This window comes from Brachyistius frenatus, unplaced genomic scaffold (assembly GCF_029030835.1).
Source record: "Brachyistius frenatus isolate BFR_SWC_R1_liver_20210118 unplaced genomic scaffold, ASM2903083v1 Contig_35, whole genome shotgun sequence".
NCBI classification, from domain to species: Eukaryota; Metazoa; Chordata; class Actinopteri; family Embiotocidae; genus Brachyistius; species Brachyistius frenatus.
The window spans coordinates 2,114,715-2,175,662 of record NW_027210634.1 but is presented as its reverse complement, the minus strand read 5'-3'; the positions used below and the strand labels follow the sequence as shown (position 1 = coordinate 2,175,662).

General features: G+C 45.2%; 2 protein-coding genes across 5 annotated transcripts; both read right to left on the bottom strand.

Annotated features, from left to right (window-relative positions):
- Positions 1–377: 377 nt before the first annotated feature.
- On the bottom strand, positions 378–10,062 carry srek1 (splicing regulatory glutamine/lysine-rich protein 1). 4 transcript variants are annotated; one of them, XM_069700912.1, is made up of 12 exons: positions 9,497–9,589; positions 8,233–8,790; positions 7,617–7,751; positions 7,090–7,205; positions 6,176–6,325; positions 5,859–6,037; positions 4,968–5,098; positions 4,770–4,866; positions 4,545–4,649; positions 3,621–3,692; positions 3,372–3,486; positions 378–2,265 (listed from the first exon to the last, which is right to left on the bottom strand). In XM_069700912.1, exons 3-12 carry the CDS (start codon positions 7,645–7,647, stop codon positions 2,083–2,085), a joined length of 1,179 nt encoding a protein of 392 aa, XP_069557013.1. In that variant the 5' UTR covers positions 7,648–7,751; positions 8,233–8,790; positions 9,497–9,589; the 3' UTR covers positions 378–2,082. The 4 variants fall into 4 exon arrangements, with proteins under 4 accessions (XP_069557013.1, XP_069557010.1, XP_069557012.1 ...); XM_069700909.1 differs by lacking the exons at positions 7,617–7,751; positions 8,233–8,790 and adding an exon at positions 9,791–10,061 and having other exon boundaries at positions 9,497–9,630; XM_069700911.1 differs by having other exon boundaries at positions 7,617–8,790.
- Positions 10,063–14,530: 4,468 nt separating this feature from the next.
- Positions 14,531–51,146, bottom strand: erbin (erbb2 interacting protein). Its single transcript, XM_069700902.1, is given in 27 exon segments — positions 14,531–14,657; positions 14,748–14,822; positions 14,920–15,012; positions 16,298–16,344; positions 16,347–16,473; positions 16,583–16,639; positions 18,790–18,936; positions 20,148–21,651; positions 22,682–22,865; positions 22,964–23,081; positions 23,170–23,352; positions 23,470–23,643; positions 24,377–24,498; positions 26,620–26,719; positions 28,587–28,656; positions 29,478–29,593; positions 29,686–29,815; positions 31,686–31,758; positions 32,626–32,770; positions 33,453–33,527; positions 34,648–34,711; positions 37,443–37,499; positions 38,552–38,641; positions 38,922–39,000; positions 41,150–41,267; positions 41,409–41,603; positions 48,875–51,146. Coding segments are annotated over 27 exon segments (4,278 nt in total). The 5' UTR covers positions 48,902–51,146; the 3' UTR covers positions 14,531–14,549.
- Between the last annotated feature and the right edge of the window lie 9,802 nt (positions 51,147–60,948).

The following is a 60,948-nucleotide window of genomic DNA, read 5'->3' as shown; positions in this document are numbered from 1 at the left end:
AGAAATATGGACGCATATATATATATAAAAGGACACTTCACAGACCTCAGAGCGCAAATGTTCTTTTAAAAGACACACGAAGGGCAAATGAGCCTTTCAGCATCAGCAGAAATAAAAAAATGTTTTAACTCTCTGTCCACGTGTATTAAACATGTAGTGTGCCATCGCTTCACTTAGTAAACAAGCAAACAAGAATATGGGAAGTTGCTGTCGCAGCAACACCAAGACCAGAAGCAGAAGGACGAGAAGAAAAACAGTTACACCCCACGAGACCTCAAGCAGCTGAAGGCGAGGTTTTATTTGACCTCACGAGGTGTCAAATGATTAAAAAAAAACAACCAACAACATGAAATTAACTGCTGCTTTTGAAGTAAACATTTTTTTTTTTTTGGGTGGGGTGGGGCGAAACTGGAGTCAATCAAGTGATTTCTACTTCCTGGTTTGCCAACTGAATTCTTCGGGTTTTTAGAGCTTCGACACAATTTACCGTGACGACGACCCGCTTTACGTTTCAATCATTGTTAGTTTACGTCACTTTTCGGTAAATGTGACGAGCGCAGCTGAGGCAACATCCAAGTATCGAGACCCTGCTCTCTCTCTCTCTCTCAGAACACGAGCTTTCTAATTACATCAAAGGTCAAATGACAAACTCATGATTCATTTCGGGGAACCCACGACCTTTCGAATTACACTGTAAAATAACATCCCTGTTTGTTTCTGACTCAGCAACTATTTGCAAGCAGAAAGAAGCAGATGTGTTTTTACTGCAGTTTTCTGATTGTTGTATTCGAAAATATTAGACTATTTCCGTTGGTGGCTAGGCGTCATCGCTCTGTCATTAAGAAAGCTCCGTTTTAAAGTGACGTTTTATCTGTTTTTTTTTAAGCCATCAAATGAAAACATTTATTCTCGCTGGGTTTTTTTTTTCCACATTAAGCCCAATTTATCCTATTATTTAAGTTTTTTTTTTTTTTTTTTTTTTACTGTATTAATGACTGCTGATGTAAACCTTCAAATAATTGTTTTGGCTTAATATCGTTTTTGGTCATTTTTGTATATTTTCTTTTTATTACATTATTTTTTTATTGATGGGCAGAGTTTGTTTTAATTCTTTCTGAAGTTGTGCAGCGCTTTGTTCGACGTATGTTGTGTTGAAATGTGCCTCATAAATGATTTGACCTGGTGTTGAAGCCAGACGAGGAGTGCAAAGCTTGGACTTTGAAGACCAGAGCAGCTTCCTGTTGGAGAATTATCTTTGAGGTTTCTGACCCCACGTCTTCGCACATCTGACTCATTTGGGTTCACTGATGCTGCAGAGTAATGAAAGCAAAACTCGGATCTCGCACATAAACAAGTCATAATTTAAGATATGAACATTTCATAACTCTTAAAGCAGATTGTTGCTGCAGATTTGGATTTTTTTTTTTTTTATAAGAAGAAGACAGCAAAAAATTTGAAGGGAATATCAAGCATCCTAAAATATGAAATAAATACTGATAATCTTGGGAGGCGTGAACGACTTTTTGAACGACTGAGGTTTACGGTCAAGATCGATGGAAGTGTGCAATTAAAACACAGCTTTAAGCTGATAGAGGAGAGGGACCACCCGGCTTGTTGTCAGCGCAAAACCTCCTGGGCTGTGACTCGCCTTTCTTGCAACAAGGACCAATCTGCAGATGGCTCAGGCCTGCATGCGTTTTCATTCTGCTGTCTAGAAATTTAGTACCTACAGCGAAAGACCACCAGGATTTAAGGTAAACAAAAACAATCGCTGCTTTTAGGAAGACTCCAACGTTCGTTTTTCCTTGAGACGTTTCGAACACAGTATTCTGTGTTTGCATTGTTACGAAACATAAATTCGTGGGGGTTATCTCTGCTGTACCGAGGGCTCACTCGCCCCTTTCGGAGGGGGACGGTGAACGCCGACTTACTACGTGTTGCCGTGAATGGAGTTTATATAAAAAAAATAATAATAAAAAAAAAAAAAGGGAGTAAATCCGGAGGTGAAGACGTGTTGTTGCGAGTGGTTATTTTCAGTGTTAATGCGCGAATACGCACGCGAGACGCCGCGACGGAGCGGGACTAGTTTCCGCGGTGATGCGATAGTCCCCTGGTGCCGTCCGCACCCGTGGACGCGTCCTCCCCGTGGGGAGTCCTGTAGCTGCCGTTGTGCTGGGCGCAGGGTGAGGACGTCATGTCCTCGCTCGGTGTGGCCGAGTCACTTTCGTATTCTTCCTTCTCTTCTCTGTCGTACTCCACTTCCACCTGAAACAACAAACGGGTTTCGGCGAAGTTCAATTCGAGGCTTTCAAGACCATTACGAATCCAGTTTAAGACGTATTTCACGTCCATGCTGGCGGGGAAGAAGTACGAAAGATACGACGGGGGAAAATCGGAGTACAAGAATTACTGGAGATTGGGTAATGCTGTCTCGTCGTTTCCAACGCGGTTTGAAACAGCTCCCCTTTGTCTTCACTGCTTTTACAAGATATAACTGATGTTGAGCTACTGCGTCTTAAGTCCAAAGCACGTTCCTTTTTTTTGTGTGTTTTTTTTTTTGTTATGTCGCTGTAGACCAAAAAAAAAGCGATCCGGAGGTCGCTAACCGAAGTTGCAGGCTGCGTTCGTGCAGAGCGGGTCGAGCTCAAGTCTGACTCTGGTTGTGCTCCCCGATGTGAACAGTATTGAGGGACGGCGGGCGTTTTGCTGGAGGCCTTTTATGGCAACTTTATGTTTTTCCGACCTCCCATGTTCCCAATGTGTTTTCTTGCCCAAGCTGCAGCGGCCTTCCGACGTATTGTTTTCAACCGAGCACTGACGTACGTAAAAAAACAAAACAGCTATCGAGACTCTGCAGTGCAACACCGATGGCAACAACTCTGCAACAGGACACGTGTTTTTTGAGGAGAACAGTTGCTGATGTGTCAATTGTCAAACAAATGTTTTGATCGTTATCGACGGAAGGTTTCACCTTTGATCTCGTGGCTTTTTTTGGGGTGGGGGAGGTGGCGGGGGGGTTCTTAATGGTAAACTTTCCGAAGTAGGTCAGTCATGTGGTCTGACTGTCATGTCGGGGGAATGGAAACATTCACCCAAGAACAAAAGATGGTTACTTGAAGGAGAATCTTTTGAGGATAGGAAATGTGAAGACACGCAGTGGGTCAGTAATACAAAATTCTTCAATGAGGAAATTATATCTTTTACTGGCTATAAATGCGAAACTAGAGGATACATTTTTTTTTTGTTAAATTATTATTATTATTTTTTTTACTGTAGAACCACATTAACAAAATGTCACTTAAAAACTAATTTGACTTTTATTACCTTTTTTGCTACCCGATTTTCTTTCTCTTTAGAGTTGGCTTCGTTACCTTCGTGGGCTTGGCTTTGCTCTTCATCCTGTCCTCGTCCTTGCGGCTCCTCTTCCTGGACGTGGACGGGTCCCTCCTGTCCCTGCTGCGCTCCCTCCTCTTCTCTCTCTTACCTCTACAGGAAGAAAAAAACAAGTCAGCGCTGGGAACCGTCCTGACCGATACCAAGTCGTTGTGTATCCCTCTAGAAATATAGGAAAATTCAAAGGACCACGAACGCCTCCTCAGAATGAGACGAGATGGATTTACCTTCTCGGCGACGGCGATCTCGGTTTCCTTCGAGGGCTTTTGGACCGATCTTTACTCTTCCTTTTGTGGCCCCTGAAAACGACACATGGACTTGATGAAGTACATTTGCTGAGACAATAAGAGCCACTTAAATCCCCAAAGTGTTATGAAATACTTTCCACACGGCTGCAGTCAAATTCATGCAGCTACCAGGATCTTTAAGAACCTGATGACCCCTGCTGTCCCAGGCAGGAATTACAGAGTATTATTACAGATGATCAGATGCAAGTTTTCTTGATTATACAGTATCTGATTCTCTGAAATATTCCCGTAGTTTCTTAAATAAAAATACAGAAGCGGGTGGCGCCGCACACCAAGCACAGCGGCGGGGTACTCAGCAGCATTTAGACTTTCAGAGTAAAAGAGATCATTTGGAGACTGTTCTCAAGCAGCCGGCAAACCACTAATTTATATTTCGGCTGTCAGCGTGATGTTTTTTTTTTTTTTTTTTGGAGCCATAAGTGACCATATTTGGACGAGCCGGGGAGGAGTGAAAGGTCAAATCCGACTGTTAACCTGAGGATGCTAAACCAGAAACCTGACTGCACAACAGGCCTGTCAGTCAAACCAAATACACCCCCCCCCAAACATACCTCTCTTTAAGGCCCAATATTTAGTTCATGATGGAATTATTTTCAGAAGGATCGCCAGAACACCGATCGGAAGAAGTTCATTATTTGAATAATACCATCATGACTTGTGGGAAACATGTAATGACTTTATATTTAATGCGAGAAGTTGATGCTTTTTGAATGGGAGTCTATTGGGGTTGTTTTTTTGGAGGCAGCCCCTAGTGTCCCTCAGTGGTAGTGCACTTTAGGGTTTCATCGTTTCAGACCCAAAGACTGAGCCCATATTTATATACAGTCTACGCTCTCCACGTACCTCGAGCGACTCCGGCTGCGCCTCCTGTCTCTGGAGCGAGAGCGCCTCTTGTGGCCGCTTCGGGAACCGTGGGTGTCGCTCCCCGGCCACGACCTCACCGACAGTCTGCTCCGAAGGGCGGTCGGGGGGGGGGGGGGGAGGAGGGAGGGAGGAGAGAACACCGTCAGTGACCGGACGCCACCGCAATCACAACAACAGCACATCGAGGGAGTGAAAACAAAGCACCTGTGTTTCGAACGGGAGCTTTTCCTGCGCGTCCTCGAGTGGGAGCGCGAGCGGCGCGACCGCTGAGGCCGACTGGTCGAACACTTCGTTGTCTCTGCTGGAGCACGAGCAGCAGTTCTCAGCATCGGAAGCGCAACACGAACCTCACAGCGATTGTTACTGAAGCACTCAAACATGCAGCGAATCCAAATGTCTAACCTGGTTCTATGGCGGCAGCGATGGTGGACTGGGCTTCCCTCACCCTCTTCATCACATTTTCTAGCTCCTTGGCAGCAGCCTGCGGCGTCATCTCCGGGGGTTTAACTATGGCGTTATTGGAATGATTAACCCTAAAAAGGACAGAAGACAAATCAATCAACTCGCACAAAAAAGGCGTTCACAGGTATCATGTCCTCAGAATTATGTGAATCGCGTCAAAAGAACAAATGAGCCGCGTTCACCTTTTCATTCAGAGCAAGTAAGTCCGACGCTCGATTAGACCGAATCGTTTTTGAGCAGCGACGAGCAAAACAACACTCTGTAAACGTTTGGGCACTGAGGAGACCAGTTGCTGGAGTTTTGAAAGTGAAATGTTGCCCCGTTCTTGCCGGATGTAGGATTTCAGCTGCTCAACAGTTCGGGGTTTCCTTTGTCGTATTTTTCATTCCATGATGCGCCATTGTTTTTAACCCTCGTGTTGTCCTCGGGTCAAAATGACCCGCAGCTGTGTTCAACCAATTTCTATTTTATTTACATATTTTTTGGGGATCATTGGTGACAAGGAGGCTGTGAGGGTTTCTTTAAAGAATGATGACCAATGATCCCAAAAAAATATAGAAATAAAATAGAACTTGGTTGAACACAGCTGCGGGTCATTTTGACCCGAGGACAACACGAGGGTTAAAAATGGGTGACACCACAGTGGTAAACATGCCCCTGTTGCTGCCATCACATTCAAAATGAGCATGCATTTTTCATAAAACAGTCAAATTTCTCAGCTTCAACATCTGATACGTTGTCTTTTTGCAATTAACTACGGGTTTACGTGATTTGCGTCCCAACTTTTTTTTTTTTTTTTGGAATTGGGGGTTGTAAATAGAAAAAGCATACTTGAGGGGTCTGTCTCCGAACATCACTCCGTTGAACGTCAGGGCTCTGCCGACGGAGTCCTGCTCCACAAACTCCACGAAGGCGAAGCGCGTCGGCTGCGTCTCGTCCCCGGCCATTCGCACAAACTTCACTTCTCCGACCTGCTTGAAGAACTCCAGCAGCTGCTCTGCGGTGGTGGTCTGAGGACGGGAACGATCGAGGGGGATTTCAAAAGAGGACTCCGCGGGTGTAAAAAAAAAAAAAAAAACACGTAAAGCTCCGGCTAAGCGCGTCAAGAGTTGGTTTGCGCCCGACTCAAGATCGGACGCGGCGTTTACCTGCGAGTTCAGGTTTCCGACGTAAACCGTCCGCCTGATCTCGTCGACTTTTGAGGGATCCACGTTTCCGACGAGGGGGGGCTGGGAGTTGAGTGACGACGCTGCGGGGTCGAGAGGAGCCGAGATCCGATTCACTACGGGAAGGTTCAGCTGCAGGGTGTATATAACACACACACACACACAGGTTAGGTTAGGTTTACCTTACGTGACCAACAGACATCGATGTCCTGAGCTGACCTCCACCGATCAATACAGGCTGTACTGAGCTATATTTAGCCCCGATCCTGTTTTATGTCACACGGCTGTCATGATAACTCGTGTACCCTGACCATGGAGTGTTGCCTCGTCATCTTGAGGACGTTTTCACAACAAAACGGCACTAAGTCTATTTTTAAAGGCCATTTTCTTTAGTTTGTTTACTTTGTTATTTTGCAAAAGAATTATTATGTAAAAATATTTTTAAAAAAACACAAAAAAAACATGAAGGCACAGCTTGGATGCAGGCAGTTTTTCCTCAATGCATTTCAGACTTATTCAACTGCCAAGCGTGTACACCGGACTGATTTTATTTACTGTATTGACGATCAATAACTTTACTTGCGCTTTTATTATTCCGTTTTTATTATGGTACTGAGACGCTGGAAACTTGAACGTCTCTTGGGAACCAGCGAACTAACCGAGCAACCAAAACACCAGGCCAACCCACAAACAAACAACCAACCAACCAACCAACCAACCAACCAACCAACGAACAAACCGTCCATCCATCCATCCTTCTATAAACTTGAAGTAGTGCAGTAGTATTATCTGGAAAATGATCAGCTCGGCAAATATCTAATATTAAATAACTCTGCACTGGTTTGAAGAGCAAAGAGACTTGATGGAGAAATCCGAACAACAAGCTGCAGACTCACATTCTGAAGTGGAGCTGAGGTGGGAATTGGCAGCAGTCCCCCGCCAGGAATCAGACTGGGCACCGGGGCGGCAGGTGCCAAAAGTGACAAAGCCTTGGCCTCTTCTGGGATTTTCCCTGCAGGACGGAGGCAGATATTAGTGAAGGCAATAGAGGGACTCTTCTCTCTGTCTCCTCTATGTCTGCATAATTAGCCCACTGAATTCTAGAGAGAAAGAGAGCATACACTTCCCCATACAGCCTACAAGTGCTCTACTGTCTACTCATGGTAAAACTGAGCATCCTTACTTTGCTTTGAATAAATTATCCTTCTGAGTCAATCTCAATTATTAGTTTCAATGTAGTGCAAAGATTTTAAACTTTCTTTTCAACAAGCAAAAAGAACAGATTTTTTTTTTTTTTTTTTTTTTGGTATTAATTTTTTTTGTCCTTGGTCTCTTTTCATAGATCAAAAAAAGAAAAAAAAAAGAAAAGAAAAAAGAAAAACACAATGCAGAGAATGAGTCAACACTTTGATGTATGGGTCACCTGTACTGGAAAGATATTGGTCATGAACCATACGATATCAAGCACGGGCGCTTTTCCGTGGGGGGGAGAGGGGGGGCGATCGTTTCGCAGTGTTGGAAAGGTGTGCAACACAAGACAACCCCAATGGCTGCATCACTAATAGCACACAGGACATCAGATACAGAAAAGAACAACAATTTTAAGAATTGCAGGAAAAGTTAGCCAAAACCTATCTTTAAAATAATAAAAAAATTAAAAACGAATTAGGACTTTTGCTGCTTCGTTGCTAGAGGAAAAGTTATAAAGAGACAAAATAGCTACAGATCTACTTCATTCCAGCTGCAGGGACTGAGCATGAATTACCATTCGTTTAACTCGAGCGCCAAGAAATATATTTCAAAATAAAAGCATCGACGACGCAAAAGCATTAACGCATAACTCGCGAAGGGGAAAACGGCGCTACGTTGAACACGCGTCATTCGCAACATACTAAACATCCGTAGTTGTCGTAACGCGAGGAAATAAATCCAGATGAAGCTTTTGTTTTACCACAGAAATGAGTGCAAATAGAATTGGAAAAAAAGAAAGAAAAAAAAAAAAAAGCTCTAATTATAAAGGTTTCATTACTGCGTCTCACTTTTTTTTCTTTCTTTTTTCTCACAAAGACTAGCCCCCTCGCTACGTCAACAGGTGGAGGAGACAAGAGAGCAAAAAGTGTTAGTGATCCGTTTCTTAGCATCCCGTGTGCACGCGTGTGTGACACACATCCCGCCGGTATGCCGTAGCAACCTGGACAGAATTCAATCACACACAAGCCGCAGCTGTAGCAGAAAAGAGAGAGGGGGGTGGGGGGGTTGGACAATAATCAAAACAACAAACCAAAAAATAACAAATATAAAACACAACGCTAGAGATAAGCAAATAACTGTAGTTTTTTTTTCTTTTTTTTTTTTTCTAGATAGAGACAGCAGAGAGTGGACAACATGGGAAAGTATGAAAGGAAACAAACCAAAAAAGGAAAATAAAAATAAAATAAAAAGAGACAAGGTGTCCATCTTGGAAGGCTCAGCGGGCTATTCTCCTGGTCACATTCCCCCCTTGAAGGCTGCGGTGGCCCGATCGGGGATAGTAGTGGCTTGGAAAACAATGCCTGACTCAGGCTAGTGTAGTGTAACAGCTGGGCCACTCTAGTCATCTGATATGCACACATAATCACACAGAAAAAACATACAAAACCAAATTAATAAACTCAGTAGCCATCCAGCACCAAGTCACGAGGACAAAAAAAAAAGCATCAAGTTAGAGGTGATATAATTATTTTTTTTTTCACTGTACACAAGTGAACAACAGTGGCACCAAAAAAAAACAAAAAAACAATTTTTTTTTTTTAGAGAAAACAAGCACCAAAAAAAAAAAATTAGAGCAAAAAGTCAAGATTTTTTTTAATTTTCCATTTACAATGTCTAATTTTTGTTTCTCTCCACATAATCCAGCATTTACAGTGATTTTAAATAACGTATTGCAGCTTCAAAAAAAATAAATACATTCGAGATGTTTCGAGACCACCTTGTGACACCAAACAGAAACCTGGGCTTTAGGGTGCTTCGGGAAATTACATATGTACACTTTTAATGAGGCGATACAACACTTCACCCGTGTCACATAACTTGAAGCAAAAATGGCAAAAAAAAAATAAAAAAAAATAAACAAAAGAACTAACCAATGGCCCAACTTGCCAATTTTCCATGTGACTAAATAAAAATACCCAGAATTCAACCAAAACAACAACAACAACAACCAAAACGATTGAATTCAATGAGAGAAGGTCATAGCAAGTCCACTGAGACATTTAATTTTTTTTTTTTTTTTAATGTCTTACAAATGAAACAGGTTGCACTCACCTTCCGCACATGGCACTACTATCAGAGCTCTGTCAATAAATACTGTATTGGTGAGATGTTGCGCCACACCAACACTGGACGGCTCTCGGTACTTTATGTAACACACTTTGGACGAGAAAGACAGAGGTGCATTGCTGTGCAGGCAGGAAAAAAAGAAGAAGAAGAAGAAGAAGAAAAAAAAAAGGCAGGTTAGTTAGCGACTTCTTTATTTTAAGGGTTCCGAGCGGAACCGCGGAAAGGCCGCAGATCCGCGGCGTCGCCTAGCTAGCCGCGCCGCAAGCGGGGTGGTCTTACTCGGGCGGGTAGAGCCGCAGCTCCTCGATGTCTCCCAGGAAACCGAACAGAGTGCGCATCTGCTCGCTGCTCACGGCCGAAGACAGGTTGGTGACCTGGACGACGGCGGTCCCGGGTATCCCGCTCATTGTGCAAAATTGGTAAGTGCGGTAATTATCTTACAAAGTGTGGTAATATTTACACAATATGTATTTCGGAGTTATCCTGCTCGGTGAGGTACACACTAACATCCCGGAGAGGCGGAGTGAGCGGGCTCAACGTCTTCTTCTTGTTCCACTGCCAGAGAACGGTAATAAACGTTGAGGTGCACTACCGCCCCCTACCGCACGGGACAGCACATTACAGCAGACATGATGGATAGATGGATGGATGGATCGATGGATAAGATAGATGTAATGTAATAGATTACAAACACCTATACAATAAAAAAAAATAAAATAAAAGAAGATAGATTTTAAAAAAAAACATTTTTTAATTTTTTTTTTTTTTTTTTTAAAGTAAGACCAATGAATAAATACACACACACATGCAGTGCTGCATTATTTTGGGCTGGTGTTGAGCCGACAGCCGTCGGGACAAACGACCCGCGGTGGCGCTCTTTCCTACGCCAACATCATCCAAAACTTAATCTCCAGATTTAAGAGAGGAACACTTCAAATAATGACAATCGTTCACTTAAATTAAGGGTTTTGATTTGATTTGATTTTGGCGGTTAAAGGTCAAAAGGTCACCGTGTCCTCACGTCCCTCCGATCTCCGCTGGTCCCACCAACGCAAAAATCTCAAGAACGGCTCGGGAGGAATTTCTTCAACCTTGGTACAAACGTTCACTTCGGCCCCCACGGAGGAAACCGAGGCGCTTTTAGGGCCCAAAAGGTCAAAAGCTTCAAATCCCCACCTGTCCGTCCGTCCGTGCCGTTGTCGTGAAAGCAACGTCTCGGGAACGAGGTAATTTATTCAAATTTGGAAGCAACTTTCACTTGGGACTCCAGGCAGAATTTATACGATTTTAGGGTTCAAAGGTCAGAGTTGCCGTGACCTCACATCCCACCAATTCGTCCATCACCGTTCCCATTCATGCGAGATCTCGGGAAGGCCCAGTGAAAATGTCTTCAGATTTGGTTCACCCGGCCTCAACAATGCAGGGACGGGATTTTTGGTGCTCAAAAGGTCAAGGGGACCATGACCTCCCGTATTTTCTGTTTCTTGTCAACACGATATTTAAGAAATACCTTAAAAGACATTCTACAAATTTGGTCCAAATGTTCACTTGGACTCGAGGATGAAATGGTATGATTTTTTTTTTTTTTAATTTTGAGGGAGGGGTCGAAGGTCAATGTGACATCCAGCCTATCCAATCACTCTTTCCCATTCGCGTGGACGCAATATCTCTGGATTGTCAAACTGGTGGCGCCAATCCTGTGGCAAAGGACAAACTGAAGACAAAAGAATCGGTGTTAAACAGCATTAGTTTATTTTCCACAGGTTACTTCAGAAACAGGTAATTATGTACAAAATCTGGAATGTTGGATAAATGCATATCAATCAATCAATCAATCATCTCACTGTGACTGTTTCCAGAGAAACCTTAGAAATACTAGCTATACAATAAAATGGGTGCCTCTGCATTGCAATTTATTGCTGGTTTTACAATCGCAAGTCACTAATGCCATTATTAACTCTTTTTCTCAATTTTCTTTTTAGAGTATTTACAATTTGATTAGTAAGGTCTAAAATCCACAGAAGACTGCTAAATAAATAAGAACAATACGGGAGCATAAGAAACAAACCAACATGGATGAAGAAAGGGTGAAAACATGTTTTTATTTATTTATTTTTTTTAAATCTCCCGAGATTGTCTACGATGTCAGACTGGGTTTATTTTTTGTGTTTATTTATTTTTTTTCTGCCATGAATATAAAGTGACCATAACCCCAGAAATTCTCCCCTCTAGTCTTAGAAAGTCAACAGAAATCCCCAACAAAATTAAAAACAAATATAAATCAATGATTTCATCTGTGTAAAATACAATGTGTGAAATAATTCGGGAAATTATGTTTGTCATTTGACTGTGAGTTTAAAATCTAACGGTACAGCTTCTTTTTTTTATTTTTTAGAACAGCTACCTTACCGTAGAACTATTTTTATTAGCATTATTAAAATTTCGTTAATTACCACAGTGTTTTTTAAATTTTTTTTTATTATTTTGGTTTGCCGGTGCCACGAGCGTAAAGGTCAAACTCGGTTACAAACAATAAGAGACCAGTAGACGACACAATCTACTGTCGACAAGTCGAGGGAATGCTATTTGTTAAAACACTGCGGGGATAAAATGCTTATTATATATCGTACAAATAATTCAGTGGTCACAAATATACTGCTGGAGTTCATGGGGGTGGGGGAGGGGGGTGATTTCTCTATCATTTCCATTTCTTTCGGAAACACGTCTCTGAATATTTATTTACTGTTTCAATGGATGAGTATTAACAGGTAAATAAAACGTGACGACGCGGCCTTTTAAAAAATAAACAAAAAATAAGAAAACCACACTTTTCCTTCCGACGCACTTCTTTGACAAATATTTAAAAAATGTTTTCGAGATGCAGCTTTGACTGGATTCGTTTTTGTTTTTTTTCTTCTTCTTCTTCCCAACAGTGTAAGTCCATTATGTCACACACACATCATGAGCATTTGGAGAAACTGTAATCCACGCAACGACAAGACGGTAAAAAGTCTCAGCCGAAGTGACACAAACTTCTACTCAATGCAGAGATCTTTTTTGTTTTTCAGCACTACCATATATGTATATATATGCATATATAGAATATGCATATATATGCATATATATATTTCCTGTGCCATTTCATTATAAAAAAAAAAGAAAAAAAAAAGAAGATTCTTTTCACAATATAAAAATCATGTAAAATCATCAGGGATTACTAAAAGGTTGTGTGTTTTTTTTTTGTTTTTTTTTTCTCTTTTTAAAAATGACGTGATTGAAAATAAAGGCTTTAAATATTGCTTTTCAAGCCGTTAACGCTGCAACTGTACTCCGACGGTTGTGAATATGTGAGTATTGCTCGAGTTCTGGGGTCAAAGCTCCTCCTCCTCCTCCCCCCGTTCAAACAGTTCAAGGTCTATGGCACTTGACAACTTGTTTCTCCCAATTCTACTCTCTGTACAGCAAAGACAACAAAACAACAACAACAACAACAAAATAAAAAGATAGAGACGCTGCTCCAGAGTGATGAGTAAAAAGCGCGATAAAACATTTTTACAGGCAAAAAAAGGCAACATGTGGTCTTCTCCCATGTAGAAAAAAAAAAAACACAAAAAAAACCCAGATGTTGAAACCACCCACGACTGCCTAAAAAGGATGAAGCCCTTAAAAATAATTTAAAAAAAAATAAAAAATAAAAACGAGTTGAAATCATTCAAATCTCATTCAAATCTCTTTCTTAAAGTTGTCTCCTGCTTTTTCTTTCGGTTTCGCAAATTTCCAAACTGGCATTGGTTAGCTGGCATAACCGCCACGTCTTTCTCCGCTTACAGACATTTTTAGGAGAAAAAAAAAAACTCCAGCTTCCGCTAGCTTAGCTTAGCCCGACGGTCTGAATTCGGCGGGGAAACAGCCGGCCGGGCCTCGCGCCTCGAGACCCGCCTTTAAAAACTCTTTAAAAAAAACAAAAACAAACAAAAACAACAAAAAAACGTGCAAATTTCCCAAAATCCCTCGAAACGTGAGGACTGGTGGAACAGATTAAGGCCGAGCAAATGCAGACTCCCGTCTCGACTCCCGATGTGTAAATTTCCGTCAGTCTCGTTTGCCGCATTTCTTCTGACCTCGGGGAGAGGAGGGTGGGGTAAATTGCGATCCGGTTTCCGCGATATGCCGAGCGGTCCGAGGACGTCTGGGATGAACCGAGGACAGAAGAGCTCACAGGGGTTGTTGTTGTTGTTTTTTTGGTACGGAAGCGGTGGCGGACGAGTTCCTCTTCTTACCTCTTCCGAGAGGTGGTGGGGGGGGGGGGGGGGGGTAATAATAATAAAAAAAAATCTCTCCCGACGAAAACCAAAACCAAACGTCTCCTTGCTCTACATTCGTCTCCACACGGCAAGCACGTAACACTGTCCTCCAGATATAAGATCGCACGGCGGACCGGGAAAACAAACAAACAAACCAAAAAAAAACAGCTTCAACATTTTAAATTAAAAAAAATAAAAAATTAAATAAAAAAAAATAACAAAAAAGGCAAACTGGATGACTGGGAGAGAGAGGAGCCCTGCCCCCTAGTGGTCAGATATGTGTCCGTCCGCGGAAGGAAAAAGCCGAGTCGTGATGATGATGATGATGAGAGAAAAAAACAAACAAACAAAAAAAAATAAACAAGATGACCTGTACAGAGACCACAGTCAGTATTTGCATCAAAGCACGTCATATCTTCAGCTTCTTTTGTATAAAAATATATATATACCACAGTGATGGCCTGTTGAGGACACGTACTCGCAGGTGTTCGTCTCGCTTCGGTTCCACTACATTCAGTGGTTGTTGAATTTTTTTTTTTTTTTTTAATCTTTTTACCCCCATTTTTCGTCACGGCTCCCAAAAGACCTCTGCTATAAATAGTCCCGGCAGGTATCTACAGAGCAGTCTCTCCTCTTGTGTATAAAAAAATATGACAAGTCATCATAAATTTCTCTGTTGTTTTTCTTCTTCTTCCCCCCCTCTCGCCCTCCCACCCCCACCGACTCGGTTGAGTCTACGCTGGCATTTCTCGTACGATGATCATGTCCACAGTGGTCGGAAACGTCTTCAGGAGGGCCACCGCGTTCCCGTGATCGATGTTCACGAAGCTGTATCCGTTCGCCTGCGAATAAAAAAACATAAAAACAAGTTGTTTTTTTTAAACCGATCACACAACGCTTTTTTTGTTTTTGTTTTTGTTTTTGTTGCAGACCTGAAGGATTTTGTCTCCAGGCTGAAGAATCTGGGACGCCGGTCCTTCGGGTTGAACCCTCGTCACAAATATACCCTGAAATCACACGATTTATTATTATTATTTATTTCTCACGGTACTTTTGTGTGAAAAAAAAAAAAAAAGAAATGAAAATCAGAAGGTGTGAAATTACATTGTCGTCGGGACGGAAGGGGTTCCCCCGGCCTCCCACTCCCCCCGAGATACTGAAACCCAGCTCAGGATTCTTCTCCACTTTCACACGGATCTGAAACACACCAACGCACTTTCGTGAGCTATTTGTCAGCTATTAGTTAATGACACAATTTCCCAACATTGGTAGCAAAAAAAAACAAAAAAAAACCAAAGCAGGAAGTCGAGAGGACGAGGTGAAAGAAAGTGACACGAATTCTGTTAAGTGAACAAGAATGTAAGATTTTTACAGCCTCAGATGAAAAGACTTGAAACTCTCTTAAAAGGATTAGTTTCATTCTGGAGTTAGAAGCAGGTCAGATCTGGGATTAACATGCGATCCGGGTGATCCAATCAGAAAGTGGTCGGCTGAAAGTCCCGGCGTGAATCCAGTCGAGACACACTTTGAGACGCGGCGAGGGTTCGCTTTAGTTGGACGAGCAGCGTTAACGCAAATGCGTCCGGGCGGCGACGTCGCCAGTTGGTTCGCGAACGGCCGTCACGAAGCCCCGAGCTTCGGCGCCGTCTTCGCTCGTCCCGAGGTGTTCGGAGCGGGAAGCGACCATATTTGGACCGGCTGGGGGATCTGACTCGATCTGATCGGAAACCCGGCGATACTACGTCCCGCCCACCGATAAGCGGTAACCTGACTGCACCGCAGGCCTGTCAATCAAACAGACACGTCCCCACCCATCCCCAAAACATAGTTTTTGATTCCTGTTGTTCTGTGTTTTGTACCCTCGTGGTTGAAATGCACTTATTGTAAGTCGCTTTGGATAAAAGCGTCAGCTAAATGAAATGCAATAACGTAATGAAGCTATAATTGCTGGCGGGATTATTTTCAGATGGACGGCCAGAAAAGTAAAAACATGGAGCGACTTTAGCTAACAACACCGAAATAACTCGAAGATTTTTTTTTTTTTTCCTTAAAAATGTGATGAGAAGATGAATGGGAGTCAATGGAGGCTTTTCGGAGCCGCCCTCTAGTGGCACCCGGTGGTATCGCAGCTTAAGCCGCTTCCGCATCGGCCTCATTTTTCCGGGCCGGAAGCTACTTCCAATTTTACACACAGTCAATAGTCCTGAGCCACGTCGAAGGACCAACCAAATCAACTGACTTATTTGATTTAGATATTTTTGTTTGGACCAATCCTAGAGCTGCACGATGACCAAACTGCTCAACTGATGGAAATTTTTCTTTTTTTAAAAAAAAAAAAAAAAAAAAAAAAAAAGCGCTTCTCCAGGAACTTTTTTTATTTATTTTTTTTTAAATCAGTCTGAATGTTGCAGAGCGTCACACGTTGGACACGCACAACATTCTCCACCTCTACAAGTATCCCTTCACGCAAACACCGTTTCACCTCTTGCTGCAGAGCGTCGAGCGGCACGCGGGGGGGGGGGGGGGCCCCGGGGGCCCCTGGGACACTTTGAGCATCAGATAATCGATGAGCTGCTCTCTGGAGGGGTGACGGGCCATCGTCGCCTGGCTCATCTGGGGACGAACAGAAGGGCCCATCTGACCGTTCATCAAAGGCACCTGGAGAAAAAAAAAATAAACACACGTTTCAAACGGACGTCTGTGTTGTTGTTGTTGTTGTTTTAAAAGCAAGATTTTCTTCAAAAGATATGTAGGTATTGGAACCTACTTTTCTGTGGGGGTCCAATGTGAAGCTCTGTGGCCCTTGGGGACCAAAAACATCGTCCTGAAAGGGAAGACAGGTGATTACGAAACGGTGTACTCGCTCGGTACAAACGCGCAGGACTATTTAGGAGGCCGACGTGATCATGTTTCACGTCCGGAAACGGCATTAAGGCAGCGAGGTGTTGATTCAGGAAAAAAAAAAAAAAAAATGGATCAAATCATCTGATTAAGATGATGGAAAAAAACAACAACTTGAGATTAAAGTGAACCAAGCAGCGTGTCATTCGGAATTATTAGCCTCCCGGAGATGAAATGAATCTTTGAGATGTTAAAGCAGGGAAGGGAGTTGGGGGGGGGGGGGGGTCACACAAACACTTTCATCACAGCTTAAGAGGAAAATCTTTTCTTTCTTTCTTTCTTTTTTAATTTCCTCTCTACCGATTCTAACGCCCTCGTTCTAAATCATTTAGACGCACACCTACGCCACTTACCTTTCGTAAACAACAGATCTCATCCCCCCACACACAACATGAAAGGCTACGAAGTGATTCTGAAGTGATCCAAAAAAAAAAAAAAAAAAAAAAAAAAGACGAATGGAGGTGAGTAAGGACTTGAAGTGCAGTTAAAGGAGGAGAAAAAAAAACACGACGGTTTCACAATCACAGTTTGATTGAAGCGAGTCGAAGTGGAGAGAAAACGCTCGGGGACGCTTGATTCTGACGTGAAGGAGCCGGGCGGCTTTAAAAGGGGTTCTCGTAAAAAAAAACTCGTATTAATGATCTGCTCGTCAGCTTGTGAACACGCGAAGGTGGGTTTTCCTTATTGAGAAAAAAACAACACAAAAAAAACGCTCGATTGTCGACTCGGAGTTCAGTTTGAAACTTTTTAGTCGTCTGATGGATTCTGAGAAAATAAAATGCGTAGCTAGAAATACAAGTCTCGCTTATTACAACCAGACAACTATTCCCCCCCCCCCCCCCCACACACACACACGCGCAGCCCCTTTCATTTTAAGACCGAGTAGTTTTGGCTCAGTGGTTCTCAAGTGGTGGGCTCGAGACCCAAAAGTGGGACGGCGAGACCCTTTTGAGAGGATGTGCACGTGGAAAAACCCCAAAAGTTGAGGCAAAAATTGCCCAAATTTTCAATCTGCAGAACTTCTGCTGTTGCGCTTTTATTTTGAAAAGACAAACGTTTCCCACAAAGTCTCCCATCGCTGCCGGCGTCGTAACGACAGCAACTAATGCCGTCACGTCAGCGCTTAGTTCTTAGTCCGACTTATTTAAATAAAGTCTGACTTATATTTGAATCGAGGTGAGTTTGCTTTTAACTTCATATTTAGATTTGTCAAAATTGATAAGCATCATCAGTTCTGAAAGAAAATGCAAAGCGTATGTTAGATGCATACATAAGTCTTTTATCCAATTGGGTTTTTAGCCCTTTTTGCTCTTTTTTTTTGTTTTGTTTATTTATTGTTTTTAATAATGAAAGCAGTGTGTATTACTGTACTAATTTTGTGCAATAAATTTGAATGTCTAAAAAAATTTGGGTCAGAATTTAATAACTATAAAAAAAATTTTTTTTTAAAAAGTGGGTTGAAGCCTGTTGAGGACCGCTGGTTTCTACGGATTTGGAATAATTTGGACATCATCTTAAGTGCCAATCAGTGTTTAATCATATTGATCCGTCTCCAGTTCCACCACAGACCGGAGTAAAGTCACTGATTTGAGACGACATCAAACGAAATAAAGAAATTTGACGGTACAAAAAAAAAAAAAAAAAAAAAATTAAGAAAACCCCTTTTAAAACACTCCACTTCCATTAAAACTAAGAACAATACTTTTTTTAATTTTTTTTTTTTTTAAAAGGCCAATTCTTCCCACTCCGACATCGAGTATCGTAGTAAACAGATTATTTTTTTTTTGTGATCATGAGAAATCAGATGTTGAGAACTGAGACACTTTCATTTGTCTGTAAAAAAAAAAAAAAAAAAAAAAAAAGGACAAGTGAAAGATGATTTCTGGGAGGTGGGAGGAGGGGGGGGGGTCTGCGATCGCTTCTCAACATCGGGCAGAGAAGGAAATGGACATCCAGACCATTCCTTATCTTTCTTTAAAAAAAAAAAAAAAAAAAAAAAAAAGGATGTGAAACCAGCGAGGAGGTGGAGAGGGAGGGGGCGGGCTATCTATGAGGTTCGCACACGGTACTCACGCAGAAGCCCGGGGCCACACGGGGCTGTCCGTCCCTGCCACTAAACACCAGGGAGCCTTGGCTGGCATGCATCATATCCCTACAGCTGCCGTGGTGAGACCAGCTGAGCGGCGCGTTATTGGAATTATAGGAGCGAGACAGCGCGCTCTGAACAAGCAGCGCCAACGTGTCAAGAGGCGGCCATGCAATCCGCCCAACGAGTGACGACATATAAAAAAAACAACAACAACAACAACAAAAAAGACACAACAACAGAAAGGTTTTTTTTTACAAGCGCATTCAGACAAAACCATGCAGTGAATCACAGGTACTCTGCACGTAGCTGGCGTCAGTTGGGCTTTTCGGTTTAAAAAAAAAAAAAAAAAAAAAAAAAAAAAAAAAAAAAAAAAAAAAAAAAAAAAAGGGGGGAATCGATTCACCCGAAACGTCGTCGTGCGGTTGTTGTTTTTTATTTGCACAGGTTTTGAGATTTGTCTGCGGCGAGGAAGGGTGCTGACGGGGCGTTTTACTTTTTGAATCCAGCGTTAAGTTGGGAGAAAGAAAAAGAAAATACCTGGATTCATCACAAAAGATCCACCAACAAATTCCTTTATTAAATCTTTACTTCGTTTCGGAGCTAGAAAGGTGCGAAGGGAAGGGAAGGGGGGGCTTACAAATAAAAAAAAATGAAGGGAATGGGACTCCACGTACCCTCAATTCTCCCCGAGTCACTTATTAATACGTTTGTAAGTCTCCGAAATTTGATTAAATTTATGATAATATACAGTGTGATGACAAACTCCTGTTTTGTTATTTTCAGAGAATCAGCTATTAAAGCTCACAAACAATACTTCATTAAAATCTGTTTGAACCAGAAATGGTTTTGATTTCCCAAAGCTGCAATTTCAGATTACAAAATTTGATTTTAGATCTTTTTTTTTTTAATGTTCTGTTGGTTCCATTTGAGAATTCCCCAAAAGAAACGGGACCCCGTAAATTAAATTCCTTTAACTTTCATTGTATGCGGCCGCAGTGGCGGAAATGAAACGGAAACATATGTCAAAACTAGGACACGAGTTTTTGTTGGGTAATTTGAGTGAACCAGGCCTTTAAGGTTGCTATAAAAATTTAAAAAAAAATAAAAAAAACACCTTAAAAAAATGCTTCCTGTGCAACAACCTGACTGAAGTTAAAAATTGTAATTCCTAGCCACATTTCTGTTGCAAAGTTTGTCCCATGAGTCATACTGTAAGCACAGTAACCACAATTCAACCTTGAAACGTCAACAATGTATTAAAAAAGAAAAGAAAAAAGAAGCGCAAACTGAAACATTTTGGCGGCCAGCGAAACATATTCATCACGTTAAGAGCGCTTTTTACCTTTTCCAATTTCTTGGCCTCGATGTGCCGCATCACCTGGTCTCTCCAGTCCGCCGGCACCCGTGCCGCTCCCACCTGTCCCGCCCCGTCCAGGAGCGAGTGCTCCGACTTCACCCTGGCGTTGGGCCTCTTGCCGGGGCTGCCGTGCTGGTAGTTGAAGTCGCTGACGGACATGGTCCTCTCCGGGAGCTCGTGCGGCTGCGGCCTGGCGCTCGGGGGCCTGGGGGCCCCGGGGACGTCGATGCTGTACGTGCGGGCCGAGAGGGGCCTCTGCATGGCGTGGCTCATTGCCAGCGGGCCCCTGGCGAGGGTGTGGATGTCCCTGTACGTCATGTACTCCCCGTCGGGCACCGGCATTCGCCGCGGGTCGCCCACGGAGGCCGTGGAGGCGGTGCTGCTCTGCCTCTGCAGGGTGCTGCTTCGAGGCTGGCTGGCGGTCGAGTGGAGTCTCTCCTTGGCCCACATGTCTCCGGAGGGTTTGGGGGTCATGGTGGGCCCCCTCTGCTGCTGGGGCGGCAGAGGATAGGGGGGCGCCTGGTTCCGGTTCGAGTAGTTGGTGTTGGCGAGCGAGTGCGGAGGAGGCGGGAGGTAGCCTTGGTGCTCCGGGGGCACGGCCGTCCTCGGGGCCCAGAGGCCGTCTTTAGGCACGGCGCTGCTCGTGTACTGCACGTTGTACTGAGGCGGGGGGATCCCCATGGCCATGCTGGAGGAGACGGGGTACCGGCCGGTGCTGGCGGGCGGCTTCGAGGAGGACAGCAGGTCCGAGGACGATGCGGACGAGCTCGGGTAGACCAGGAGAGTCTGGTCGTTCAGCAGCTGACTGGCGGACTTGCTCCTGACGATGCTCTGGCCCTGACCTCCGGGTCCCGGGCCGGCGCCCGCCATCCTCATCATGACCGCCGCCTCGTAGGAGTCGTCGTCCCCGTCGAAGGAGTACAGCTTCATGCCTCCCGTTTCCATGTTGCTGATGCTTTGAGACTTCATCACCTGCGGCGGGTGGCAGCGTTTCTCCGGCGACAGCTCCTCCGTGCTGCGGGACAGAGACATGTCGCTGCTGGCCGTCACGCCCGTCGAGGTCACGTGCACCGCCGGCGTCTCCGCCCTCGTCGCCGAGGTTTGGTTCGCCAGGCCGTGGACGTAGTCGCCGGCCGGCCGGTTGCCGTTCTGCAGGTGGTCCACGTTGTCGTAACCGCGCCCGCCGTGCGAGTCGTCCCGGCCCGCCGGCCCGTTCTTGGTCTTGTCCAGCTGCACCATGTTGTCGGTGGGCAGCTTGGTCACGTTCATATTGATCTGGTCCCACTTGGTGTAGGCGTCGCCCATGCCGTTGTTTATCCCCTTCTCGATGAAGGCCAGCCGGGCCTCCATGGACAGGTCGTAGTCGCCCATCTTCTCCGGCGGCGTCTGCTGGGTCTTTAAAAGGGCCTGAAGGGACGTCTCCGAGCCGTTACCGTTGTGGAGCAGAGGCGTGGTGTCTTTGGGCTGGTTCATGTTCTCGTCTTCGTGCCTGAAACGAGGACATTTGGAGAAACACGTGCATCAGATTACGTAGCAGCAGCAGGTGGAGAAACAACTTTATACTGCCCAGTACCGGGCCTGTGTGCCAGGACAAAGTGACTAAGGGGGGAGAGGGGAGGGAGGGCACAGTTTTATTATCGTTTTATCCAATAAATCATTAGGTTATCACCCTTCTACGCACATTCCTGCGTTTTGTCCTCCTACTGGTGGCAATAAGTAGCGTGGCTGCAGCTACTGTCGCTCACAGCTTCAAGTTTTCTTCGCCGGGATTACAGTCTGGGAGCTCGGCTCGTATTAGACCAGCGTCTGCGGTTAACCGCGTTTGTCCCGCCCCTCCTTCGCTGTGATTGGACGGCTGGTGACAGTGACGAGCGCAGTGTCAATACGTTTGTTTTGTTTTTTAACTCTCGTTGACTGGGAAAATTTTTTAATAAATCAACGTTCAGCGCAGAATAAATGCTCAGCACCTCGTCAAGCTGCTGGCGTTCATTGAAACAATAAAAATTAAAAAAAAATTAAAAAATGCTGTACTCGCGGGGGGGGGGGGACGCTTTGGCGGACATAGTAATTGCTGATTGGTCAAAATGAAGCCGAGGTCTCCGCCCCGCAGGATGAAACGGCTGCAAACGATCAGGATTTTTGTTGTTGTTGTCTATTTCACTTTTACTGATTCACTGTTTGTTTTATTCTATTTATTACATTTTGTATTTGTATCATTATATTGTATTAACTGTAGCCTTTTGCGTTTTAAACGCATGCCGAGCGTAAGTCGTTTTTTGAAAAGCGCTACAGAAATAAAGTTATTATTAATACTATTATATCCACCTTTATTCATGAGCTACTTTTGGTTTAGCGCACAATACGACGGCGAAAGTGAAAACCAGAACAACAGCGCTGATTCAGCACGTTTGATTCCCGTTTACAGTCAGAAACTCGTTACAGAAAGTCTTTCATAACCTGACTCGGTACTTTTTTTTTTTTTTTCGCTCTCTCTCCTCGTGGCGACGAGTTGCACTCACCGACTTTTTGGCAGGAAGGGCATCTTGGCCTCCCTCTCAGGCGTGCACAGAGAGTTGTCCTGGCTGCTGTCCGTGGTCAGAGACACCGAGTCGGACATGCGCGACGGGGACGAACAGTTGCTGTTGTTCTGGTTGCTGTTGGCGACCGTGTCGTCCAGCAGAGAGTCGGCGTCCCGCCCGTCGTCTGTTTAACACGAGAACAATCACCGTTAAGTGTGCCGGAGCCGCGGCGCTTCGGTTTTAAAAAGCCGGAACCGCGACGCCTCCCAACTAAAGCGTTACCTTTTTTATCCTTACTTAGAGTCACTACTTTCGGTTGGTTGATGGAAATCTCAATAAGAGGCGGCCTCATCTCGGCGATTTTCATCTCCTCCTCTTCGTCCGACAGCTCCTCCGAATCCTGAGCACAAAACACGCGACGGTTATTGACCGCCCCCCCCCCGTCGTGTATTTTGTTTTTTTAAGAGCACCGCAGGGGTTCGTACTACCTCCAGCGTGTCCTCGTGGTTCATCGTGGAGCTCTCCGATGATTTGAGTGTGACTCTCTGGGAGCTGTAAGACTCCGACGTGTCCTTCGATTCGAGCGGGCAGAGATTGTGGCCGCCCGGGTTGGTCGATATTTGGGGCTCCATGTCCGACGCCACGCCGTTGGGACAGGGAGCCTCGATCACCTGCGCGGGGGAAAAAAGAAAAAAAAAACATTCCGGGTACTCGGTTATGTATGAACAAAGAAAAAAACAAGAAGCTCTTTCAGGTGCACGTAGGGATGCGAGTGATAGCGAGCTGACCTTCACTCCCACGTCCTGCACTCCGATGTGGTTCCTCTCCGTCGGTTTTGGATCTCGTCCCGACTCATCGCTCGACTCGTCCTCCTTCAGCCTGTGAGCCACCGACTGCGCCGTCTTCACCATGTTCTTCAGCTCGTCCGGGTACGGCGTCGGGTAGCGCTTCAGGTTTCCCTCCTGGGAGAGGACACGCGCACGGAAAGTTCATTTGATACGTAGTTTTAATTTGCGTTAAAAGATGAATCATGAAAATGTGCTTGTTCCAGCTTCTTTTTTTTTTTATGTTACGAGATGCAGCTTTTCTGCGTTTACGATAGTAGGAAATATACAGAGCAAAACAATTTATTGATTAATCAGTCAGTCAGCACTGAAATAATCATTAGTTGCGAGTCTGTTTAAATTGAATGGGAATTATGCTTTAGGTGCAATAACATATATGCAAATCCGCCAGTAGAAATGAAGTTTTCTTAAACCCATCTGTCCTCTGTTACTTTTTAGTTCCGTTTAAAAAAAAAAAAATATTTATTAGTTTAGTCATCAGATGTATTTACAACAGGGACGACGTATAAAACACACTAATCTCAAGGAGAGAACAGATGCTTTGTACCAGATTTAGCAACAATTTCCATCTGTGGTTTCTGGACAGGTGAGAGGAAACAAAATCCAACAAACCGACGACTACAAACGGACAAACAGCCCCACCGATAAATCACCCACGCAGGCGTTCATAAACACAAAGACTTATTAATAAGGTCATTACAAAACTGCAGAAAATGGTAGAAAAAAAAAAAAATGAAAAAAAAAATGGGACATTTGATGCGAGAAAATATTTCTTGTAATAGCCTCGTCACCTCCGTCGTTTTTCCCCAATTATAATAACGGTGAGCAGTAACGAAAGAGTGCCACTCACCCTCGGGGGCGTCTCCCTCTCGTCCTTGTCCTCGTCGCACTCGAAGGCCACCTGAGCTCGGTGCTTGCGTTGTTCCTCCCAGAGCGCCGGGTTGAAGCTCTCAGAGTCCGAGTTGGGGATGTCTGAGATAAAAAAAAAAATTAAAATTAAAAAAAAAAAAAAAAAAAAAAAAAGAAGCCAGGCAGTCGATTATTTAATAACCCCAAAAAAGATAAGGCTCTTCAAGTCACCCCGCACTTCACGCCATGTCTGACTTTGACCACAAGATGGCGCAAAGGCAACATGAGGGGCCTCGCCAGTAAACTGAAAGGTGGGAGGAGAGAGGGGGGGAGGGGGAGGGGAGGGGAGGGGCTGCAGAGGAACTTGAGCTTAACCCTTTAAACTCCAAAAACAAACCCGATGAACCGCTGGCACTGTGCTTCACTTTGACACCCGCAGTTCATTTAAAACATGAAATGCAGCTCGATTTTGAAAATGCAAAAGTTTTTTTTTTTTTTACCACTAAAGCAAAAAAATGAAAAAACAACAACAACAACAACAAAGCATTCAACTTGATATCGTTGTTTTTCTGTCTCTTCGGTGCGACTCCAACGTGTCGCAAAGATAAAACAACGAGGCTTTGATGAGTGTGAGAAGTGCGCGTTGCTCCTTTTCTGAAACTCTGGCATCGTCTGTCAGTCAATATCTAGAAATTTGACACCAAAGTTTATATTCAACTCCTGAGTTCTCACACACACACACACACACACACACACACACACACACACACACACACACACACACACACACACACACACACACACACACACACACACACACACACTAATAATAGGCAATAATCTAAAGCTGCCATTAAAACTTGAAGGTGTGAATCATCCACTGTGGTTTCCTGTGTTGCAAAAGCTCGTCGAGCCTCCTGATTTAACGACACGCAGGCGTCCTGTGTTTTGTTTACCAGCGTGCAGCTACGTTCTGATAAAGTCACCTGATTCGGTTTGATTCTCTGCCAACATCAGCTGAGAACAGATCGTATCGGCGTGCGTGCGCGTGCGCACCCGCCATATCAACGAGCTGGAAAACATTGGAATCGCAGTCAGGTCGTGACAAATTCCAGCTTCCAACGGGAGGAAACGGGGCGACGGTCGTTTGGAACAAATCCCAGTCAATAAATGTGGAAAATGGTGGTTGACAACCAGAAAGCAAACACGACAGAGGTCCGTCACGCCCTGCGTTTCGATTGGCACGATATTTATTTTTTTAATTTTTTTTTTACAGACTGCAGCTACCGTGCACGCCGGCCCGCAAGACTGCAAAAAAAATACGACCGGGTGCAGCGGGACTTCCTGGCTCTAGCTAATGCCGTGTTTCCAAATGACATACTTCCCCCGGTACGCCCTCAGGTTGTGTTTGTTTCAAATCTGCACCAACAGGAAACGACCTCGGCGTGTGAACACGTCGTCCACCAAAAATATCTGCAGCTTTAATTACTTTACCCGGAAATCCACGCGCTGCCTCCGTTTAACGCACGGACTCTTCTGCCCGGCGGCGGTCAGCGAAGAAGAAACCCGTCTTGTGTTCAGGAGCAGCTGCGGCTTCATCAATTCGGCTTTACTTCGAAAAACCCATCGGGTCGCTAAATATTAACGGCGGCGGCGCGGATGTTGGAACGCCGGGACGGTTTTTCATGCCGGTGTGACCAATTGCTGACGTCGTCTCCCAAAATAAATAAATAAATCGAGCTGTTGACTCGCGAGCGTCTCGAGACCGCTAATTCCTCCGCAGGTAAGACGCAACGGGGTCAGCGCACGCCGTCTGCTGTAACAGGAAGCCGAAGGAAATGAAACAGATGCTTGACAAGGAGGCAGCGACTCGTGTTTCTCCCTGCGGCCTTCGGCGTCGGGTGACAACGCCGTCTTTATGAAAGATGCATTTGGGGATCCTCGCGGGTCGCCTGTACGTTTCGTGGGAGCGGAGACGGAAGCCGGTATCGCCTGGATCAGCGGAAACGTGTCTTTTTTGTTTTGTTTTGTTGTTTTCATAAATCGTGCACGCTATTCAAACAAACGAAGATCGCGTGTATGCTTCGTGGGACTGATTGATTAACGAGGGGCGGGCCCCTAATATCCAGCCCTCCCTCCGCCCCCGCCCCCCGCCAGGAAGCGATTAGCGCCCGGGGAGCGTTTGCGTTTGTCGACGTCCCGCCAGACGAAGAACAGAAAGCGAGAAACTGGAACGGTACTCACAGTCCTCGGTCCTGGTTTGCTGCGGGAACATGTAGTTGGTCAGCACGGTCTTGTGGGTCTCTCGGTCCTCCTCTTTCTGGAGGGGGATCAGCGGCTTCGACTGCGTGGAGACACAGAAGTAGGGTTTTGAGGGAGCTGTCGGACGTCGACAGGTTCTTTGGTCGAAACGCTTAAAAGAGCGTCTCGAGATATTTTCTTTATATTAGCCTTTCTATCGAGGAAGAAGAAGAAGAAAAAAAAAAAAGAATCGTCTTTTTCAACTGTTATTTTTTTTTAATTTTTTTTTGTACATGAAATATTATCAGTACAGGTATATTTTCATAGTCGTGTAAGAGGAGATTGTCTTGAGCCTGGCGATATCTGAACCGTGTTTGCGGGACACTCGATGACTCGGCGATTTGTGCTCAGTGCCTGACGGAAAATGAATGTCATGAATGAGTCCGGGTGGTCAAACCAGTTACTCAAACTCACCCTGTAGGGTCGGCCCACAAATACGCTGTTCCCATTATTACTTGCGTACCAAGTGGGACGTAACATCAGCCGCGTGTTGGAGACAGTGGAGAGGCCGGCTGCGATGTCAAAACTGGACACTTTGTCGCGCAGACAAACGAGAGGCATCCTCGGAAAGGCCGAGTTCTGCCGTTTATTTTTGATGCGCAGCACGTTACGAAGCGATCGGGTCTTTGCGAATTATTCAATGAAGAGTAGTTGTAGTAGTAGAGCTCGTCCCGATCTTAGTGCCGCCGTGTCTGCTGAAACGCCTCTCTGTACAGTCGACTGTTTACAGTCCACAAACTTTAAGCAAGAGAGGGATTGCGGGAAGACTCGCAAATGACAGAAAAAGAAAAAAAAAAAAAATCAAAATCTCGTTCTCTCTTTAATAGGCAGCCAGCCGAGTCAAAGGCCCGAGACGGCGCTCTACGGCTGATTCTACGCTTTTTTTTTTTTTTCCTGCCGCATTCTCAAACGGCTGCAGTTTCAACCCGGGACAATTTGTCAAGGCATTTTCGAAACAGAGCCCTGGAATAGTGCAGCCAGGAGCAGGGAAAAAAAAAAAAAAGGGGGGGGGGGCCTGAATAATTGATTGGAGAATGCGGTGAGAGTCAAGACTGTAATTTGGAAATATTTATAAGTTGGGGGAAAAGAAGAAGAAGTAGTAGAAAGAAGAAGAAGAAGAAGTAGAAGGAAGAACAAGAAGTAGAAAGAAGAAGAAGAAGAAGAAGAAGAAGAAGAAGGAAGAAGAAGAAGAAGAAGAAGAAGAAGAAAAAAAGAAAAAAACAAAACAGCGTCTCCAACCTCACTTTTGCCTTCGAATGCAACGTTTCTGCGAGGCCGAGGCGTTCAAGTGTTTGTTCGGCCAGGCCAGGTCAGGCCACTTCCACAAACACACACACACACACACACACACACACACACACACACACACACACACACGAGCTGCCCTGGGAGGCGTATCTCGTGTCGAGGGCCGAGGAGGAAGTCCAAATTTCCAGCACCGCAACTCGGTATCAGATTTACTTCCGGGGCAGCAGCTGCTGCCGCGGCTGCTTCGTCTCGCGAACTATATCCCCGACATTCAGATGTACAACGACTGTTTTCCAAAAGGTTTTTGACAGACGTGTCTCGATTACCAACTCGGGTTCCCCCTTTCAACGGGTACAGAGGTGAGAATGACCTTCATTAGGAGATCCGTCTCCATTATAAAGAAAGGAGGTTTCGGGTGTCACTAAATCTGACCCGCGCTGCCGCTTGGCACGTTTGGATCGAATGTCCTGGAAGTGGTTTTGTGAATTTTAGACGCGTCCGGAGCGTCTTGATTTACAGCTGAATTTCTGCCGCGAGTCACGTACGCTTTGCTGTACGTCTGAGAGCTCTGAACCTGGCACCCCCCCCCCCCCCACCCCACCCACCACGTCTGTGGAGCCCTCCTACTTTACACATAAGACTCCCGTTTTGTTTTTTTTTACCTGATTTTCAGACAGCCACATCGCGGTCATCTCGTTCAGTTTGGTGAAACTGTAGGGAAGATTCCTCAACCTGCAGGGGAGCGGAAAAAAAAAAGAAGGAAAAAAAAAAAAGAAAAAAAAGAAAAATTCAGCCATCTTGCACCAAAAAAATTCACACGACCTAAAACATTTCTATTAAATTCACTTACATAAATTAATGTTTCAGGGCCAAGCTACATTTCGACTTAAAATAAATGTCAGTTCAGTGGCGTAAAAATTATTATCACTACTATTAAGTTATTAATTGGCACGGAGCCGACACTAGTGATGAAAAACTTGAATTAATTAGCTTCAACGCTAACCCATTTTCATTCTGGCCAGAATTAAGACCCTTCGATGATGATGGTGGTAATTAGCAGGTTATATTTCAAACTGAACGCGGTGCTCTTATAAGAACGACGCCAAAGCATTCCTGAGCTTGTTTACATCCAGCTATGGTATTCATAGTGGAGCAGTTACTGCAGGTCTCCAAGGGATGACTTTCAAAAAGCTACTTTGAAAACAACAGGGGATAAACATGGTCTGCAAATTAGTCAATAACACGTAAAAAGTAATCACGTTTTTTTGACCGGTTGATCACTGCTCTGTTTTTCTAAGCACTTAAAAAAATATATATATATTGTTTTGTCTGAACAAACTAATACATCTCAAACTGATTCAATTTCAAATGATACGTAACAGAAAAATGGGAGTCTACACATTTGAGAATCAGAATTCTTAAAAAAAAATTCACTTTTAGATACCAATAACACCCCAAAAAAAAAAAAAATAATAATAAAAAAAATCCACATTAATTGGGTTCCTTTAACTTCCCCCCTCATTACGCCCCAAACGCCATCGGCCCAGACTCACTTGTTGTTGCTGAGATTGATGACTTTCAGCTTCTGCATGTCACCCATCTCCTCGGGCAAAGACTCCAGCTTGTTGGAATGTAGAAACAGAACAGTCGCGCTCTTCCAGCTGCCCATCTGTGAGGGCGACAAAGCGGGAGGACTCAGGCACACGGCTCACGTCGCATCAGCGCACGCACGGACACATGGGAAGTAACGTGCACGCTCACCTCGGGCGGAAGCTGGGCGAGGAAGTTGTGATCTGCAGCGAAGGTGCGCATGTTGACGCACTGGCCGATGGTGGAAGGCAGAGCTTCGATCTCGTTGAAACTGCAGTCCAGCTCGTCGATGGACGTCAGCCTGAAGCACAGAGGAGCAGCGGGAGTTTAATCAAGCTCTTTACGCATTAATACAAAGGACATTTTTGATTAACTAATGGATTTCATTTCTTTCTTTTTCTATCTCTCTTTACTTCTTTCTTTCCTTCCTTCTTTCCGTCTCTCTTTTCCTTCCTTCCTTCTCTCTTTTCCTTCCTTCCTTCCTTCTCTTTTCCTTCCTTCTCTTTTCCTCCCTCCCATTTATCCATGGTGACTTGCCTAAAGACACATCATCAGATTTCTTTGTTTTCATACATAAACACACATATGTATGATATACATATATCATACATTTCTTTACATCTCACTGTATTGGTCAAAGGTGTATTTATTCATTTTGTGTATATAGCTTGCTTGTGTGTGTGTGTGTATCTATACATTGTTTTTTATGCGTATTTGTCATTTTTTTTCTTTCCATGTACTTTCTTACCCGTTTTTGTTAAGCTGTTGTGACAACTACATTTCCCCACAGCGGGATTAATAAAGTTTTCAACTGAACTTAACTCAAGCTGGGAAGTAAATCAATATATTTGCTCCCCAACTCCAAATAAAAATCCATTCCCTCCCACTTTGATAAAACCTTTACAGCGAGAAAGAACACGAGCATCTTACATTCAAATACGCGGAAGAGAGGACGACTAAATAAAGCTAAAGGTCTTCCGACAACAACTCGCGATTCAACTTTGGCCCGGGCAGTGACAGGTGCTTTAAAAGTAACAGTAAAACTCGGGAGACATTTACTGCGTCTGAAAAGGCTCCGGGGCACCCGATTTTTTTTTTCAACTCGGTAACATTTCAAACCGAAACCCGTGTTGACAGAGAAGTGCGGCGCAGCCGGGAATGTTTACCGCTGAATGAAAAACGCAAATGCACTCATGTGAAGATTCCCGCGAGCACGAAGGCAGCCTGACCTGCAGGAGAGCTAAACGTGTCGCGGCGGCGGCATTAAAAAAAATATATATATATATAACGATACACAGGATTTGACCTCTGGCTCGCTCGATATGTTTAAAATACCGGGAGAAGAGCAACACGGTCCAGTGAGAGGGTGCCGAATACAAAATCAGCGACGTATAAATGAAAAAAACAAAAAAAATGAGCTCGCTTATGCGAAAATCCTTGCATGGGATTAAGCTAAACCATAGGCTTTGTCACATAATCTGTGTCGGAGTACACAAGGAGACGCATCGGGACATAAGGGATAACCGACGGTGTTTGGAAACAATAAACCCAAATTGTGCCGCTGCAGATGTATCCGTCCGGTTTCTTTTTCACGAATGTTGGGAGAGAACTGATTTAAAAAACAACAACAACAACAAAAAACAACACACGCACATCAAAGATGGATTAAATGGAGCCTAATCTTTGTGTTGGACTACAACGATGCAGAGCAGAAACAGGGTCAGCAGCGCGGACCAGCAGCAGCTGCCGGGTTTTACCTGACCGCTGCGGACGGATCAGTCAGAGGAACAAAAAAAAAAAAAAAAAAAAAAACGCTACGGCCGATTTAATCTATCAGTATTTTAACGGAGGATCATCTGGGACGCAGATTAAGCAAACCCTCAAACCGCTTCCGTAAATCAAGCGCGGTGGACTCAAAACTGTTATTATCGTCACGCAGCCGTCACCGGGTTACTCGATATCATCAGCATTTCACCCCAAACGAATAAATAAGCAAAGTTTAATGGGGGGGAAATATCTGATTTATCCAGACAGACGTTTCATGAGATCAGGCCGGTATGAAAAAAAAACTAAAAACTAAAAAAACAGACCAATAATCCACTGATCTCAGGGTTTTTGGTGCTTTTTTTTTCTTTTTTTTCTCTGCCAGTAATAAAGCCGCGTCCGCTCACCCTCCGACGGAGTCTGGCAAGTACATCAGCTGGTTCTCATCCACTTTGAGCGCAGTCAGTTTCTTCAAGGAGCCTAAAAGTGAAAGGGAAAGGGCGGAAAGGAAAGGGGAAAAAAAAAAAAAAGCAGATTGGATTAGAGCGACGCAAACAACAGCTCAGAGCGGTCATTGATTAACGCTCGCCGTTGCACCGCAAACAGGGAATATCAGCTTAACAGTGGTTGATTGGTTTCATTCATACCGTCGTCCACGCAGAAATAGGTTTAGTAAGTAATCTGGCCCCCCCGGTGGTATCGACAGCAGCGTGCATTTGGACTCCTCTGATTTTATTAGCCTGGTCTTAACTCGTAAAAATGACTGTTTGGCTAAAGCCATGAGAAGATTATAAATATCCAGATTATGCTGTTAAAAAATTAAAAAAAAAAAAAATCAGCTCGGTCAGTCGACAGCTTCATAGGAATGTAATCCAAGATTCATTTATTCATTCCTAGCTTACGTTTGTCTCTTAATACTGAAGAAAAAAGAAAAGGAAAGGAAAGCAGCAGTTTCAGGATATAATTGTATTTTTTCACGTTTTTATAACCATAACTTTGCGAATTCTTTGGTTAAAACTCGTCATGTGGCTCTACTGCACTGCGGACAAATGTAGTTTACAATTTAAGTGGTGAAAAATGTAATTATAACATCTATAAAAAAATTTAAAAAAAAAAGTGTTATGAAACTGTATTTTAGCTTAACAGGAATTAGATCCCTACAATACACACCGAGGTATTAGAAATAAATTGGCAACGGCTAAAAGAGAAATGACATGTTTCATAACAAGATGGGTCTGTGTGTGTGTGTGTGTGTGTGTGTGTGTGTGTGTGTGTGTGTGTGTGTGTGTGTGTGTGTGCGTGCGTGCGTGCGTGTGTGTGCGTGCGTGCGTGTGTGTTAATCTTCACCGATGGAGCCCGGCAGCTGGGTGAGGGCATTGTTGGAGAGCAGGAGGTCCTGCAGACTCTCACAGCCGCAGATTTGTTCATCCACCATCTCCAAGTTGTTCTTCGACACGTCCAGATACACCAGCTGTTTTAGCATCCCCAACATCTGGGCGGAAAAAGGGGAGACGTGCGTAAAAAAATAAATAAAAACAAAAACAAACAAACACATCAAACCAAAGTTTCACAGTTGCCTCGTCACCTACGCTTTAATTTATGCCAACGACGAGGCGGACGATGTGCAGCACCGAGGATCCTAACTGGGGACATTATCCCACTTTTTTTTTTTGCTTTGTTTTTGTTTTTTAAACTGAGAACACACATTTCACATGAAGACAATGAGTTTGCGGACGGAACGACATCGCTTCTAAAAGGCCAGACTGCGATTACGGCTGATGCTGTTGAAATGCTGGCAGCAGAACTAATGCATTAATTGTGACCCACTTACAAACAAGCTGCTCATTTGGATGCAAAAATAAAATTAAAAAAAATAAGGTGATCTCAAATTCGGACTACATCATTAGAAATGAATTACGCTCGAGTGAAAACGATGACTTCGCAGCCGCGGAGTGTTACGTCTGCAAACACAGAAGTTCAGCTAAACTGTCCGTTTTCAAGAGTCATTTCCAAAACTAGCAGTTCCTTCTTCTCTGCAGGAGCTGAAAGCCTGATGCAAACTGGCAGCTCACTCTGATGAGGATATAAGCTGACGTGTAGTTTTTTGGGGGGGGATGGTTGAGAGGCCAGCAGTCAGCCAGAGGAATTTATATGGGAACGAGTGTAAATTATACCCCAGGTAAGAACGTCAGTCGGTTCCCGTCGATCCACAACTCCTTGATTCCCGTCAGCTGCTCCAACACCTCAGGCTGCGCATGTCGAGAGCAGAAAGGAGGTTAAGCGATAGAGATGTGGATGTGTGAGTGTTTAAAAAAATAAATAAAAGTGTGTGTGTGTGTGTGTGTGTGTGTGTGTGTGTGTGTGTGTGTGTGTGTGTGTGTGTGTGTGTGTGTGTGTGTGTGTGTGTGTGTGTGTGTGTGTGTGTGTGTGTGTGTGTGTGTGTTCGTGTGCCTTTTGGGCAGGGACAAGATGACGTGTTTAATTCACGACTCGGCTAAAAAAGAAATCATCAGACCCGTTATATTTATTCCTCTGTAATTACAGCGCGTTAGTCGGTCCCTCCAGGAGGTTTTCTTTTTGTGATTGTCGCGAGCAAAAGCGTTCGATTTTACAGCAGATTTTCTGAAACATTTTTGTGTAAAATTGGAAGGATTCAGAAAAAAAAACTGCAATTGGAGAAATCAATTTTTTGAAAAAAAAAATTTGAGCACTTCCTGATAAACAATATGTATTCACTTCCTGTGATAATAAACACGCTGTACATTACAGAAATAATTTAATTCTAATCATCTTTTTTTTTATTCATTTATTGAACAAAAAAATAAGTCAGTGACTGTAAAATAGAAAACGACTACATCAGCTTTCAAAATAAGAGCTTTAGCGGGTTTAGATTTTTTAAATCGTGTTAATTCAACACAGACACATTCATGTAGTCTCTTACAACTTGCCGCGTGTATAAAACTATTTTAACGTACAGTAATATGTCAGCACTTCCATTGACAATAACCATTTAATTAGAACATTTTAATGTGACGAACACATTTCCGTAAATGACGTCACTTCCTGTGTTTGGTTTTTTTTTTGTAATAAAGCAATTTTCGTCTGAAAAGACTTTACTTCATGCCGTTAATATTTTCAGCTCAGCTTCTGCCGACGTCATTTTTTTTAAATTTTTCAATATTGTCGAAGAGCATGTTGACCATGCGTTAATTATTATTGCGATTTCCTGGATGGGGCTGATTAATGAAAGTTTATGTATGTTTTTTTTTTTTTTTTAAACAGACAGCAGAAGGAGCAGATTATAAGGAAGAAGGAGGTGAAGAAGCAGAGAGCCCCTCGGCATCGACAGACCGACCGGCAGATACTCACCACTTCAGTGAACTCATTACTCCCCAGGTCCAACCTCTCCAGCTGCATGAGCTTCTGCATGCTTCTGTGGACACACAAAAGAGGAACCGACTGTAAAAATCAAAGCGCTCAAATCAAACATTACATGTGTGTCTCACAGAATTAAAAAAAAAAAAAAAAAAAAAAAATCAATACAAAAGCAATGCGGACCCGTGTGCTTCACAAATGGAGCCAAAATAAATGTTCCTTCTTTTTTTTTTTCATTTCCATGTTAAATGCTCCTTTTCACTGAATCGTTTTATGAGGAAATAAATACCTTTTAGTGCTGGTGCGTGACAGAAATATGCTTTTAAATAATGAAAAAAAAAACCACAAAAAAACATGACGTATGCTAGCCCCTAAGCCTTTTGCTCCATAATTTCTCTCTCTTCGCATTCAGGTCACAGGCTCACATTCTCCGCTACGCTGTAAACAAGCAGACACAAAGCAGGGCTGTTCGACCGCCCGCAGTTTTCACTATTTTCAAACTGGCGATTGGAGATAAAGATGTTCTTGTTAAGGCTGATTTTCCATTCTGTGCGGCAACAGAGAGCGAGTATCGATCTTTCCTTGAAGTCCAATGACAGCAGGTCTTTGGGGGTATTTAACTGTCAATGGCAGTGGGGGGAAAAAAAAAAATGTTGCGATAAAAAGAACGTACAAATCTCTTTTAAATCAACTTCACAAAATCCAGGGGGGGAAAAAAAAAAGTGCGTCTCAGAAAGTTAGCGCTCTACAGAAGTCATAGACTGCACAGGGTTTTTCAGTGTTACTCAAGTGGCGACCAGCAGTGACGTCGCCCGTCGGTTTGTGAACGGCCACCATGAAGACTCCAGCTCGGATTTTTGGCCGTCGCCATCTTGCTAGTTTCAGAGCGCTTTGGAGATGGAGAAGTGACCATATTTGGACGAGCTGGGGGAGGAGCTGGCGGTGGATCTGACTCGATATGATTGGAAACCCGGCGATACTACGTTCCGCCCACCGATAGCCGTAACATAGAGGGAGCGACTTTAGCTGACGACACCGAGGTAACTCGTGGAGAAATTTAATTGACAAGTTGAATGGGAGTCTGTCGAGCCGGATACCTCTAGTGGCATCCGGTGGTATTACGGCTTAAGGCGTCTTTTGAAAGATATTCCTCTGGCTTGTTCATAAAATTAGCCGGAGTCAGGTGTTTAAATTGTATCATTCTGGCGTAATAAAGAAGTGAGCTCGTTCGATATCGATTGCAAATCGTTTCAAATAGAGAGCTTTCCTTCACAAGTCCAACAAAGCGATTCTACAATACCACAAAAAAAAAAAAAAAGCACGAGAACATGAAAGGGGACGAGAATGGAGATGTACTGCAGATACTACGACAGCAGGGATCAGCCGCGTTTCCTTCAAAACACCGGCGAGGTTGAGCGCAGCGACGGCGAGCTGAGGAACCAGCAGCTCCGCCGTCGGAGTCTGTTTTTAGCCGCTTCTCCTAAAATAAGAACTTCAGACGCGCGGCGCAAATTCTAAATATGATTTAAGCCCTCTGGAGGGCGGGCGGGGGGAGCGATACGAAAAACGTGAATCACGTCTACGAAAGTGAGCCAAGCTTTGTCACGTTCTCACCTCGAAGCCGGCACTAACACCAGAGAGCCCCCCTCCCCGCCTTGTTTTGAGCTGAAAGGGGGCAAGAACGAGCTAGAAGAGCGAGTTCAACAGTGAGAAAAAAAAAAAAAAAAGGCTTATGGGCCCACGTCGCGAGGAACACAGCAGCCTTCTTTAAAAACGCAGAGAAAGGTTTGGTTTCTGTGTGACGTCCGGGAGAAAGACGAGAGACGGCACTTTCTATGCGGAAGCCCTGAAAAGGACTTCGCCTTGCACGCATTTGTTTACATGTCTGAGATGCTTGCGTGTTGCCCTGGAAACCTTCCACGATCATTAGTCCTTTTTTTTTTTTTTTTTCCCCCCTTTGTCAGAGGCTCCGGCCTTTAGCGGGTCTGGCCTCTGTCACATAAACACGGCGAGGGGAGGGGGAAAAAAAAAGAAAAAGAGGACCGCAGTGCACTTTATTCAGCGGCCGGCCCGTCAGTTAGAGAAGAATTTGGAAAAAAAAAAAAAAAAAAAAAGATAGAGTGAGATAACCAAAAAGGAAACTGCCAGAGGGAGGAAGGACATGAAGGCACGTATAGGGAAACGCTGCTTTTGCAGAGGAAACGGGAGGGACATGAAACGAAACAGCGAGCGAAGAGAAAAAGAACCCCCCCTCCCCTCCCGCATCCCCCTCAAAAACAACAACAACAACAAGCACCGAGAGCTTTTTCTAATATTTGTGGGACGTTCGGTCTCCCAGCGGCACTCTTAGCTTCTCAAATGGTGAAATAACCCTCCCCACTGTCTCAGCGGAGGATTATAAAACCTGTCACAGCAAGTGGCCCGAGCAAAGGGGGGGGGGAGAGAGGGAGGGAAGGGGGAGGGAGGGAGGGCTCTTATGTAACACGGTGAAATTTAATACTACAGTTGGAGGTGTAGCGAGATGGAGAGAGAGGATCTACGTTTGAAAAACACAGAGGCAGGATGGAGGACACGGCAGAGGTCAGGAGAGGAAGGAGACGGGGGGGGGGGGGGAGGGGCGCGGTGGACTCTCGACACGCTTCACGACACTGGTCACTCACAGTTACCCGGCACACTTTTTTGTTTTTATAATTAAAAGAAACATTGTGTAATGTTGGATGTTTGGAAAATGTGTGAAGTGAAGAAAACAACAACAACAACAACAACAACAACAACAACCAAACACTTACTTTGGCAACATCTTCAACTGGTTCTCCCTCAACTCCAAGATCTGGAGCTTCGTCAACCTGCAACCAGGAAATAGTCAGTGGTATAATTAACTTAATCACTTCCTATTTAAATAACGATTTCCTTTAATCATCTTCATTTTTTTTTTTTTTTTTAATTTTGACAATACTTGAAAGCTTATTTGCTACTAACCGGCTAAGATCTTACTTTTTTTTTTGGTCCTTTCAGGAAACTGAACAAAAGTATCTTTCTCTCGTATTAAACTCTCGAGAGTCCAGAAGGCCCCGGAGGTGTGTGTTGGTGGGGGGGGGGGGACAAAATGGGGCCAACACCCACGTGGATTCTTAATTCCACATGTTTTGTGTAATTAACAGGAGCAACACTGACTGTTGTGTAAACGACAAACAAGACAAGCCACGACCAGTCGCGCCGGTTCAACGGAACAATGTTGCTTAGCCGTGAGATGTTAAATCACGAGTGATAATAAATCGTGAAACAAGATCAATGAAGCGCAGCAAAATAATAACAATTTGCCATTTCATAAATAAATGAGACTTTATCAAATCTGGGCATCCGATGAAACGTGTGTTTTCTGTGTCTTAGTAAAGAGTTGGTCCCACATATTGATCGTAAGCACAGACTGACGCCGATAAAAATCACTTTATCTAAGTCCAAAGGTGTCATCAAATCAATAATGGTTATGATGTGAAGATGACATAAGAGTCTTATGTCATAATCAATATTTTGTCGACGTACCGAGCCTCATTGTACAGCGAGAAGAAATCTCCCATAACGGTGCGTCATTATTTCAAATGTGTGACGTGTTTTGGGTTTTCGGACCTCAATTGCAGGAAGTTAAGCACATTGAATTTCATTTTTATTTGCATTCGATGCCGTTTTAAACCTCGAACCCGACACAGTTTTGTCTTTTGATCCTGAAATTCTACTCTGTGCCATGACTGCGTCGGCTACAGCATGTAGCTCCGCGCATTTCATACACTGAATACAAGCGGCAAACAGTGAAGCTTCTCTACACAGTGTACACTTTATTTATTGATTTATTTTTAAAACAAACAATTTCCTCCTGCTCCAAGCCGGAGAACAAACTGACCTGCCAAAGCTGGCTGGCAGGAACTCGAGGAAGGCATCGTTCAGGTAGAGCTGCGTCAGACTCAGAAGCTGAGTGAAGCCTTCTGGGAGCCTGAAAAACACACACACACACACACACACACACACACACACACACACACACACACACACACACACACACACACACACACACACACACACAGTACAAGAATTACATCACTCGCACAAAGACTCATAAAAACGACTGCAGTGCCAGAACGCCTGAAAACTCAGAATTCAGGCGAAGCATCCACCCCACTCCCACCCCCACCCACCCACCCACCCCAAAAAAACAAACCAAAAAAATAGCAGTTAATTAGGGCTGAAAATATGCGAGCGAGAGGTGTACTCACTTGGATATGGGATTCACGCTGGCTTCTACAATGGCTAGGGCTTTGCAATTCTTGATGTTTTCTGGAAACTCCTGGATACCTACAGAGAAAAACAACCGAAGGAGAAAAAAACAAAACAATGAAAAAAAAAACAAAGAAAAGAAAATCACCATCAGTAGCTTCGAAGTACAACAAACACAAAAAACATCCGCGAGTGGTTTCTCAAAACTGACTCCTGTCAGGTAAAAAAAAAGACAAAGGGGTGATGCAAGACGTGTTGCTTGTGCGAGGGAGCTTGGTCAAGTGTTAACCGCTGGGGGTGTGTTGTCGCTTCAACTGTGTGCGAATCGACAGTGACCCCCGCCCCCCCCTCCTCCCTCCCGCACCTTTTTAAACAAACCCCAGAGGGGAGGCGAAATAATAAAAGAGCAGGAAGAAGAAAGCCTACTGACGCGCTGCAAAAATACAGAAACGTGTGAACCGTGAGAAAAGGGGACGCGGCCGGGTCTCGAAAAAGGGGTTTTATTTCCACCCACTCCGCTTCTGTGTCCACAACACTTGAGCCTGGAGTGCTTTGCGTGAACGGGATGAGCTCCTTTTTGATGTAAACACGAGACGTCCGCCGTAATCCTTCGACGCGTGTTTGAGCCGACACCCTCCCCCCCCCCCGTTCGCAGCCTGGCGTCCATCGTCCGTTTCAACGTGCTTCCAGAGTGAATTTAAAGAAACGCGTAAACATACAAGTGAATAAGGACGTGGAAACGTACAGAAATGTGAGAAAGGAGAGAGAGAGAGAGAGAGAGAGAGAGAGAAGGTGAAGCGACGGGTATTTCACACGTTGACGCGTCGTCGCGGCTCATTTTCGCGCCCGTCTGTTCGAAATGTACGACGCTTTTTACACCCGTGAATGTCCGAACGCGGTTGGGCGAGTTTGTAATTCCCAATCTGAACCGTCGGGCTCAACGCGACCGCGTCGGTTCAGGCTCGGATTATTTCAGCGAGGTTACGGGGGTCGGGCTCTGCGCTGCGGTGGATGAGTGAACTGGGCGAGGAGGGGGGTTAGGGGGTTAAAAACTAAACCTAGAGTTGTTTTTTTTTTTTTGTATTCATTAAACAGCTGCTTCACAGTTCAGTTTGCAGGTACGTCTCTCCAACTTTCCGTACGGTCCGGCTGCACTCGGCAGAATCGCGCAGGGGATTTCTTTCCATTAATTATTACTTCTACTTATTTAGAGGATGTCGGTTAAGTAGGAAATCCTTAAATGTGGCCCGGGATGTATTTGTGTGGCCGCATGCGTCCCAGACGGCCCCCGAATGCGGTCCGGAGCGGATCGCATTCTCGGTGCGTCCCGGATGCGGTCACACCTGCGCTTTAAAAAAAAAAATCAGTCAATCCGCGATCACGTCGTCCAGTCCGTCCGTTAACGAGAGGTGCGAACAGGCTCTAAACCGCCTCCGCCTTTATATCGGAACTACCTTTTTAATCTCTCTCTGTCCATGAAAAGGTTCTGCCGAGCACGTGCGCCTCTTTTCTGAGGTTATATAGCGATTATAGCCGTCAGTCTACCGGCATTCTTTTAGATTACAGAGATTAACCTCGCTAGCCAGATTGAAGTGGCTGGTGAGGTTAATGTTAAAAAAAAAAAAAAAAAACAAAAAACCACAGTGTGATTAAAATAGTGAAAATAGCAGCATCGCCTCACTGATTCTGTCTGCAACTGGTTAGTAGAAAACAAACCGGGGCTGCGCAGCTGTTTCTTGTTCTAAATGTCAGAATGCGTAGAACGGCACTGACTGCAGATGTTCTGCGACGGGACTCTACATCGTACTCAACAGTACAAATGTCCACCGTCCAAACGTGTTAATGTCAAACCGGGACAAATCCTGCCGCTTCCCGCTCGATTGAACGCGCTGACCGGACACTTTGAACGGAACACCTTGTACATGGCGTGGGCGTTCTGTTTCGGTGCCCCCGCTGTCAGCCCGTGCGTTATGGACGCAGCGTCGCGTTATGGACGCAGCGTCGCGGTACGCCGCAGGTCTGGACGCGCCCGCCTTCCGTTATCCGTCCCATTGGGAGCTTTTGAGTCACGCAAACCTGTGACATAACACGTGGTCAAATCCAACGCACTGTGGCGTTTTATCTCGTAAACAATCGAAACACGCTATCAGTTGTGCAACTCTTTCCTGGTTTCACTTTCGCAAGACGCAGAGTAGCAACACGCGATAGCATTTTTTTTTTTGCTTACTGTTTTTGCTGACGTCAAGCTCCCTGAGATTGATGAGGTTCGCGATCGCCGCCGGCAACACCGTGAGGTCATTATCCGGCATGCTCAGCCGGTTGAGGAACTGGCAGTTAAACAGTTGCTGGCGGAGGGAGAGAAGAGAACAGTTAGTTCATTTACGGTTAGGTACGGCTAACTTAACGCATACAGTGTAATGTCAAGATGCTCAAAGTTCAACCGCGACAAAGCAGGTTTTCTATACGTGTCTGTGTGCGCGTCTTACTTTGGGCAGCTCCTCGATCTGGTTGGCATCGAGGTAGAGTTCCTGCAGGGTCTTCTCGAAGCTAAAGATCTCCTTGGGAACCGTCTCCAGGCTGCAGTGGGAGTAGTCCAGCGATGTTACCGTCTCCTCCTCACCCCGCAAGCAGCGGCACGGCACCAGACGAACAAACAGGCTCCGCTTGGACATCCTCAGGCACTGGAGAGGGAATTGAGTATTGAGGAGGCAGTGAGGAGGCGGACATATTTCGGGTTGTTTTTTTGTTGTTGTTGTTGTTGTTTTTAAATCCCTCCTATGTAACACACACTTCCATGTTTTTAGTACAGTGTAAAAAAAATGAACAGTCATTTAAACACAGACATCAGCTGATATCCGATCTGTGCAATCTGCTGCATAATTGAAAAATCCCTCTCCGCGGGGCCGATCGCTGTCGGAGGTCTCGGTCCGAAACGCCCGCGTTTTGACGAGGTCACGCGTCTGGTTTGAAAAAGCGCAGGGACCCTTTTTTTGTTACATGATATATGACGTGCAGTGTGTCACCTTAAGCGACTCGGATACATGGAAAAGGGGATCTGGTCCCATATGGTCACGACCAGACTTTCAGTTACATGCACTTTTTTATTTGTGTCGAGAGAGCAAACCCACCAATTCCCCCTCAAGCGAGCACAGAGACAGACAGGAGGACTAACTCCCCTCTAAGAGGAAGAAACCTCAGACACAAAATAAAAAAAAGCCAGACTCCGAGTGGGCGGCCGTCTGCCTCGACCAGTTGGGTTGAGATCCCTCAACTTCTTCAATAAAAAGGGGAAATTCCAATATTTGTCAACCTGGGTTTTATTCTCATATTTATGTCCCATATGGTTATTAGTCACGAGGAGATTTTATTTTGTATTGTTTTACCAGCTCCGCTGCGGACATGGTCGAAATTTGTGAAACTCAAGACTGCAGAAGCAGACTGAAGGAGTAGAGGCCAATTGCAAACGAGTTTCTTTAAATAGTGCGGCTATTTTTGCAAATATTAGCGTGCTAAAAGACTAAACTAGATATGATCGACGTAATACCCGATGAAAAATCGTCATTCTAAACATACGGATGTAGCGTGGAGCTCATTGGTCATCTATTATTATTATTATTATTATTATAAGCGGTAATGTCGAGCCTATCCTCAAGGCCCGAGCTAATTCATCCACGTCTTACTTCTTTCCTGTTAAGTCTTCTTATCTGAGCTGCATCCAACTTTTCTCCTGTCACGTCCCGTCCTTTGCTGCACCAATGCTTTTTCTCGCATACCTCCCCAATAACCCCCCCCCTCTCTCTCCCTCCACCTCAACTTTCTCTGGTAACCCATATCTCACTCCCCCCCCCTCGTCCTCCCTCTCTGCATAGCGGTGCGTCATCCATACGCTCCGTTCTCGTTTCTCGGGACGGGGGGAGGTGGGAGGGGGGGGGGGGGGGGGTGAAGGGGGTGAACAGAGCCAAGCACTTCTGTCATCTCCTCTGCTGATAGACCAGATGATTCCCAGTATTTATACGTGAGCTTGCCCGTCTCTCATAGTGAAGGCTGCGTGGGAGGCTGACAGCCTTCCCTTGGCTGGGGTGTGTGTGTGTGTGTGTGTGTGTGTGTGTGTGTGTGTGTGTGTGTGTGTGTGTGTGTGTGTGTGTGCGTGCGTGCGTGCGTGCGTGTGCATACCATGTGCTCATTATTAATGAGTTAGAGAGAGAGAGAGAGAGAGAGACAAAGCGAGAGAGCGAGCGAGAGACAGGACGAGCTGACCGGTGCCTCCTTCGAGTCAACTTTTGGACAGATTTCGAGGGGATTTCACGATTATATAATCAAGTGGTACTTAGCTAAATCTGTTATGACAAATTCCACAGTACGCAAATAGATCATATTTTGAGTACACACCAAAATAGCCTCACCTACTTTAGCGCCGTCCAGGAAACCTAATTCAATCATGCAAAAAAAAAAAAGGAAAATGCAAAAAACAAATTTCACTGAATTATGTTTTTGTTTTTTTTCCTCTGGCACAGATTCCTTGCAGCCACGTCCAACACCAACATGCCGCTCCCTCCCGCCCACACGGCGTCTGCGCTGACAGTTTATAAGGTAAAAGCTATCGCGTATTTACAGCTCAGGCGGCGGACGAAGGACTCCGAGATTATTATGAGCTGCAGCGGTGCTCAGATTAAGACGGGGTGGGGGGGTGGGGGGAGTGGGGGGGGATGCAGAGGAGGAAAAGTCACATTCTGTGCAGGCTCAGAGGAACAAAGCCTCAGTTGAGTTGGGGGAGGGGGGGGGACATTCCTGAGTTTCTACTGTACATGATGAAAACCTCCGCGCTGACCCGAGACTGGAGCTATACCAACGTGTGTGTATATATATATATATATATATATATATACGTCCCGACAACAGTTTACAACTCCTCCTCCACCTTTTAATCTCCTCCCAGCCAGATTGAAGGCTAAAAATATTTTGTTGCTTTAATATCTCTTTACGTTGCTGTAGTGGAGTAGAAGGAGGGAGTCGTGGATAAAACTAGTCAAGGGTAAGGATTTCCAAAGTAATGGCCTACTTCTTTTTTTTGGGGCCGTTTTTTTTTTTTTTCAACCCAAATGGGGATGCAGCTTTTTACTCCACGGTATAGAACAGCTACTTATTCTGCACACCTATGGAAAAAATATTAGAAGTCGAAATTTTCCCCACAGGAAAAGCAGAACTGGGAACCAAAAAGAAGAAAAAACAAAACACAGTTGATGTTTTTTTTTTTTTTTTTTTTTTTTTTCTTTTCTGGGATATTTATCAAAAAACTTTTTTTTTTTTGTTTTTTTTAAACAAAGTGAAAATCATATGTGTCGTTTTTAAAAAAATTTTTTATCCATCAATCATTTGTGTCCCGTATTCATTCACTGACTGGTGAGTCATTGTCAGCGATCAGCCGTAATGCATTATGCAAATTTAAAAAGACATTGGCAGCACAGTACCTTGGCAGAAATAACAGGAATTGCGTGTGTGTGTGTGTGTGTGTGTGTGTGTGTGTGTGTGTGTGTGTGTGTGTGTGTGTGTGTGTGTGTGTGTGTGTGTGTGTGTGTGTGTGTGTGATGCAGCTCACGGCTGTGTTGAGAGGTCCTTCCACAGAAGTGCCTCTGCACCACAGAGCTATTCGAAATCTACCCGTGCTGCTGGGACACTGCAGTGTCCTTTTGGACCGCATACTAAATTGCATATTTATTATTTCAATTGTAGGTCGCTAAAAACGAGAGAGTTGTCTTATTAAAAAAAAAAAAAAAAAGAAAACTCTAAAATCGGCCCCCTCGCGCATTTTTTTTTTTTTTGTCCATAATAAAATTCAACTGTGCTGATGGGAGCTGAAGACCACAACGAGAACAAAGTCGATCAGGGCAACGAGGGTAAACTGCCCCAAAAACCTCAGGGTCACCCTCCATTGAGGACTGTTACCCCAACCCTAATGGGGGTCAACGAGGGCGGATCAATACGTTGGGAGACCGCTCCCTGTGGCGGGCGCACGGGATGAAGCTGAAACCTTCGTCGGTAAGTACTCCAAGTGTCTTCGCTTGATCAAAATCAGCAGCTGCGGTGCACCGCGCTTTGGCGAGCAGTGGAGCAGGGAGTCAAACCCAGGCATGTGGGGTGGAGGGTGGCGCGGGGGGGGGGGGGGGGCGGCGGGGAGCGAGTGTTGTGGTGATGTAGGCAAAACAAGTGTGCGGGTTTTTTTTTTCTTTTTTTCCCCCAATGCAAATTGGGGGGGCGGAGGGGTTGGTGAGGGGTTGGTACGTGGAAAGCCGTGTGGCTGTACAGTGTCGAAAAGAAGTGGGCACCTTTGAATGATAAAATGGTGAATCGGGTTCTTTGCGATAAGTCCTTTTAAAAGAAAAAAAAAAAGAAAAGAAGCATTTGCAGGAGTAGCAACCATCCATGCAGGTATAAATGTTGTTTTCTCAACCGTGCACAATCCTTTGCCGCATTTGCATAATGCATAGCAAACTGTGCAAAGAGTTCATTTGCTGTCGTGCAGCACTTCCTCAATAGGCCGCCGGTGAAGTAGAGCAGAGCCCGTCGCTTCTACCTTTTTTTACCACTTTCTGTACTTTCTTCTTTTGTGGTGTTTTTTTTTGTGGTTTTTTTTTTTTGTGTGACTTTTTCTGCAACAACAAAGTTTTCCCTACATGGAGAAGACAGAGAGAGAGAGAGAGAGAGAGAGAGAGAGATGGACTGGATAACAGGCACGGCGAAAGGCCGGTTGTCCGAAGCACCCTCCCTCCTCCCCCCCGGAGTAATCCGGAAGGCAGCACACTAATGAGAACCGCACTGCCTACGAACATAGATAGGCTTATCCACTGACCTACATGTTACTGGAATGATGACTGACTACTACTCACCCAGCTTTAGTCCGTCAGGAGCCTTTGACTTCTGAACTGAGAAAAATTCAAGACAAGCAATCGAGATTTCCAGACACGCTTAAGCCGCCCCCCCTCCTCCTCTTCCCCTCCCCCCCTCGGCTGAGATTTTTTTTTTCTTTCTTAGCCCACTTCTTTAAGCGTCGCATCGGCATGAAGCGAGCGGGCGGGCTAGTAAGCGCTTTGGCCTCGGCGCGAGGTTACGCAAACACGAGCCGCGTCTGTTCATTCAAGATGGCTTCAAACGGGCGGGCATGTGCGTGAACGGCCGACGTGCGACCCGGTGGCCCGGCAGACGGCGAGTCCTCCGCGGGCTTCCTCGGCCGCGCCAGCGGATGAACTCGGCCAGCGGGCGAGCGCGGTCGCAGGTTCCCACCTCGTTCTCTCTCCTTAAAGCCGGGAAACACCCCCACCCCCCCCATCCGTCCTCCGTCACACACCCCGGGCCGCCCGTAACCCAAGCGCCTTCCCTGGCTCAGAGCGGTTGCCGTAGAGACCACGGGTCGAGGGGTGGACCCACCCTCCTCTTCCGAAAGCCACACAGCTGAGCTCGCTTATTAAATGCACGCGTAGAAAAAGTACTAAAAGAACTTTTACTGCGAGCACATTTCTGAAAAAGAGATATAATTAAACCGCCGCTCATCCGTCCCGTGCTCAAAGCGCCTGCGTGCGGTCTCCAAAGACCGCCGAGGCCTTCCACCCACTTTTGGCCAGAACGAGGGACTCGCTGGCCCGCTTCCCGTTTATCCAGGAGAATAAAGTGGTGGGAACAAATTAGTACTTTCCAAATGAGCCCGCCGCGTCTATAACGCCCCCCCAGCCCCCCCCGTTTCGGTGCACGCCTCGCCCCGCCTTATCGGGTCGTTTCGAGGTTCTTAAAAATCGCTGGACATTTCCGTGGAAACATAAAAACATAAAAAAAACTAAATAAAACGAGAGGTGAAGGGAGGAGGAGCTGAAAGGACCACGTTGTTGTGTCTGCGCGCAAGTGCGTCTCGTTGTGCACACGTGGTCACGGGGGTGGGGGGGGGGGGGCGGGCGGAAATGCAAGTGCCGCATTTGACAGTAGCGAGCAGACCCGTGTTATTTATAGTCCTTCCTCGCCTGGTTGATATGGCAGAATGTGATTAGTACGGGGCCGGCTCCCGCCTTATGAAAGGAGCTTTTGATCCAGACTGCGGGGTGGACTGTTACGGGATTGCAGAGCCACGTCTGAACATTTTTTTTTTTTTTTCATTAGAGATTACGGCAACAAAAACAATCCAAAAAAACCCCAACAACAACAACAAAAAAACCAAACACAAAACGACCTGCAGAGGCTGCGGGACACGCTTGAATGAGCCACCCCCCCCCCCACACACACACACACACACACACCCTCCTGTGACAAAAGAGGAAAAGATAAAGTCACTTCCTCAATGCAGGGCTGAGCGCCAGCAGACTTCAGGCTTGTTCTCTCACCCTACATAAGGTGCTTTGGCCTATTTTAAAAAGGGATACACCCTTATAAAAGGGATCCTGTATTGTACCATGGACATCCCCTTTAACCTTTTCCTTAAAAACCAGAACAGAAAGTCCAACAAGCGGCGCGATCACTCGGTGGGAACATTTCGACACCAGAAAAAGATACCAAACGTGATCTGTGAATCACAGCCTTGATACCGTTGAAAGACGACAGTTCCTGGTTGACAAGTTATGTAACATGGAGGACAAATATTCCGTCCAAATAACACCCCCCCCCCTCTCCCCACCCCCACCCCCAATTTTAGTTTTATTAACCCCAAACTTATACTACTTTCGCTAAATATATTAATTTGACCGAAACGCCCCGTTACATATCTTGAGTTGATAAATGGCATGTTGTTGTTGTTTTTTTTTTCTTGTTCTATCCACTCCACGGGGAAGGGAACGCACATCTCTCGCTCTCCGCTGAGGAGACGAGGACGACGGCGTCCCGAGCAACGCCACTTTCCTCCGGGCGCCTCATTAACGGCGTCGCATTCAACTCCAGCTGGCACCACGGGAGAAGAGCTGCTCCTCAATAATGCAGCGGGATATTGAGTTAAGACGACAACGGTTTGGCAGCTGACTTCGACAACAAAAGGAGCCGTGTTTTCTATGCCCCCCCCCGCCCCCTCCCAAAAAAAGAAAAAAACAAAACAAAACGGGTGGCAGCGGCAGTAGCAGCAGTAGCAGAGCCACTTAAAGACATGTATCCTGTACAGTAGCTGGCACAGAGAGGAAGGGAGGTGGGGGGGTGGGGGCGGAAGAAGAAGAAGAAACCCATGAATGCAAAAAAAGCTTGAGCGTTAGTTAAGGGATGGAAGTACAACTGAAACGGGTAGAAAAGAGACGCCTTGTTGTTAGTATCTGTGACGGGGAATGCGGCTGGTCGGGACCAGAAGTTCCAGTTTTTGTCCCCCCACCCCCACCCCCCACCCCCTTCCAGTTTTGGTTCTCACCAGCGATCTCAGGTCTCAGGTCTCAGTGGTCTTGCGTGACTCCGAGAAAACAAAACCAGGATTGTTTTCTTTGAATTTGCGCTGAAATGAGGGTAAAGTAATCCGATCTGTGACAAAGAGCTTTTTTTGTGTTTTTTTTTTTTTTTACAACATCTTCCCCCAATTTTCTCCCCCGGAACATGACCCGGCTCCGATGGAATAAACTAAACGTGAATTACATCTGTTTGAACATTCACATGTCACCTACACACATTCCTCGACATTAGAATCCTTTAAAAACGGGACGGCTGTCGATGTCTTCTCTCCGCAAACGCGGAACAAAAACCGTCCTTGTTATTGCCTCTGACCACTGCCGAAGCGCTGAAAACAAAGTGCGGCCCTCTTTATCTCTGGGAAACACTTAGCGGCTGTTTATCTTCGAGTGGCATCATTACACTCAACGCGTCTAAAACAACAAGCAGATCGCACACTGCTGCTGCTGCACAAAGAAAGGCTCGAAAGAATTCAAGCACGCTCTGTAAATCGCAGAGGGGGAAGAAGAAGAAGAAGAAGAAGAAAAAAAAAAAAAAAAAAAAAAAATCTGCTCACACTCAAGCCACTATCTGCTTCAGCCATTCCAACAATACCCAGTATTGACTATCAACACAGTGTGTTTAAAGATGCAGTCCACCCACGCACGCTGTGACGCACGGCCGCCCCCCCCACCCCCCTCAAAGTACCACCGGACCGGCCCGGTCACAATGCTCAGGTTTGTGTTTGCGTCTCGCGGATGTTTTCCCAAACTCCACGCGTCGTCCTCGGAAACCGACACACTGAAATCTGGTGTCTTTAAGGCTTTTCCATTACGTTCTCCATTGATGCGATTTACTGGTTCATCGCGATGATCGATAAAGACGCGCAGCGAGGTTGAATAACAGCTCTCTGAAACCCCCCAAAAAATACAACCGCAATAAACACGACACGTACACTGTATTGAATATAATCTAACTTAGATGAATGCTTACGCCGATACATCCAGCAAGTGTGTTGAATGGGCCGGCTGTGATGGAAAAGTTGCATGAGGAAGTTTAGAGCTCCACAATATGGAGAGAGAAAACTTTTTTTTTTTTTTTTTAAATCGGACATCGTGATATTGTTGACCAAATACCTCAATATCGATGCCGCAGAGATTTTGTAGGGAAGACTGCTGGCGCACAAATTATTTATACGATCCTTGATATATGATCATACAAGGACTAAGCAGGTCAATAATAAAACGGCTAGAAGACTCTGGTAAGTTCTGAAAATGACATAAATCTACTGCAATGCGGCCTTTAAAACCAGGAAAATATGACACCGACGTCGCTTAACAAATATTAAGATGATTTCAGGGCAATATCCAATCTCATATCACAATATGTGTGATATCCATATATTGCCCAGCCCGATGGTAGCTCTTCAACTGATAATATCCTCATTTGGCAAAGAGGACATTGTACAAATTCCAACAAAACATTATTATCAGCCATCACGTCCAACTCGAACCAACAGAGAGTTCCCGTTCTGTTCCAATAATCTGGTGTTTTATTTGCAGTGTTGAAATCCATAAGAAGATATCTTTGTGGTTTGCGATGTAGTCGTGCTGGTTGAACACCCAGAGTGTAATGTGTGTTTACCGGGCGGCTCTGTGGGCACACGGATGCAAAGGTGGGAAGGTAAATATTGTGCCGACGGTGGACGTGAGCGCGAGTTTGTGACATCACAAATTTGTGGAAGTGAAAACGGCTCGTCCAATTGACTCTGTTACTAAATATGGGCCGAGTGCGTTTGTCTGTAGACCGAGCACTTTGACACTTTCACATTATTTCTAGTCCTTTAGAATAATAAAAGAAAAAAAAAAAAAGACACGCTAATGTGATGTTATACAATCTAGGACCTTTAAACTGTGATAGCGTACTTTTTATTCTTTTAATCTGCACACGCAACCTGGCTCACGGTATAAAGGATTACAAGTATTCTGAATCCAAGGCGCCTTCACTTCGATTCCCTTTGAGATGACTGTAATTACTCTAATGAATAATTCCCACTTTTTTTTTTTTTGGGACACGGACGGGCCCCGAGCCAAACGCACGCAGTCTTATTTTCACCTCGTTTGTTCGGGCCTTCACAAACACTAAGGTTGCAGAGATGTCACGGATCCCCCAGAGAACGATGAAGACGGAGAGGAAAGACAAAAAAACAAAACAAAAAAATCAAGTCGGCAGTCCACGTTCAAAAAGGTTGCGTCCTTTCTGCCGGCTGATCAACAAGCATGTTGATCTTCTGGCCTTCTGTGCAAGCTGCTCACAGCAATGCACACCACGTTGAAATGTCAGCAATATGTTAAACGGCCGGAGCATTTCGAATGGCACCGAAAAACCTACGTAATTGCAGGCGTGATTAATACGTTTTTTTTTCCCCCATTTTTGGATGCCCCTGCGTATCTGGAACAAACCTCCAGTGAACCGCACGTCCGCTCGGGTTCCTCTAAATCAGGGGTGTCGAACTCATTTTAGTTAGGGGGCCACATACTGCCCACTTTGATCTCAAGTGGGCCAGACCAGTGAAATCATAGCATAATAACGCATACATAACGACAATATTTCTCTACGTTTAAATCATTGGTGAAGGTTTTTGGATGATAAACCCTATTTTAAGGTCTTTCTACAATAAACCAGAAACATACAAGAGCAAAAACTCAGACATCAGCCCATTGTTTATCTGCCTGGGCTCTCTTCTGCAGATTCCCTCGCTTTGTGACGCGTTCGAGCAGCGAGCGCTGCTGCCTCCGGAGCAGACGTCGCATTTACGCTGTTTTTGAAGCAATTACTGGATTGATTAAAAAAAAAAAAAAAAATCACAAAATGTTTGTACTCATAAACCTCCATAGAAATGAAATTTATGTCTTTCTGTAATTTTCACACTTAGCAAAGTCATCCGGCGGGCCAAGCTGGACCCCCTGGCGGGCCGGATGCGGCCCGCGGGCCATATGTTTGACACCCCCGCTCGAAATCTAAAAGATGGAAGACTTTTCTGTTCGCCCTTTTATCGAATGATTAAAATGACATCTTTTACAGTGCACTCTTTAACATTTACGGTTGCATTTATTACCCTTTTGCAGCTGCGAATTATGTCCCCAAAGCAAAACTTTGTCAACATCTGGCTTTATCCAATAAAAGTACAGCGTACATGTAGCATTAAAAATACTGTATAAATCCAATAAAATAAAAGACCTGCCAGCTGCATGCACACAACTGTTTTCATTTGTACAATGAAATAGAGAGAAATTTGTGTCCATGTATCAAAACGATCCAACATTTGAACAGAGGCACCGACCGAGTGTTGTCATGCAGAACTGTCGAGACGCTGGTTTAACTGCGTCGTGTGTTTTCATGAACGGACCGGTGAGAATCGTCAGTCAGATGCAGAACAGATTATTTCTTTTTAAATAAAAAAAAATGTACTGGAAGGTTTTAGCATGCATTGATAACAGGCACGTCGAGGAGAGAGAGGTGACGCAAAACGTCTTCGCCACATCCCCTCCGTCTGACACGTCCTCCGCCGAAGACCGTGATCCCGGCGTCAATAATAACGGGGACCCGTTTCGCGGCGCGGCCGAGCAGCGAGCCGTCGACGACCGCAGGCGAGAGAACCTCGTCAACCAACCGTCGGCGAAGCAGCTGCCGTCGCGTAATCTTGATCAGGATTTACTGCAGGTAGATTTATGCAAGTTTCGCGATCACAACGGCGACCGCGGATTTTGATCAACTACCTGCTCAGAAAACCACTTCCTGGCTGCGTGCCGATTGACAGCGATTCTGCCGAGACGTGCGGCGGCGGGGTATCCTGTGAGATGAGCTCACCACAGTCGCAGATTGACGTCAACCCCTCTAATTCGCTGCGTCTGCGGAGATGGTGCAAAAAAAAAGAAAGGGGGGAGAAAAAAAAAAGAGTAAAAAACTTTCAGCCCACGAAGCACAATGTTTTCAGGCGAGTGCGTCTGTCCCGTAGTCGGAGGTTTGTCTAATTAAAAAAAACAAATTAGGAAACTGAGGAGCGAAAGCAAAAGTGGTTGAACCTTTTTCTTTAGGCTGTGGGGAAATGTTCAGAGTTCAAATTCCCCACCCCCACCCCCGAGCGGCGGTTCCCAGAAGCCCGTTAAGATGCGCGTAACGTGGGTAAAAGTGCGTTATGATGGCCCGCGGGGTGTCCCCCCCCCCCCCGCACCCCCTCCCTGTCTGTAATCGGTACGCTCGCAGTCAGAAAAGCCGTGTTTATTGGCAAGGCGGCGCAGATATCCGACCTGCGCTTGACAAGAGTGAAACACGGCCTCGGCAAATGATCTTAGCCGCTTATCAAGTGGAAGCTGGCAGCCGTCCGCGGCAAAGCACATCAACATTTTCCCTCTCGCGCCCTCGACGTGCGTTTGTTTTGGTTTTCTTCCCTTTCTCTTTCAACTCGATGCGTCGTTTCCACAATGTTTACGAGGTTTTTTTGGGGGGGGCACGAAAAACAGGCAACAAAACTCCTGTTTTGGAAACACGACGTGATAAACAAAGAGCTTAAACGAGACGAACGGGTTTACGGCTGACCTGCTGTCTAAATGTTTGCATAAATGCTGAATCGTCTAAACCGGCCCACTTAAAAAACAAAAAACAAAAAAAAATTCCTCCTTTTGCCTTATCACACTAAAAGTATAGAAAATCGAGTATTTTTTAAAAGATGTTTTTTTTTCTCTTTAAAGCAGCTTCAAGCCGTTTCATTCCCGTCAACAGCACTGGCAAAACACAGTTCTGTATATACATTTGCTTCAAAATATGAATCTGGATGTTTTTTTTCCCCCCTCATTAAGACCTAACCAGGGCAAAGAAAGCGAGAGAGTCCTCTTGGTTATAAATAGTAGTCGACTTAAAAATCCCTTCTGCCGGTAGGTTCTTAATTAAATATGAGATCCAGATAAACGCGAACCCCTGGGATTCATTTCGGCATCAGAAGAGACCCCAACAGTTACATTAACTCTCGTTTTTTTTTTAATCATAAGTATATTTGCAGAATAAATTTCAACATACTCTCGAAATGTAAAAAAAAAAAAAAAAAAGTAGCCTTCCATACAATAAATATTTGATTCCCATCACAACATATTTCTAAATCGATAATCATCAGAGCTGAAACGATCCCGTTTAAAGTTTCCTGGTGCTCCGAGGCAGCAAAACAATCATCTTAAAGCGGACGATATCCAACGCTAATTATAAGCCGATGCACCGGGGGGTACAAGCAGCTGAGAATAGCATCTCCTCACAACCCTGGAAAAACAATAGGACGCCTTCCTGCTCTCCTACGGCGGTGTTATGGCCGCGCAGAGGATGACACAGCGCGATTGAAACGAGCCGGCCGGTTCAATTAAATATCCACAATAAACACATTCGAACGCACCGTTTTTCAGACTTCAACCGATCGGGCTGAAAATGCCATTTTGCGGCGCGGCAGTAAAACGCGAGACGCTCGGGTATTCGCGGCGGCCGGCGCTTGAACGCCGCGTGACGCCGTTGAACGCGCACGGTTGCCTTTTTCTCGGCGTTCGGCGGTTATCTCGAACCGCGACGCGCGAGCGGATCGGACCAACGCGGACCGACGTCGCCCGTCTCGTTTTCGACACGTCGCTCTCAGGAAGACCCCGAAGGGCTCTCCGCTCATGATCTAGGCCACTCCCACGGATGGCCATAGATTGGGGAGAGGGCGGGGGGGGGAGAGAGAGAAAAAAAAAAAAAAAGCAGTGAAACGGAGAGTAAATTAGCCGGCCGCAAATAGAAACCAAATGGCAACACACAACAGTGGCGGCACACGGTGACAGTAAACGTTACGACGTCGAGTGGCGCTGGGCAAAACGCCGTAAATGCCTTGACAATAACTGCACTACGATAATGGCTCGTGACGCCGCCCGTGATTGAGCGGCGATACCCCCACGAGGCGCCGCACAGTCGCTTCAGTTGTGTTTGACCGAGAAAAGACAAGAGGGAGCGAGACGTTCGCCAAATCTCGATAACCGGGTCAGACACATTCAGGTCAGAGCTCCGTCTCCGTGTAGACAACTGCCGCATTTTCCCCGTTTGCCGACCGCAGAACATGGAAAAGGGATAACACACCCCACCCCCACCCCCGCGCCCCCTCCACAACCCCATAATGTCTCGTTAAAGTCACGAAGTCAGCTCGTTAAATTCAGTTTTTAAAACGGTCAACAGTGAAAACTCGCATGGAAAGAAACAAACTAAGTCCTAAATGTCCCTTTAAAATGAATGGGAATATTTACAGGGACGGGATTGCAGAATCAAAGTTTCCATTCAAATCTGAGCTCGGAAACTTATTTGTGTACAACTTGAGAAAAGAAACAGGCGAGCGTGGATCAATTTTCTGCACCGAGTTGGGAAGACAAAGCCGAGTGAACGTCTTTATTAATGAATCCGATTACTCAGTCCGCATGTTCTTCACCATCAACAATCTCTACCTGAACATGGTGGGTGGTGGGGACCATCAAGAATCCCACCTTCAAAAAGAAGTCTGGCTTAAAAAAAAATATATATATATATATTTTAACAAAATTTGGCCACAACGCAGCCAATCAATTGAAGTCAAAATCAGAAGCCGAACATGTAAAGAGACGATTGAGGGTATTATGGCAGGAGAAATTGACCTCAAAGCCGAAAGCGTTGTCTGTGTGCACGGACGAATCAATTAGATGCTCTACTAAGATACTGGATCACATGCTTACAGTTAATTAAATCTGAAGATCACTAGTTACAGCTGTTAGACCGATTACTTCTCTTTGCGAGAAGTGTGACAACTCCGCCTCGCGTGAACGTAGCCGAAACAAGCCGGGCGAGTTCACGCAACTCCGAGATGCACATTTTTCTAAATCGTATTTAAAAAATAAACCTCTGCCCCTGAATGAAAAGATAAATTGTCTAAAGAAGCAGCTGGAGGAATTTCTGCAGAAAAAAAAAAAAAAAGGAAAATCGAGCAGCACAATCCATATATTACCTCAAACAGCAGCTAAAGCTAAGAGATGCTGCGCCACAGGAATCTGGCTTTCCAAAAAAAACGTCTGCAGCTCCATGAAAATAGGTAAAAACGAACATTACTGCGAAAAATGACAAGATTACCATCTTTTAAAAAGGAGGACTTCCAGTGTTTCTTTCACTCTTGAGGTGTCCTTGTGCCTCGGGATCACTTTGTTAAAAGCAGCATATAACCACTGCTTAATGTGTGAATGAATGATGGTTTGTATCGGTCCTGAACAGGCGCCGACAGACCATCTGTCACTGTAGAAAACCTGCTTGCATGCTGTAGCTCCATCATCATTACGTCGCTGTGCCTCAATGATTTTTCTGTCCTGTGCAATTTGGTGTCCCTATTACGGATCAAAAGAAAAAAAAAAAAAAAGGTATCGGTGGAATTTAGTTTGTTGACCTCGGTTTAAAAATCTACGCGTCAAACGGATATTGATGCGAATTCCCCTGCAGCGCCGTGATTATTCACACAGTTATGCAAACAAAGCAGCGATGAGTTATGGGAGAAGACAGGTAGTCACACAAGTAAATGATGCACTTCGGATAAACTTCTTTTGAAAGGAGACCCTGTTCGTGTCAGCAAAGCTTCAAAAGAAAAAAAAAAAAGAAAGAAAAAGAGACGAAGCCGCCTCAGAGAGGAGACGGGTCGGCTTAAAATACTTCCCCTCGTCTGCTCTTTTTGTCTTCGTTATTTGGGTCACGTGACGTACGTCCATAGTGCCGTCGTGACGCGCTTTACTTTATGGTTTTACGGGGCCTGTCTAGACTCTTAAGACGTGTCGTCTGTAGTCACTATTTCCAACATGCGTGTCCAATTATCGAAACGCTAAGGCCGCACGGGACGGAATGCCGTCAGTCAAATTGGATTTGGTCGGACAATAGCCGATACAAAAAGTCCGTCTGCTTCGGTTTATAAATCAGCTTGTGGAGGAGGTGTCGCCCTCCGTCGCGCTTCCTGTAGCATCCGTTGACCTCCCCCAGTCGGGGCCTCGCTGACCCTGTCCTGCCCCAACAACTCAACCTAAGACACACACACACACACACACACACACACACACACACACACACACACACACACACACACACCCCGACAGCTAAGAGGTATTGCGGATTGGTCGGGGCGGGTTGGGGAGAGGGGGGGGGTCGTCCGGCGACATCAGGTCCCGACCCGCCGCTCGGTACTTGAAACCTCGGCTTCACCTCGGTCGCCCTCTGGTACCCAACCGTCCCCTGAAAAGAGTCCGCGCGACCCCCATTAACCCCGCACCCGGCGGGCAGCATGACCCACATGCGGATATCTGTACCATCTGTCATCGTAATGAACCCATTCGCAGCTCAGTCAAAAGCTTTCCGGCGGGTCCGACGCGAGCTCTCGTTTTTCCCCTCGACTGGTCTGAAACGACCGCGGGGACGATCCGCACGCAGAAGGGAAACGTTTAAGTTGCTCCTTTTTCCCCACCTAAAGCCAGGCGTCTCCGGGCAGCCCGCACGCTCACAAACAAACAAATAAACAAACAAACAAACGCGATCACACTCGGCGAACTCGCGGCTCCTTCACCGCCTGTCGGTTTTGTCCTCGAGGTGAGCAAGTCCTGAGAAAGAAAAAAAAAAAAGAAAAGAAGAAGAAGAAAAAGAAAAAGAAAAAGAAAAGAAGAAGAAGAAGAAAAAAAAAAGAAAAGAAGAAGAAGAAAAAAAAAAAGAAAAGAAGAAGAAGAAAAAAAAAAAGAAGAAAAGAAGAAGAAGAAGAAAAAAAAAAGAAAAAGAAGAAGAAAAAAAAAAGAAGGCGAGTTTACGATGTTCAGCAGCTGCGGTCGGTATTTTTGTAAAAGTCGGAGGGATATCTATACCCGCTGAAGGACAGAACGAGAACACGTCGAAGCGTGTCAATGAGCACGGTGATAGGCTGACCTTTGCTGCTGCAGTTATTACAGCTGCCATATTGGATAGAGCGGAAGGAGAGCCCCCCCCCTCCCCCCGCTGTGACTTCTGTGCGTCGGGTTGCGGGTTCGAGCGCGCCGAACCATTTTTCTGACTTCTTTTTAAAAAAAAATTTTACAAAGAGGAGATCGGATGCCGATTGCACACACAGAGCTAGTTGGGCGGGCGTATCGTGTCCCCTGGCCTGCGGGGGAACAGGGCGGGGCGCTCTTGTTGTTTCTTGTTAAAGAGTCGGGACTGATGTTTGACTTTTGAGAACTTCACTTCCGCGTGAGCAAACGCACACTAGCACAGACACGACGGCGTCGAGACGGCGAAATTCAAATCCGAATAAAAAAACAAAACAACAACAAAAAAAGAAAAAAAAACACAAGCGAAGACTGGTCGTTCAATGCCACAAATTGATTAGCGGGTCTCCTGCAGGGAAGATTTATTGTTGTGATAAATAGGGAATAGATTCCAGCAGCGGGAACATACCTTGTCATTTAGGACTCAAGCGCCTGGATCCCAGTGGAAGGCCGACGATAGATCCAACAACAATTAGGTTATCTAATAAAAATAAAAAAGACAAAACACAACTTAAGTAACAGCATAAAACAAACCAGTAAAACACGTACATTTTCAAACGCGTCAGTCTGATTTTAACGTAAAAGTTTCCCCTCCGCTCCAAAATATGTTTTTGAGCTTCACTGTGCAGAGTTAAAAACTAGAAGGCGCTTTAAATGAAAATCAGATTTTTTTATTTTTTTTTAAAAAGGCACCTATAAGCACGATTTGTGACATCACAAACGGGCAGGAAGCCGATCCTGGTCCGACGTGCAACAAACGACAAGATTTATGATGCGGAAAACCTAAAATCTCCAGTATACGTGGAAAATGTACTTTACGGCATCTTGTGTGCAGCGGTTCAACTTTGGGGAATAAAACTATATCTGCATGTTCATAGTTTTTGTAATTTGTAACGAGGCAGAAGGATTACAAGACATTTTAAGGAGTTTTACAATGTCATTAAATGTATTTTAGTGGAAAAACCATGTCGGGCACAAATTCTAATTAAAAGTAGATTTATTTTATACACATTTTTTTTTTTTTTTTAAGTGTCTGGAGGGGATCTTTAACCATCAGAATAACCGTGGAATTATATTGCAATAACTGAGCAGTAGAATTCAAAAGCAGCCAACTCCGAAAGACCTTTAAAATACATCCATGGTCGTGTTTTACGATCCATTACACAATAATCTGTTTAACGTCACAACATACTAAAACTTCACAGAACCCGCCTCTCACGTTACATATTGCTGTACTGGGCATTTGTGATGTTTTGTAAAAGCTGATGGAAAGCTGCCCAAATCTAAACTGATTAATAAGCTTGTTAAAACTGCACGTTTCATGGCGCATGTTAAGTAGTCAAATTTAGGTCAAGTGAAGTTTTGTTTTTGGTTTTTTTCCCCTCCGTCGTCGTGTTAAGTTATGCGTGTTAGGGGGTTTGCTTTTAAACTGCGGGAAGTTAATGTTCATTATGTTTGACAAAAGAAAAAAAAAATTGATTAGTCAGCAAATGTTTCTGTAACTACACCGAGCTGTCGAACAGGGGTGGAATGTATTAAGTCTTATGGGCCAGGATTAGACCTGCCTTAGGACCCGCATGAAACACGTGACAAATGAACTTCCACCGTGAACAGCTCGGTATGTTTCACGCTATGCTAATGAGGGTTTTCGTGAACAAGTTCCTGGGAATTCAACTTGACTCTCGCCTGAATGGTGTGCACGTTTTCGTTTTCCCACGAAAACCGGATGAGCACAACGCGCGAGGATAAAGCCCCCCCTCCACCAACGAGGAAGAAACGCGACACGGCCTCGCTTCTCAGGTGGGAGCGCACAACACGGCAGCATTGTCCGTGCATGTCTGGAGAGGCATTAGCCCTGCCAGCTGATCTGAGACGAACTGAGCCAGCTTAAAAAAAAAAAGATAGGATCGTCCCTCCGCCGCCGCCGTCGAGCACAATGGAGCCATAGAGTCAGGAAAGAAGGACGCGGAAGGGGAAAGCGGCGGCGGCGGCGGCGGCAAAAGTGGGGAGGAGGCAGACGAGAAGGAAAAAGGAAGAGATATTTCGACTTATTCACAGCCTCTCCCCCAATCAGCTGCTAACACATTGGGCCGCACTGACACTCGTTAGTTTCTGCTCCACTTCCTCTCGGGGCGCCTTTATCCTCATCGCATCTATTTGGGATACTGAATCGTGCCGAAAACAAATGGAGAAATGGAGGAGGAGAGGGGGAGGGGGGGGGGGTGGGGAGGACTGAGGAGGGAGGGGGGAGGGGGGGGTGAAGGGTGGGAACGGCAACCGCTTCCTCTCCTGTTCTCCTCTGCAGCTGCTTTGCCCCGTTTGCTGCCGACGGCCATTCTGTGAAAGTACCCCCCCCCCCCCCCAAAAAAAAAAACAAAAAAAAAACAAGAGGAGCTGCGGGGATGGAAATCACCTGAATCTTGTTTACGCGAGCTCTGCCAACGAGGAAGCGCTTCACGCAATTGGATTCATGCGATTCGGCAGGAGAGAATCGCCTGCTGATAAAGCGACTGTAATTAAAACTGACGCGTGTACCGCAATCTCCCTGCACGTCGTCGCCTTAAATCTATATCTGTAACCTATGAATAATAACCATCTCGACAGTAAAGACACCGAGGAAAACCCACACTTATCTGTTACACTGCAGAGTACAAGAAAGAAAACGACGGCCTTCACTTTGCCAGTGAACTCAGGGGGGCTCACATCTGTGTGAAGTCAACGGAGCCAAGTAACAGGGATGCTTGTTTGTTTCGTTTGCTATGGTAATAATGTCATTATTTTTGATTACTGGGCTAATTGAGTCTCCATAATACCAATTTCTCTGCTCCTCGTCTCGGCCTGTCAGTTCCTTCGCTCCGCTAACGGACTCGGCAGAAACACTGGCGGGCGAAATCTAATTTCCGCTCGTCCTCTCCGGCAGCCGTCCGATAAGGGCGTTGCGAGCGAACGCGAAGGCCTACGACGTAGGTGCGTTTGTTTTACGACATCGTCAGTGACGGGAGACGGTTGCAAATCGAGGTGGGCACAGCTTGTAGAGGTTGTTGGTTGGTTTTTTTTTTGTTTTTTTTTCCACTCACAGAACTGTAACCGGTCACCTGACATCACAGGCGAGGCGACGGCTTATCGGGGTCAGTGAACGCAGCGCCGATGTTCAGCCTGTTAAAAAAAAAAAAAAAAAACCACGCATCCCACTGCGGTGATTGCATGGCGCCTCTTTTAGTGGTTCCACTTCGCCCGTGGACACAAACAAAATTCAAATCTCACTTTAATGATACCACGGCTAAGAGGGAGCTGCTTACAACGGAGATGGGTCGAACAAGGAGGACGCATTTTGGTCATTTTGCTAATAAGGGGGGATGGGATGGGATGGGATGGGATGTCCGCGTGTATCCAATACCAGATGTGCGTCGAGGAGCATCATAAACCGCACTGAAAGGGGCCGCTTACTTCCTTTCGTAGTACGTGTCGGCAGTTGTAATTTCTGTGCGTCACAGTGTTCATTGGATGTGTAAGAGAAGCGAAAACAACAATGACACGTGGACGAAGGAACAGAAACAAGATGAGTCGTACAGCA

Excerpts from the sequence above, each read along its gene's own strand:
- srek1 (XM_069700909.1), bottom strand. The coding sequence starts at position 9,918 with ATGAGCGGGATACCCGGGACCGCCGTCGTCCAGGTCACCAACCTGTCT. Across the intron at positions 7,206-9,496 it reads AGTAGTGCCATGTGCGGAAG|GGAAAATCCCAGAAGAGGCC; the intron begins GTGAGTGCAACC and ends TCCGTCCTGCAG. Across the intron at positions 5,099-5,858 it reads TTCGGAGACAGACCCCTCAA|GGTTAATCATTCCAATAACG; the intron begins GTATGCTTTTTC and ends TGTCCTTTTTAG.